This window comes from Drosophila tropicalis, unplaced genomic scaffold (genome assembly GCF_018151085.1).
Source record: "Drosophila tropicalis isolate 14030-0801.00 unplaced genomic scaffold, ASM1815108v1 contig_501, whole genome shotgun sequence".
In the NCBI taxonomy this organism is placed as follows: Eukaryota; Metazoa; Arthropoda; class Insecta; order Diptera; family Drosophilidae; genus Drosophila; species Drosophila tropicalis.
The window spans coordinates 67,116-139,204 of record NW_027172971.1 but is presented as its reverse complement, the minus strand read 5'-3'; the positions used below and the strand labels follow the sequence as shown (position 1 = coordinate 139,204).

General features: G+C 40.7%; 2 protein-coding genes and 1 long non-coding RNA gene across 3 annotated transcripts in view; 2 read left to right on the top strand and 1 right to left on the bottom strand.

Moving 5' to 3' along the window:
* The first annotated feature begins 23,014 nt into the window (after nucleotides 1-23,014).
* LOC137574913 (sarcoplasmic reticulum histidine-rich calcium-binding protein-like) lies at nucleotides 23,015-32,267 on the top strand. Its single transcript, XM_068287357.1, has 4 exons — nucleotides 23,015-23,550; nucleotides 27,616-27,871; nucleotides 28,338-28,483; nucleotides 32,021-32,267. The coding sequence occupies exons 1-4, from the start codon at nucleotides 23,015-23,017 to the stop codon at nucleotides 32,265-32,267; spliced, it is 1,185 nt and encodes a 394-aa protein (XP_068143458.1).
* Nucleotides 32,268-50,295: 18,028 nt separating this feature from the next.
* Nucleotides 50,296-50,903, bottom strand: LOC137574916 (uncharacterized). Its single transcript, XR_011032069.1, has 2 exons — nucleotides 50,646-50,903; nucleotides 50,296-50,591 (listed from the first exon to the last, which is right to left on the bottom strand). It is a non-coding gene; the product is annotated as an uncharacterized lncRNA (long non-coding RNA).
* A 19,324-nt stretch (nucleotides 50,904-70,227) lies between these two features.
* The window catches only part of LOC137574912 (uncharacterized), a 3,800-nt gene continuing 1,938 nt past the window's right edge, over nucleotides 70,228-72,089 (top strand). The window contains exons 1-4 of the mRNA XM_068287356.1: nucleotides 70,228-70,362; nucleotides 70,506-70,974; nucleotides 71,053-71,270; nucleotides 71,477-71,891. Coding sequence (XP_068143457.1) covers nucleotides 70,228-70,362; nucleotides 70,506-70,974; nucleotides 71,053-71,270; nucleotides 71,477-71,891 — 1,237 coding nt within the window. The remainder of the gene's footprint in view (nucleotides 70,363-70,505; nucleotides 70,975-71,052; nucleotides 71,271-71,476; nucleotides 71,892-72,089) is intronic.

Sequence of the window (72,089 nt, the reverse complement as noted above, 5' to 3'; positions counted from 1 at the left end):
GAGGTACGATGTACGATACGGTTACGATCAAACACGATCGATCGAACCGCACGCAACCGCGAGCGATTTCGTACAAGCGGGAAGATGCATGGGAGGCATAATGGGCAAAATCGGCCATGTAAGAGCAAACAAGTGCAAGCGAAAAAGGGCATTGGCCCAGTGAGACAATTTAAGAGCACAGAGAGGCCACAATAGAGATGCATGCATTAACATACAATGCATGTACGAATACGCTGAATAAGCATACACCCACAATACACGTATGCTATGCGTGTATGACCGCGAGAGGGAGTACCGGTGGCCAATGGGTGCTCTCTGCCTACGTCACGCATAAGAGATCAAAAGCAGTGAGAGCATAAACTGCCGAAATTATACGAACAAAAGTGAGGGCTAAGCAAGCCCGAAAGACGGGTGCGGGGAATGCATGGTGCCGAAACAAAGCCAAGTGATTTCGTACAAGCGGGAAGATGCGTGGGAAGCATAATACATTAGGTTCGATCGTATAAGAGCCAATGAGAGAGACCGGTCGAACATGGCCAATCGAACCCCACGCAACCGCTGGCGATTTCGTACAAGCGGGAAGATGCGTGGGAGGCATAACAAATATGAGTGGCTGTATAAGAGTAAATGAAGCCGGGCTTGAAGACACAATTGCAAGGGGGCATTGGCCTCATTTGACAAATTAAGAGCATGGAGAGGCAAATAAATGCATGCATTAGCATACATATAGGTCACACGTACACTATGCGTGAGACGGCAAGAGAGAATACCGGTGGCCAATGGGCCGCGCTATGCATACGTCACGCTCATGAGAGCGAAAGCGGTAAATTGCAAGCACCAAAAGAATTTCGTGAGCGAGAGAAAACGAAAGTGAGGGCCAAAGCAAGCCCGAAAGACGGGTGCGGGGAATGCATGGTGCCGAAACAAAGCCAAGTGAGGGCCATGCTAATGAAACGGTGAGTAGGGGGGGAGAGTGAAGAACTTGTAAAACGATAATGGTTTGTGGGTTGGAAAAGGGAATGTGCAAGCCGAAGGGGGAGTGAAGAGCAATGGGGAAGCCCGCTATCTAATGGATACGGTGCGTGCGTTGGATTGCGATTTAAATAAAAGTAATTAACAATGTACATTGAGTTAATCAGGCTAATTAGTACTAAATTATAGATCAAGTTTAACGAATATATATATGTATGCATAATTATAATATGGAAATAATATGAGCGAAGTATGGGTATGACAAGCGGATTGAGGGAAGCGACGGGCGACGGCAGCGCCGCCAAAAAAGGGAAAGCAGCGAAAGTAAACGGGATACGTGTGGCGGCCAATGGTATATGTACAAGCGATTTGTTGTGCCGAACCTAGCCCAAGAGATAGCATAGATATCCCAAGGGACGAGAAAGGATCGTTACAACTGGCGCCCAACGTGCTATACTGGTAAAATTTAGAAATAAAAACTACAGTTTGTAAATCGAAAAAAGATCAAAATGGGAAAACGATGGATTTACCACATGAAGAAGGAGGATTTGGTACAGACAGGCCAAAGGATCGGGATCGAGATAACCGGCACAGTGGAGGACATCAGGAAACAGCTAGGCGAGTGGGTAGAAAGGAATGAAACGGACCCAGACTGGAAGGAGGAAATAAATAGATTGGAGACAAAGTACTCGAAAAATCTGAAAATGAAAAAATAGCAAGCACATCAAAAACATGCGAAAATGGCATAGACATGGAGGCTGAGGAATCCCAGAAAATAAACATCGCCACACTAGCAATTCCTCCATATTTACCACCAAGATTGGGAAGCGAAGGAGCACTAGATAGCGCAGAGATAAAGAGGGACATAAGGAGACAAACGATAGACCCCAAGAAAACGGCACCACATACAACAAACAGGACCACCGAATACGCCAAGGTGGCAAAACAAGTGAGGGAATGGACATTCAGATTCGATGGCAATTCCAGACAGCTAGAGTTCATAGAACAGATCGAGTGGTCAGCAGACATGTATGGCATCGAGCTGGACATGATCCCGAGAGCAATGCCAGAACTACTGAAAGACAGAGCACTCAAATCGTACGTAGCAAACAATAAGCAGTGGCGAACATGGAAGGAATTTGTTGAGGGCTTCAAGAAATACTTCTTGCAAGCAAAACAGAAATGAGTACTTCAAGGACTATATGGTGGACATGCAAACATTGATGAGACCCCCTTAAAATACTAGAGTACGAACAATTGGAGGTCATATTGGAAAATTGCACTCCAGATTTAAAAATATTCGTTCGGCCGAACAGGGTCAGAAACCTAGATGTGCTGATGCAGTTGAACCCAAATCAGGCGTGCCGCAGGTGCGGGGGAACCGGACACTGGGCCAGGGAATGCAACAATCAGAGACTCAATTTCTGCTGGCAGTGTGCAGTGTGCGAGCAGGGACCCAGCCAACAAGCTCCTCACCACTAATAGGTCAACTAGTAGAGGAAAAGGATCAATTGTCAGCGATTATCGAAGTAGCAGGAATCCAGATAAAAGCGACAATTGACTCCGGAGCCAAGAGTAGCTTCATCAGCAAGCAGATGTTGGAAACAGTAAGGAATAAGGGAAAATGGAAGAGCACACACAAAAATGTATACATGGCAGACGGAAAGGTGCGAGTCATTGAAGAGCAATGGACAGAATACGTGAGATTCGGGGATAAGGAAATCCAGATGCCATTCCTGGTCATGCCAGAAGGAATGGATGCGCTGATCTTAGGGTGGAATTTCCCTCCGGATTATTAACACAGAAATATCGTGAGGAGGCCACAAAGTGCGAATACCGACAGTAACGCGAATACAGGGCAGGCTGGTAGAAAGAATATCCATCATGGTGACTCAGAATAGTGAACAACAAGAAATACAAAGTTTTCTAAACCAAGAGTTGAAGGAATTAGGGAAAGTTAAGGGACTGTCAAAGGTGGGGATACATCGCATAACGATGAAGGACGATATCCCAATAAAACAAAGTTATTACCCGAAAAATCCAAAAATACAAGGAGAAATCAACGCAAAGGTCGACGAACTGTTGATAATGGGATGCATAGAACCATCGCAAAGCCCATATAGCTCACCCATAGTGATGGTGAGAAAGAAACAGACAGGCAAATGGAGATTATGTGTAGATTTTAGACAAATTAACGCAAAATCTATAAAGGATGCATACCCAATGCCACGCATCGACTACATCTTGAATCAACTACGCGAAGCAAAATTCATAAGCAGCTTAGAATAACCGAGTAACCTCTCAAATTATCCTATAACCAGCAAGTCCTTGGAATAGGACTAGAACACCGTGCCCAGGCAAAGAGTAAAAAAATTCAAGCTGCTCCAGGACGATTCCCAGCATATTGGAAGGTACGAGGATATATCCTACTACCGAAATTCCAGGATCTATATATCGTGACGAACACCAATTGCTGCGAGAATTCCGCCGTACAACCAACGGCCACAGGATTTATCCTTGGGGCTATAAGCACGCAAAGACCATCTTAGAAACGCAGTCAGAGGCATTGAGGTGAAAATAACATCCCTAGAAGATCAGAATACGCCAGGAGCGTGAGAGCTCAGCCATATCCTACGGCCAATTAACGTGCCGGAATTATTATCAAAAGGGAGACATCAGACAGGATATTCGTATCACAAGGAACAGGAACCAGAGGAGACACAAGGAACGAGAGACGGACCAGGATCGAGCGTCGAGGGACCCCAGTCATAAGCAGCACTGCCCAAGTTCGGGACTCCTCTAGAGAAACTTGTCATATCCAACCAAGCCCATAAACAATCGTAAATAAACATACCACCAAAACTAATAATTAAACAAACGCGTTCTAATTTCACCGGGGCCCAAAATAAAGTTTCTTGTGCCGAACCTAGCCCAAGAGATAGCATAGATATCCAAAGGGACGAGAAAGGATCGTTACAAGTTGTTTAAAGATTGGCAAAGAACACGAAAAGGTTCGTGAAGAGAGTAGTTAGTCAGACATCTACTAAGGTGAATAGGAAAAAAGTTTCTGGTCCGACGTGAGGGAACACAAAAATGTTGACCGCCGTTGACTAGTTTATGGAGAAAGAGAATGCCGAAGTCTGTCAGAATAAGAAGGTAGTCGAAGACCCGGGTCCCAATTTAGACCGCGTAGCGCAAACTTAAGGAATTGCTTCTGTACCGATTCAATACTACGCTGGTGAACATCAGATTGCGGGTTCCACACTGGCGAGCAATATTTTAGAGTAGGGCGAACTAACTAAGTGTATAAAACCTTTGTTACATAGGGATCATTAAATTCTTTGGCCCAACGTTTAATGAAGCCAAGAAGGCTGCATGCTCTATTGACAATTGAAGAAATATGAACGACTAAGTCTTTGAATGATGGTACACAATCTAACAGAACAGACTTAATAGAGTAATGAGCTAGGAGCGGAGACAAACGACTGAAAGTCATAAAAGAACACTTAGAGGCATTAAGGTGTAATTTATTAACGTGGCACCAATCACAGAACGCATCGAAATCTGATTGCAAGTACTGTTGGAAAGAAGGATCATTATAGGAATAAGAAATCTTGACGTCATCCGCAAACATGAGCACGCGTGAATGAGCCAAGGCCAAAGGCAAATCATTTATAAACAATGTAAATAATAGTGGGCCCAGATGACTGCCTTGGGGTACACCTGACGTCACTCGAACGGTTTAAGATGGTGAGGAACGAAAATACACCTTTTGGGTTCTGCCAATAAGAAACGACTTTAACCAAGCCAATAGTTTTGGGGAAAAACCCATTATGTTAAATTTCGCGAGAAGCATAGAATGATCAACCGTATCAAAAGCCTTACTAAAGTCAGTATAAATAACATCAGTTTGACACTTTTTACGGAAGCCATGGTGTACAAGGGTAGCGACTGCCGCATATTTACGCAACAGATCTCCACCAGTCTTATTCGCACCGGACAGCCAGGTAAACAATACAATATGCTTCACAATATGGTCGCCTATCATGATGTCGAAACCCCCCAATACGGTCAAGCAAGCCTTACAAAGCAAACATTCGTTTGAGTGGGAGAAGTCTATGAAGCGAGAGTATGATGCTCTCATTGCCAACAAAACCTGGTCATTGGTGAACCTACCACCTGGAGAGAAAGCAATCGGTTCCATGTGGGTATTTCGAGTTAAGAGAAATAATCAGGGCAACATAACAAATTTTAAGTCAAGACTGGTAGCTATGAATCAAGAAACCTTTTCGCCAGTTATACGATATGAAAATATTAGACTTATTTTAGCTGTTGCTGCCGAAAAAGAGTTGTACTTACATCAGGTAGATATTTCAAATGCTTATTTAAACAGTAATTTAACTGAAACAGTGTATATGAGGCAGCCAGAACATTTTGTTAGTAAAGATCATCATCATCGTGTAATTAAATTACAAAAAGTCTTATATGGCCTTAAGCAATCGGGCAGGGCTTGGAACAGCACACTTAATGAAGTATTACAGAATCTAGGATTTGAAGCTACAAAAAATGAGCCATGTTTATATAAGAAGATTGATCAAAGTTCGTACAGTTTTATAGCTGTTTATGTAGATGATTTTATTATTGCCTGTTCAAAGAAAAACCATATTGCTCACATAGTAAAAACATTAAAGTTTTCATTTGATATTTGTTTACGCCACCGGGTGAACAGCAGAGAGTGAGGCGTAGGGTTTTTCCCAAAACCGAACTCGGTCATAATGAGGAGGGTGACGAAGGGTTCTCCTGTAAATCGCCATATTCAATCTAATCCGAGTTTTTCACCCGAACACCCGTTACTTCTCTTCAGAATTTTCTATCTCGAAATTTGTATACTTTTAACCCGAAACATTTCGTGTGTGTCGGCCACCTGTGAATTTAATAAAGCATAAGTTTTTTAATCGAAGTTATGGCGCGTTATTAATTCATCCCTGGCTCACCCAGAAGAAATTGACACCCGCCAACCACTTGTAATTTATTTGGATCCTTCCGCCCCTCCACGAAAATTGGTCCTTCGAGCCGGATATCCTTCCGCTATTCCAGCTTGCATCGGCGGAGTTCCTGATAAGTACACATATACATTCCTACATGTAAAAACAGCTGTTTTCTAACCTGCAAATAGAGGTGCTTAATAATCGAGAATTTTTAAAGTACCACTTACCTTTACTTAAAGTGTACAGCACACTCCACGGGCTGATCATTAGTCCATCGGCATAAATTATTTATGTCAAATAATTTTTACATCCATACATATGTACATATGTATGTACATATGTATGTAGGTACATACACATGTAATACTTTTGCCGCGGTAAGCACACATGTACACACATACATATGTCCACATACAATTTGAATTCACCCACACAAAATTAATTGCAGCCACTCCGATTGGCTTTCCGCAATTTATTATTTCGAAACCTACTTAATTTAAGTAGGAAATCGTGATCCTCGTTAAACAATTTACAATTAATTAAACTCACAAAACATAAACAACGGCAGAACAGCTGACTCTCAATCAGTGCTGACACTCAAGTCTCATCAGTGCTGACACTTGAGCCACTTGGCTTGTCTTGGTGCATTTTGATCTTTTCCTCACAGATCCATGAAATTGATCTTGTCCGTTTAATGAAAACTAATTCCGAGTTTTTTTTCTTCATTGAAAAGTTATCGGCACTCCCAATCCTACTGGTCTCAATTTTTCCATATTTTTAAATACTCTTATAAATATAAACATTTTTCCACATTGTATAAATTTTAATATCCAAGTGATTATATATCCTTATAATTATTCACACAACTGCGAGGAAAATTAAAAATCCTCCTAATTTTATTTATGCTATCTATGCTTATTCATTGTGTTCATTAAAAAGAGGAGACATTTCTTTTTCTCACTCCTCCTCTATACTTAAATTATACAGTCCACTTACAGCTTCGTTTCGATCTCCTCGATTGAGAGCTCTAATTCCACGAAGTTATTTGTTTCCATTCGATTCGTAATAGCTCAGAGAACACTCTACGATGTCTCTTTCCGACTTTGTTGCCGTGTGCAAGGCATTAACGGCGTTCGAGACTCGCGAGTCCCAGGCTTTAGCAGACGATTTGCCACTCGTCTCCATTAAAATACACTTAGACCAGCTTAAGTCACTTTGGACAAAAGTCGAGGCAGAGTTTTTACGATGCTATATAGAACGAAGATAGTCCGAAGCACATAGCTACAATTAAAGCTAAACATGAATATTGTTATATGGTATATGTGCGAGGCGGGACTTTGTTTGGAGAGCGAATTGAGCAGTTGCCCACGAAAATGACTTCCCCACCAGTCAGGCTTTCCGTCGAAATCTTCAACGGAGACAGCTTGGCTTGGCCTACATTCCGTGATTTGTTTACCGCGATTTTTATCCATAATCCAAGCCTAATACAAGTGGAGAAACTTTACCACTTAAGTTGCAAAACTCGCGGTGAAGCCAGAGCCATTGTTTCTAGGTCACCCTTGACCAATGAAGGGTTCCAGTCCGCGTGGGATAACCTCACTGCGCGATACGAAAATAATCGATTATTGATTATGAGCCAAGCCAAGCAGCTTCTACAGATCCCAGCTGTAACACAAGAGTCTGGCAAAGCGTTGAGAGAAATACAGACGTCAATTCAAGGTTGCTTAACCGGTCTTGAGCTTTTCGGTGCTCGTACAGACAATTGGGATATCCTTCTCATAGCAATCTGTACGAGCAAAATGCCCAAATCCACCCTTCTGTTGTGGGAACAGTCCGTTCCAAATAAGACCGCCGTCTCATCCTAGGACGACCTGAATCGATTCCTAACTGATCGCCACCGTGTACTAGAGGCCACAGATGTCCTTCAACCAAACTCTAGCGGTCAGACCTTTATATCCGTAAGCCGAAAACCTACGGTACGAGCTCAGGCCTTTTCCGCTCAAGTGCAAGAGAGCTCAGCACCTGATGCTTGTATAATTCCGAATCCTGCGTCCTCCGATTCTTCCAGCAGCCCTCATGTAAACGTGGGAAGTTACTTCGCCTCCACTCGCAACACTGGCCTCCTGGGTACTGCGAGGGTAACTATTCATCTTCGGGGCAAGCAGTTTCAAATCCGCGCTTTGATTGATATAGGATCCGAAGCGTCCTTTGAATGTTTGAATTGATTAATCCTCCAAGCTGCAAAGTATCAACTAGCATTCGCGGCATTGGGCAATGCGATGCTGGTAGCGGCGACAAAGTGTGCCGCCTACCTATTTCTCCTCCTGACGAACCGCTGCGACAGTTCCAAGCAGTCGCCGTGGTGCTGCCTAGTGCAGCTGAAGCACTTCCGTCACGCGCCGTCCCGAATAAGGTGAAGCAGGATTCGCTTGACCTTCCACTCGCTGATCCGCAATTTCACCAAAGAGCTCCTGTGGACTTGGTGCTTGGAGCCGAGCTCCTTCCCACTATCCTTGGGGAACAAATCATCAAGAATGTTGGTGATTCTTTCGTGGGGATCGAGACGATGTTCGGATAGGTTCTCTGTGGATCCGTTACTGGAAAATCCAGAAGGTCTCGGTCCACCTCCTCCAGCAGCCCGAAGATGTCTCTAAGGACAGCAGCACCATCAGCTGCCATCCAAATACTTCTCAATTGAACTACATTAAAAATTGTAAGACCTCAAAAGAAGCATGGGATGTACTACGCAATGTACACGTGCCCACCGGGCCAATTCAAAAAGTGTTGCTTTATAAAAAACTTTTGAACCTGAAAATGGAAGCAAACTGTGAAATTCCACAATATATAAATTCATTCGTGGAACTAATCAGTAAGCTGATTGAAGTTGGAATTGATTTAAGTGAAGAACTAAAAGTAATAATTCTTTTGTCAAGTTTGAGCTCTGATTATGAACATTTTGTGGTAGCAATGGAGACACGAGATTCTCTACCGTCTTTACAAGTGCTTAAAGTGAAGCTGCTGGCAGAAGCAATTCGCATAAAAGAAAACGGTGAAAAAGCAAACGCGCAACAAGCCTTCTATGCAGGCACGAACAAGAAACAAAATGAAAAACGCGAAGCCGGTAAATTTAACGGAAACTGTTTCAAGTATGGAAAAAGAGGGCATCGATCAGTACAGTGTAGAGTGAAGAAACAAGAAAGTAAAGAAGCAGAGAAGAAACACCAAAATTCTTATGCAGTGTATTCGGCAATACAAGAAGAGAAATTCGCAAACGGCAATTGGTGGTGACAGTGGTGCCATCTCGGGGTCTAGTGCTTACGCGCTAGATAAAATGCATCATCACAAATTTCGGCCTAAGGGTAAACTGTGTGTTTTTGTTGTATCCATCCGGTTGTATCCAACAAAAACATACAGTTTACCCTTAGGCCGAAATTTTTTTCTCTAACTGCAAAGGCCTATCGACTCTATGACAGAGATAAGAAGCAAGTCATCGAGCGGCGTAACGTAAAATTTGTTTAAGACGAAGTTCCTAAAAATGTGTGTTATACAGATGAATCGAGTACTAACAATTTTACATCGTTTGTTATAGACAATCATAATGAAAATGATTTTACCCATGACGATGAATTGTTCCCAAATGAATCACAAGTTTTGGCAACTGGAGAAACAGAAGACTTTACGCCAGAAAAAGCAACTCAACATTCATCTTAAGAAGAAGAAGTCGACATGGATGAGACACTTTTCAACGAAAACGAGCAGTACGTGAGTTTCAACGACTCTGCAGCATTCAACGACTCCGAGGAAGAAAATGAGCCTGAACGTCGTGGACCTGGAAGGACAAGTCTTATTCGCACCGGACAGCCAGGTAAACCAAAAAAACAATACAATATGCTTCACAATATGGTCGCGTATCATGATGTCGAAACCCCCCAATACGGTCAAGCAAGCCTTACAAAGCAAACATTTGTTTGAGTGGGAGAAGTCTATGAAGCGAGAGTATGATGCTCTCATTGCCAACAAAACCTGGTCATTGGTGAACCTACCACCTGGAGAGAAAGCAATCGGTTCCATGTGGGTATTTCGAGTTAAGAGAAATAATCAGGGCAACATAACAAATTTTAAGTCAAGACTGGTAGCTATGGGCTGTAATCAGCAATATGGAATATATTATCAAGAAACCTAGTCGCCAGTTATACGATATGAAAATATTAGACTTGTTTTAGCTGTTGCTGCCGAAAAAGAGTTGTACTTACATTAGGTAGATATTTCAAATACTTATTTAAACAGTAATTTAACTGAAACAGTGTATATGAGGCAGCCAGAACATTTTGTTAGTAAAGATCATCATCATCGTGTAATTAAATTATATGTTTATATTAGAAAATTGATCAAAGTTCGTACAGTTTAATAGCTGTTTATGTAGATGATTTTATTATTGCCTGTTCAAAGAAAAACCATATTGCTCACATAGTAAAAACATTAAAGTTTTAATTTGATTCATCTGATTTAAATAATTTTCTTGGTATAGAAATTCACCGTCAAGGAGAAGTTGGTTCTATTTCAATTTGTCAGAAGCAATATACAAAGTCCTTGTTTTAAAAGTACAATATGATTTTATGTCGTTCAGTATCAACACCTTTATATCCTGGTTTTAAGATTAGCTGCAACGATAAGAAATGTAAGAGGGTGGATGTGACCCATTGTCAATCCCTGGTTGGCTCTTTAATGTATCTCGCTATATCTACACGTCCCGATATTACTCACTCAATTAGTAAACTGGCGCAGCGAAACAATGATCCACATAGTGAGCATGATGCAGCGTTGACGTTGACGGATTTGTTGATGCAGACTGGGCGAACGACAGCCTAAAAAGAAAATCCTAAACAGGATACGGATTTTATTTTGGTGGAGCAGCGTTTTCGTGGGAATCGAAGAAACAGGGTTTGGTGGCCCTCAGCAGTACAGAAGCTGAATACGTCGCCCTGTCTACAGCAGCAAAGGAAGCAACTTATCTACGCAGGCTTTTAGAAGAAATTCGCTGTCATTCTTCATCACACCCAATTGTCCTAAAATGTGATAATTTGAGCGCACAACATATAGCAACGAATCCAGTACACCATAAGCGAACTAAACATATTGAAATTAAGCACCATCACATCAGAGAAATTGTTGCATTGAAAATAATATCAATTAACTACCGTTCAGTACCGTTCGCCGCAAATTCCTCAGAAAATACAAGGCAATTTTTCAGAAGTCGCCCCCGGAATTTCAGGGGACATGCCATACAAATTTGTGTGCCATTTGTGGACATGCCATTTAACATTGTGTGTCCTAGCGCCTCGGACATTCTATCGATTTTTCGGCGACATGTCGACGGAATTTCCTCTGAAGACGAATAACAAAGTCGACATGTCGACGGAATGTCCCAGCAAAATAGTGGTTGATTTTTCAATCGAATTAGCGGCGACATGTGGACGCAATTTCCCAGCGAAATTATACCTCGGACATTGCGGCGACATTGTCGATAGAATATCCCAGCAAAATTATACCTCGGATTAACCATCGACATTGCGGCGACATCGTCGATAGAATATCCCAGCAAAATTATACCTCGGATGTACAATCGACATTGCGGCGACATTGTCGATGGAATATCCCCGCATTTTCCCAAAAATAAATAAAAACTTGACTTGATTTGGTTTTTTAACACGCATTAGTAGTCTGTAGTAGCCTGTTTTATTTAAATAACTCATTGTCTTTTTTACTGTTTTTTGTACTTTGCACTACTTTCACTTTTTTACTTGTATTCTGAACTGAACGGCTAGTTCCCGAGGCTTCCCTTTATATAGGACCTGACCTGAAGAAAGCTCTCAACATTATTTGCTAAGGTTGCTTAGATGATCAACCAGGGTTACAACTGACACACTTGTCAATTAATTGGAACTAACTAGTAGGCTTTGACTTAACCAACACTATCCGACACGGTCATCCTGACTTTTACACGTCCTCGAGTAATCGACAATAATGCTTTTACTACAAAATTTTAGCATCAACTTGTCCAATAGACGGATAACCATCGTCTCTCCTAGACGGATAACCATCGTCTCTCCTAGACGGATAACCAACGTCTCTCCTAGACGGATAACCATCGTCTTTCCTAGACGGATAACCATTATGACATTCACTTGTTCTCGTGTAATTAACATTTGATAAAATATTCAGCTCAACATTTCTTCATACAAACTTTTAACATTTATTCTTAATTAAAACATTTGAAAACATATCGCTTTCAATACAATTCAATGACTTCATCTATGCAGGTTACAAAAATAAAACATGATGCTTGTTTTCATTACATAATATTTTGCCAAATTGTCGATTTTATATTTTTTCTTTAACTAAAATTCCAAATTTAATTCAAAAAGAAACAATCATCGTCTCACTTAAACGGATAACCTTCGTCTCACTTGGACGGTTAACCTTCGTCTCACTTGGACGGCTCACCATCGTCTCACTTGGACGGTTCCCTCTCAGCTTCTATCAGACCATCATCAATGTCCAGCTCATGGGGCACATTTCCCTCTGGAAGTTTTCTTGTGTCCTCGTGACAGTATTTATATACTCGTTTACTCGATAACGACTTTAACATGTATCTGTCACCGTCTAGGACTTTAACTACCAAAAATGGACCATTAAATTTTGGGTCTAGTTTTGTCTGGTGTCTCTCCTCGTTCTTGAGAAGGACATAGTCACCCACACTGTGCCAACAGCGGCCTTGGACTTATCAAATCGATTTTTGTTGTAAAAGGCTAAAGATTTCATACTGCTACTTGCTCGAGCCCGTGTGGAGTCCTAAGTCTACTTCCAATTCTATGTCCAATGGAGGAACTAATCCAAGAGGTCGACCTTCTTTCCCTATTAACATTTCTAAGGGACTGGCCTTAGTTGCCCGATTTGTTGTGCAGTTTAAAGCTAGCTGCACCTCGCCGAGAATATCTTGCCAGGGCCTTTGGCTTAATTCGACTGCAGTTAATAGGTTCTTGAGCGTGCTCATTACGCGCTCAACTTGTCCATTAGCATGACTTGCCCCAGTCGCGATTAAATGAAGTTTTATGGTTTTTGAACAGCAAAATTCTGCAAACTGCGCGCTAGAAAAACATCTACCCTGATCAGCTATAATGCGTGTTGCTGCACCAAACAAGGAAGTTGAAGACTTTATGGCCCTGATACAGCTCTCCGTATCAGAGCGCTGTCCACCTCCCCGCCCGACCGACCGTGGGGCGCAGCCGCATATCGGACGGCACGATCGCGTGGACAAATACAAATAAAACGGACAAACAATTATAAATATGATTAACTACAGCTAATTACGAGCTAAATGTGCTAAAATAGAAGTTTTCACAAGGGAAAGAGAGGCTTCTGATCTAATTACGGGATACAGAAGATTGTAATCAGAACATAGGACTCGAAAAGGTTCATGCAAAGAATAATTAGAACTAGAGTGTTTTAAGGATAGAGGAATAAAATTTCTAGTAGGTCTACGGGGTACAGATAGGTTTAACTGGTTCAATAGCTCAGGAGAAAAGTTTATGAATAAAGATAGCACCAAGCATTACTCTACGATTAATTAAAGAAGGAAGATTGATTAAAAGAAGCCTGCTGGAGTATGATGGCAAATTGACATTGCGATCCCAATTTAGACCGCGAAGAGCAAAAAGCAGAAATTGCTTTTGAACAGATTCAATTTTACTTTGGTTTTACCACTTTATTTGCCAGTAATGTCCATATGGACAGTGTGCCAAGGGATGCTAACCTTTGGTATAGGATGTAATTCTGCTTGAATTTTGCCGGAATGTGACTTTGCTGTCCTGCAGGTTATACAATTGTCAACAAATTTACGGACATATTTGTTCATTTTCTCAAACCAGTAAAATTGGTAAACTTTGTCAAGTGTTTTTTGCCAACCAAGGTGCATGATTGACTCATGTACCTGGTTAACTACTGACCATCTGAAATTTCGGGGCACAACTGGCAAGCATCGTGTCTTACCATTTTTTTGGATTTTACGAAAAAACATCCCTTTTCTCAAATCATATGTTTTAGTTACTTCATCTAGTATTCATTTGAATTCAGTTTGCTGACGAGGGCAACAATATCCGGGTCCAATTGCTATTCGGCAAACAACCAATTATTTGAGATTTCTGCTATGTTTATTCGCTTCTCGGGAATTTTTTCCAAAATTAATTGTTTCTGAGTAACTGGGTTTCTAGATAAAAAGTCGAAATGTGCCATACGTTTTCCTTCTCTGTGCTGTATGTCAAACTTGAAAGATTGTAAATAAGACCACCAGCGATGAACTCTTTCTTGCGAATGCTCTTCAACTCAGCGGTCCACGCAAAACTTTCCCTTCCTGATGTTAGGGAATACAACGGCTTTATGACTTGAGAGAATCCGGGTACGAATTTGCGAAAATAGGATGCAAGACCAATAAACTGTCGTACACCATAAAACATCTGTGGCGGTGGCAACGATGTTAACGCAAAAATCTTTTGCGAGTTTGGTCGAATTTCCCCTGCTCTTACTTCATATCCTAAATATTGAACGACTGTTTTTAAGAAACTACATTTGTTAACATTAAAAATGAATCCAGCATCTGTGAGAATGTCTAGTACTATTTTTAACCTTTCCAATCCTAATTCGACTGTGGGGGACACGATCATGATATCGACCATGTAAACAATCACGTATGAATAGGCCAAGTCACCCAAGGCACGCATGACTGCCCTTGGAAAACGGATGGCGCATTTTTGAGCCCGAACGGCATGGCACAAATGCAGTGTATTCTATTGAATCGGGGTGGATAGGAATTTGGTGGAAACCACTCGCCATATCAAGACACGTGAAGTAATTTGCGCCACGTAGCCTAGCGATCTGGTCTGCGATTGTGTTTGAGTTAAACTCTCTGTAGTCGACACAAAGTCGGTCTGTACCATTTTTCTTCTTGACAAGCAGCATAGGACTGGCAAAAGGGGAGCAGCTGGGTCGAATGATGTTGCATTTAAGTAACTCACTTAACTTTTCTCGGACAATGTCTCTTTCTTCATCAATTAAGCGAATTTTTATTTCCCCTGTCGTGACTTGTGTGGATGGTGTCCCTTTTACAAATGCAGTCGAGTAATTCTCAAGCATTTTTATTAGTTTGTCTTTATCAGCCTCGCACAATTCGGTATCAAGATTTGTAAGGTCAACTGGTTCCCTATCTATTGAGCAAATATTTACGGCTTACCGTCTGTAGTAGCCTGTTTTATTTAAATCACTCATTATCTTTTTTACTGTTTTTTGTACTTTGCACTACTTTCACTTTTTTACTTGTATTCTGAACTGTACGGCTAGTTCCCGAGGCTCCCCTTTATATAGGACCTGACCTGAAGAAAGCTCTCAACATTATTTGCTAAGGTTGCTTAGATGATCAACCAGGGTTACAACTGACACACTTGTCAATTAATTGGAACTAACTAGTAGGCTTTGACTTAACCAACACTATCCGACACGGTCATCCTGACTTTTACACGTCCTCGAGTAATCCACAATAATGCTTTTACTACAAAATTTTAGCATCAACTTGTCCAATAGACGGATAACCATCGTCTCTCCTAGACGGATAACCATCGTCTCTCCTAGACGGATAACCAACGTCTCTCCTAGACGGATAACCATCGTCTTTCCTAGACGGATAACCATTATGACATTCACTTGTTCTCGTGTAATTAACATTTGATAAAGTATTCAGCTCAACATTTCTTCATACAAACTTTTAACATTTATTCTTAATTAAAACATTTGAAAACATATCGCTTTCAATACAATTCAATGACTTCATCTATGCAGGTTACAAAAATAAAACATGATGCTTGTTTTCATTACATAATATTTTGCCAAATTGTCGATTTTATATTTTTTCCTTTAACTAAAATTCCAAATTTAATTCAAAAAGAAACAATCATCGTCTCACTTAAAAGGATAACCTTGAGAGAATCCGGGTACGAATTTGCGAAAATAGGATGCAAGACCAATAAACTGTCGTACACCATAAACCATCTGTGGCGGTGGCAACGATGTTAACGCAAAAAATCTTTTGCGAGTTTGGTCGAATTTCCCCTCCTCTTACTTCATATCCCAAATATTGAACGACTGTTTTTAAGAAACTACATTTGTTAACATTAAAAATGAATCCAGCATCTGTGAGAATGTCTAGTACTATTTTTAACCTTTCCAATCCTAATTCGACTGTGGGGGACACGATCATGATATCGACCATGTAAACAATCACGTATGAATAGGCCAAGTCACCCAAGGCACGGATGACAGCCCTTGGAAAACGGATGGCGCATTTTTGAGCCCGAACGGCATGGCACAAATGCAGTGTATTCTATTGAATCGGGGTGGATAGGAATTTGGTGGAAACCACTCGCCATATCAAGACACGTGAAGTAATTTGCGCCACGTAGCCTAGCGATCTGGTCGCTAATGAGCGGCAAAGGGTACCTGTCTGCGATTGTGTTTGAGTTAAACTCTCTGTAGTCGACACAAAGTCGGTCTGTACCATTTTTCTTCTTGACAAGCAGCATAGGACTGGCAAAAGGGGAGCAGCTGGGTCGAATGATGTTGCATTTAAGTAACTCACTTAACTTTTCTCGGACAATGTCTCTTTCTTCATCAATTAAGCGAATTTTCATTTCCCCTGTCGTGACTTGTGTGGATGGTGTCCCTTTTACAAATGCAGTCGAGTAATTCTCAAGCATTTTTATTAGTTTGTCTTTATCAGCCTCGCACAATTCGGTATCAAGATTTGTAAGGTCAACTGGTTCCCTATCTATTGAGCAAATATTTACGGCTTTGGCTGTTACCACGTTAAACTTGTTTTGTGATACAGTGACATTAAATCCTTGTTTAAGAATTTCGCGGCCAATAACAATGTCGCTTTTCAAATGATTATCTTGCACTACATGGAACAATATTTGAAGTGCGTTCTCATTTATGGTGACCTGGCTTAATATTTGTAAGGTGCTATATATGCCAGCATCGCCTATTAGCATGATAGTGCTGTTAAAACGTTTACCAGCTAGCTTACTACATATTTTCTCTTTAATGAGTGAACACTCTGCGCCAGAATCAAAAGAAATTGGGTAAATCTCACCGAGCTGCATCATCACTGCAGTTGGCTCTGGTACAAAGCACTGGTTCTCAGTTTTCCGTTGGAATGCTCCCTGTGTACTTGTTGATTCCTTTTTCGAGCATTGATTTGCGAAGTGCCCAGGCTGGCCGCACTTAAAGCAAGTAACAGTTGGCTTGTCTTGCTGAGATGTCGCGTCACCCTTTTGTCGCATTTTGGCTCTGCAATCCGCAATTTTATGTCCAGGTTTGCCACAGAAATGGCACACCATTGTCAGTATTCTCCTCTTGACGTCAGGTCCAGGTCCGGAGTCGTCATCACGGTCGGCATTACGATGTTTTTTTAAAGGTGAATGCGCCTAGTTCGGATTGCAATTCACTTCTAGTTTGAACTTTTGACGTGAACACAATCCGTTCCAAGCGCGAGCACAATTGACACAGCAATTTCTTCGATGTTTTTGTTTTTCCAATTGTAAGTTAGAGTGGTCACCAAACGGCTAGCATAAACCGCAAGACATTCGCCGTTAGTTGGGCGACTGTTTAGTAGATTTAGAAACATTGCCGACGACGTTTCACTATTTTCGTAGCGGCGGAGGAATAATTCCTTTAATTCAGTCCACTTAATGCCGGGATATGCAATTTCAGTTAGCCACTGTGAGGCACTGTCCACCATAGCTTCGCTTAGTGCCATGATGAGTCTGCTTCCTTCTAAGGGATGTTCCGTTAATATAATGTCAGCTGTGATGGACCACTTTGAGGCATCTGCACCTGCAGTGTCAGAGAAAAATTTTCGCAAAGTGACGCAAGGAGTCTGCTGTTGCTCGCGTGTAGACGCTTGCATGGTCCTTGCAAACTCCAGCAGATTCTGGTTCTGCATTTGTAAAATTATGCGCCACTGGTCCTCTGAGAATGCAGGAGGTGGTGCTGATCCCACCTCTGATGTCGGAGCGTAGCATGTTTTATTTAAATCACTCATTGTCTTTTTTACTGTTTTTTGTACTTTGCACTACTTTCACTTTTTTACTTGTATTCTGAACTGTACGGCTAGTTCCCGGGGAGGTTGTACACACACTGAGCTCTCAAGCCCGAGGCTCCCCTTTATATAGGACCTGACCTGAAGACAGCTCTCAACATTATTTGCTAAGGTTGCTTAGATGCTCAACCAGGGTTACAACTGACACACTTGTCAATTAATTGGAACTAACTAGTAGGTTTTGACTTAACCAACACTATCCGACATGTGTATAAATTTAAATTTGTTAATTTTTATTCTTAAATATATTACATTAAATTTAAATATTTATGTATATTTACATTTTTCTTAAGTTTTTTATTGCTTTACTTCTTTTGGCTTGTGCCAACCAACGTCTTAGCACATTCTCCGCCGGCTCATCCGGAATCGGATTTTGGATGGATTCTAAAAAGAACAAAATTGATTAGGGAGTGAAAACTTCATAATATTTTAATAACACTTACCTTTATTACTGTATACACTGAATTCGAGAAAAATCAACAGTTCCTGCCCCTACGAAATTCAATCGCGAATGAACAAAGAAACGAAAAGTACAAAGCGACGCGCGCAGTAGTTGGAAAAAACAATAACAACAATGCACTGACGAACGAAGTGAATTGGCGTAGAGAAAAATCATCATGCTTTACTTTTTCCAAAATTTTTTTTTCAAATGAGAAATATATATATATGTATGTACAATGACGACATTAGCTCGTTCGGGTGCCTTCGGCTAACCTCAGCATGAAATGCGCTGGCAGAATTTTTTTCTGTCGACGTCAGTGGTTCGGAATATGTGCCGATTTTGTCCCCGGCGACATTTGATACTGAAGGGTATATTCAAACAGATGATAATGTAGCTGATATACTTACTAAAAACTTACAGAAAGAAAAACATGTAAAGTCTGTAAAGCATCTTGGAATGATTGAATAACTGAATTTTTTGTATTTTTGTATTAAAATGTAATTTGAGAAGAAGTGTTGAAATTGTGGAAATATGCTATTTACATATGTTGAAATAGTTTATATATGCAAATTACATTTTATCGATTTATAGCTTTATGATTATCCATCTCTAGCTTTGTTCCACCCTAACTTCAATGATCTTTTTACTCACTTCGTTTTTCCGCTCTCTCTAAGGCAAGATTAGTTGCACGCGGTTTTACACAAAAATATCAAATAGATTACAATGAAACATTCGCTCCTGTTGCTAGAATCCCTAGTCTTCGACTTGTGTTGTGCTGTCCAATGTAACTTTAAAGTACATCATATGGATGTTAAAACGGCATTTCTAAATGGTATGCTAAAAGAAGAAACACAGTGGCTCACAGCTTATTTAGTGCAGGGGTGCAGTAAAACTTTAACAGCGTCTACCTCTTAAACTATTGAAGATATCAAAAAAATTTAAATGCAGTTTTATTTAGTGATCATTTATACTATATTTAGGTACTTTATTGTTTTTCTTACTTATAAAATAACTTTTAAAAATTAAAAAAATGAACATTGGTGGCTTTTTCTATGTCACAGCTTATTTCGTGCACTGCACTTAACCTTAAAAATTATTTTAAACAAATTAATATAGTATTTGGTTGGACCCCCATTTTGTTTAATGACCTCTTTAATGCATGTTTCCATCAAGGAAACCAACTTTTTTGTGACTTTAGTGGATATTTTTCCACACTCTTCCATTAGTGCTTTTTTAAGGTCATTTTTATTGGAAATTGACCTTTTCGGATGGTGTGAGGAACATTATATAGACAAGAATAATGTCCCACACAACAAACAAGCTACAACAAACAAAATGCAACAAACAAACTACAAAGATACAACAAACAGCCAGATACAAACACAGCCAAGACACAAACTAAATACACAATATAAGACCAAGCACAGAATTGGTCGTATAAGAGTGAAATAGGCTGTGAATGAGCAAATGAAGCGAGGCCAGCCGAACATGGCCGATCGAACCCCACGCAACCGTTTGGCGATTTCGTACAAGCGGGAAGATGCGTGGGAAGCATAATACATTAGGTTCGATCGTATAAGAGCCAATGAGAGAGACCGGTCGAACATGGCCAATCGAACCCCACGCAACCGCTGGCGATTTCGTACAAGCGGGAAGATGCGTGGGAGGCATAACGAAAAACAAATACACATGCACAGGCGACGGGCAACCAAGCCCAACATGGCTCGATCGAACCGAATCGAACCCCATGCAACCGTTTGGCGATTTCGTACAAGCGGGAAGATGCGTGGGGAGCATAACAAATATGAGTGGCTGTATAAGAGTAAATGAAGCCGGGTTTGAAGACACAATTGCATGTAAAAAGGGGGCATTGGCCTCATTTGACAAATTAAGAGCATGGAGAGGCAAATAAATGCATGCATTAGCATACATATAGGTCACACGTACACTATGCGTGAGACGGCAAGAGAGAATACCGGTGGCCAATGGGCCGCGCTATGCATATGTCACGCTCATGAGAGCGAAAGCGGTAAATTGCAAGCACCAAAAGAATTTCGTGAGCGAGAGAAAACGAAAGTGAGGGCCAAGCAAGCCCGAAAGACGGGTGCGGGGAATGCTTGGTACCGAAATGAAACCAAGTGATGGCTATGCTTATGAAACGGGGAATAGGGGGAGAGCAAAGAAATTGTAAAACGAAAATGGTTTGTGGATTTGTGAGGGGAATATGCAAGCCGAAGGGGGAGGGATGAGCCATGGGGAAGCCCTCTATCTAATAGATACGAGATGCATATGTTTTGCGTGGGGAATTAAATAATGTTATATATTAAAGTAATCAAGCTGATTATGTTTAAACGTTAATTTAGTTAATACAATTAGCATATATGTATGTAGATAATAATATTGAGTAAATGTGGGTGAATTTGGGTATGACGAGTGGATCAAAGGGAGCGACGGGCGACGGCAGCGTTGGCAGAGAAAGCAGAGAGAGTCAACGGGATACGGAGGGCGGCCAATAGAAAGGCGACGCCAATGCGAGAAAGTGATGCAAGTCAAGATGTACAAACAAGAGAGACAAGGACAAGGCGTAAATGGGCGCTCAGCCACAAAGAAAGTGGTCATATGCGCCAAGGATTTACGGGACTTTCACCACGCATAGCAACAAGTGGATGCGTGGGTGAAAGCAGAGGGTCGATGGAAATGTACCAGCTGTGTAGCGGTACTACACCAAGATATTCCTGAGGCCCGGGGGATCTGCCTATATAAAGGCAATGCCCATCAAGCAGATCATCAAGTCGACAAGTCGTGATCAAGTAACAAGTAATTAAGGCCTTACGAGTAACCTTAAGAAACTTATCAAGGAAACACAAGAAACAACAGCAAAATTAAGAACTATACAGGCCTTACGAGTAACCTGTACAGCTTCAACAAGTCCTTAAACAAGGATAACAAGCACCGTACCCAAGCCAAAGTAAATTTGAGAGAAGCAAAGCAATCTCCAGGGGCATCCAAAGTCAGTGGTAGGCACTATCCTACTGCCGAAATTCCAGGATCTATATATCCTGATGTATACCAATTTCTGAGGAAACATCCTGCGTCGTGATAACAGCCTTAAAGCAAAAGCATTCTCAACAAATTTAGCGGAAAGGGTGCAGAGGTGTATCGCAAATCAAGCACATTGTACGGATCGAGGCAGTAGCCAGCAACGGCTACAGAAACAAGAGGAAGACACAAACAGGACAGCGAGGGATTCAAAGTAACTCACCAACGCTATCCAAGCCCAGCACTACCATCGAGAAACCGTCATATCCAACCAACTCCATTAACGATTTGAATAAACATACAATTAACATTAGCAATTGAAATCGAGCGTGTTTTAATTTCACCGGGGCACAAAATAAATTTGTTGTGCCGAACCTAGCCCAAGAGATATTGTAGATATCCCGAAGGACGAAAAAGGATCGTTAATACTAAGTGTGGTTTTCTTCCATCACCTGGTTTCGTAGCGTCTTGGGCACACACAATTTCCATGATATTACTTCTTCTTGACCTGCTCTATGAGGAATATTTCTGTACACCTGGCTGTTTTCTACTGTGTAATCTGGTTACTTCTGTGGTTGTTGTTGTATTTTATTTATTACTTCTTGAATCCACTCGCATTCTTTGTTTGCTTGTCGTAATCGGGCGCCATTGTCTACTATTCTTTTGCACCCTTCCATCGGTTGTCTTGATAGTGCATCGGCGACAATGTTTAGTTTGCCCTTTCGATATGCTATTTCGAAATCGTATACTGGAACAAGATAAATATATGCGGACATCTTATACATACAGTCAGGCAAATATGCATGAACAAATAGAAAATAGCAAACAAAAACAATGATAAACAAAAAAAAAAAAAACCCGATCACACAATCAAGGAGAGCCAATACCAACACATGTGCACGATATTACACATGTAATAGTATGAGTGCACAAAGAGAAAACAAAAGGAAAGAGAGGAGAACACACATACACATGCGCATAAGAGTGAGCGTGTAATCGTGCAGCATCGCGACATACACACACATGCGCGCGTTAATGCAGTAGTATTAGTGGAGCATTGCAGGGGCATAAAATACTCGGCATCGGTAGTTAGAATAGAGAATCCAAAGTTTTGAATAACGGTAAGGATCTAACAAATATCAAAGATGCGAGGTTTCCTGCATGCAAAAATCACAAGCAAGAGCCACTCAAAGTTTAACACTCAGCGAGTAAAGCCCACCAGGAAGCAACTAAAAAAAAAAAAAAAACAATGAATGCGTTTAACGTAGACTTTGGCCAGGATGAAGGCGTAGTTCGAGGAGGTGCGGCACCACGGGCCAACATGGAACGCGGTCCGATGAGGAGTCCGACGACGATGAGCCGGATATGATGGATCCGGACATCGCCGCCTCATCGGACGAGGAGAACGATGAGGACGTAGAGGACAGTGGCTACGGGACAGAAGAGAGCGAGGCAGAGTCGGCGATGAATCCGGGCCACCAGGAGGAGGAAGAAGACGACGAGATGTGGAGAGAGCTGGGCGAGGCGATAGCCATGATGGAGAACGAAGTGGCGGATGAAACAAGCAGCGGCCGAAGCAGCCCAGATGAGTATGCGCCGTGGGAGCAGAACGAAGTATACGAGCCGCCGGCAAGATTGTGGGAGCCAGCGCGGCCACCAACGCCGTTTCGCATGGTGGACTCAAGGTCAGAGGCCAGTGAAACGGCGGAGGTGGCCGTGGCTGATGAAGGTGCGGCTGATGGAGTAGCCAGCCCACCTCCACTCGAGCCAGAGAGGATAGATGATGAGTCCGAACTCGCCATGATGGAAAACCATCAATGGATGAGTTGGTGGCGCCAGCAGATCCTGCAGCAGCAGAAGGCGGAGAGGGATCTGCTGTCGTGGGAAAGGCACCAACAAGACGGGTTAGAAAGGGCCAGGGAAAGGCTGGCAGAGGCAGTGAAGCAACAGCAACAGCAACAACAGCAGCAACAACAACAGCAGCAACAACAACAGCAGCAGCAGCAACAGCAACAACAGCAACAGCAACAACAGCAGCAATAACAACTGCAGCAGCAACAGCAACAGCAACAACAGCAGCAACAACAACTGCAGCAGCAACAACAACAGCAACAACAGCAGCAGCAACAGCAGCAACAGCAACAGCAACAACAGCGGCAACAACAACTGCAGCAGCAACAACAACAGTAGCAACAACAACAGCAGCAGCAACAACAGCAACGGCAACAACAACAGCAGCAGCAACAGCAACAGCAACAACAGCAGCAGCAACTGCAACAACAACAGCAGCAACAGCAACAACAACACGAGATAAAACATCAAGAGTGCCCATGGGTGTGGCCAAGACCGGCATTAAATAGGCAAGTGTCCGCACCCATGGGGCACAACATCAGTACTCGGCCAATATTGGCCCGGCAGCTGTCATGCCCAGTGCCATACGGGCATGAAAGGTATGAGGCAGTGCCAGCAGAAGAATGGCCAGAAAGGGTGGTGGATGTTGTGGGCCAAATGGCCCAGCACGAGGGACCACGAGTAGTAAGATTGGTGTGGGCGGGTCAAACAAGGTATAGGATTAGGATAGCGCAGGGGGTAGTTCGGGTATTTAGGGAAAGGAGGGTATAATAAGTAGGATAATTAGATGTAAGTAGGAAAAACAAAAGATGCGGAACGGGCCAAGAAAAAAAAGAAAACAAACAATGAAAAGATGCCCTAATCCGACAACATTTAAGAAAAGATACTCAGTAATCGCCAACAATAGAAGATGCCAATGGGCCAATAAAAGATGCGAGCTGAGTCCCAAAAAAAAAAAGGCACAAAATAAGCACAAGACAAGCCAAACCCAAAGAAAAACACAAAATAAGCAAAACACACAAAACAAGCAAAAACACATAGAAAAAAAACCACACAAAAGCGAGCAAAACACAGGCCAAAGCTACAAATGCAAACATATTAAATTCACAAATACGAGAATGGAAAATACACATAACAAACACAAGGTACAAGGGACAGGGGAGGGCAAATCCCTCCCGAAGAAGGGGGAGTGTGAGGAACATTATATAGACAAGAATAATGTCCCACACAACAAACAAGCTACAACAAACAAAATGCAACAAACAAACTACAAAGATACAACAAACAGCCAGATACAAACACAGCCAAGACACAAACTAAATACACAATATAAGACCAAGCACAGAATTGGTCGTATAAGAGTGAAATCGGCTGTGAATGAGCAAATGAAGCGAGGCCAGCCGAACATGGCCGATCGAACCCCACGCAACCGTTTGGCGATTTCGTACAAGCGGGAAGATGCGTGGGAAGCATAATACATTAGGTTCGATCGTATAAGAGCCAATGAGAGAGACCGGTCGAACATGGCCAATCGAACCCCACGCAACCGCTGGCGATTTCGTACAAGCGGGAAGATGCGTGGGAGGCATAACAAATATGAGTGGCTGTATAAGAGTAAATGAAGCCGGGCTTGAAGACACAATTGCAAGGGGGCATTGGCCTCATTTGACAAATTAAGAGCATGGAGAGGCAAATAAATGCATGCATTAGCATACATATAGGTCACACGTACACTATGCGTGAGACGGCAAGAGAGAATACCGGTGGCCAATGGGCCGCGCTATGCATACGTCACGCTCATGAGAGCGAAAGCGGTAAATTGCAAGCACCAAAAGAATTTCGTGAGCGAGAGAAAACGAAAGTGAGGGCCAAGCAAGCCCGAAAGACGGGTGCGGGGAATGCTTGGTACCGAAATGAAACCAAGTGAGGGCTATGCTTATGAAACGGGGAATAGGGGGAGAGCAAAGAAATTGTAAAACGAAAATGGTTTGTGGATTTGTGAGGGGAATATGCAAGCCGAAGGGGGAGGGATGAGCCATGGGGAAGCCCTCTATCTAATAGATACGAGATGCATATGTTTTGCGTGGGGAATTAAATAATGTTATATATTAAAGTAATCAAGCTGATTATGTTTAAACGTTAATTTAGTTAATACAATTAGCATATATGTATGTAGATAATAATATTGAGTAAATGTGGGTGAATTTGGGTATGACGAGTGGATCAAAGGGAGCGACGGGCGACGGCAGCGTTGGCAGAGAAAGCAGAGAGAGTCAACGGGATACGGAGGGCGGCCAATAGAAAGGCGACGCCAATGCGAGAAAGTGATGCAAGTCAAGATGTACAAACAAGAGAGACAAGGACAAGGCGTAAATGGGCGCTCAGCCACAAAGAAAGTGGTCATATGCGCCAAGGATTTACGGAACTTTCACCACGCATAGCAACAAGTGGATGCGTGGGTGAAAGCAGAGGGTCGATGGAAATGTACCAGCTGTGTAGCGGTACTACACCAAGATATTCCTGAGGCCCGGGGGATCTGCCTATATAAAGGCAATGCCCATCAAGCAGATCATCAAGTCGACAAGTCGTGATCAAGTAACAAGTAATTAAGGCCTTACGAGTAACCTTAAGAAACTTATTAAGGAAACACAAGAAACAACAGCAAAATTAAGAACTATACAGGCCTTACGAGTAACCTGTACAGCTTCAACAAGTCCTTAAACAAGGATAACAAGCACCGTACCCAAGCCAAAGTAAATTTGAGAGAAGCAAAGCAATCTCCAGGGGCATCCAAAGTCAGTGGTAGGCACGAGGATATATCCTACTGCCGAAATTCCAGGATCTATATATCCTGATGTATACCAATTTCTGAGGAAACATCCTGCGTCGTGATAACAGCCTTAAAGCAAAAGCATTCTCAACAAATTTAGCGGAAAGGGTGCAGAGGTGTATCGCAAATCAAGCACATTGTACGGATCGAGGCAGTAGCCAGCAACGGCTACAGAAACAAGAGGAAGACACAAACAGGACAGCGAGGGATTCAAAGTAACTCACCAACGCTATCCAAGCCCAGCACTACCATCGAGAAACCGTCATATCCAACCAACTCCATTAACGATTTGAATAAACATACAATTAACATTAGCAATTGAAATCGAGCGTGTTTTAATTTCACCGGGGCACAAAATAAATTTGTTGTGCCGAACCTAGCCCAAGAGATATTGTAGATATCCCGAAGGACGAAAAAGGATCGTTAATACTAAGTGTGGTTTTCTTCCATCACCTGGTTTCGTAGCGTCTTGGGCACACACAATTTCCATGATATTACTTCTTCTTGACCTGCTCTATGAGGAATATTTCTGTACACCTGGCTGTTTTCTACTGTGTAATCTGGTTACTTCTGTGGTTGTTGTTGTATTTTATTTATTACTTCTTGAATCCACTCGCATTCTTTGTTTGCTTGTCGTAATCGGGCGCCATTGTCTACTATTCTTTTGCACCCTTCCATCGGTTGTCTTGATAGTGCATCGGCGACAATGTTTAGTTTGCCCTTTCGATATGCTATTTCGAAATCGTATACTGGAACAAGATAAATATATGCGGACATCTTATACATACAGTCAGGCAAATATGCATGAACAAATAGAAAATAGCAAACAAAAACAATGATAAACAAAAAAAAAAACCCGATCACACAATCAAGGAGAGCCAATACCAACACATGTGCACGATATTACACATGTAATAGTATGAGTGCACAAAGAGAAAACAAAAGGAAAGAGAGGAGAACACACATACACATGCGCATAAGAGTGAGCGTGTAAACGTGCAGCATCGCGACATACACACACATGCGCGCGTTTAATGCAGTAGTATTAGTGGAGCATTGCAGGGGCATAAAATACTCGGCATCGGTAGTTAGAATAGAGAATCCAAAGTTTTGAATAACGGTAAGGATCTAACAAATATCAAAGATGCGAGGTTTCCTGCATGCAAAAATCACAAGCAAGAGCCACTCAAAGTTTAACACTCAGCGAGTAAAGCCCACCAGGAAGCAACTAAAAAAAAAAAAACAATGAAAGCGTTTAACGTAGACTTTGGCCAGGATGAAGGCGTAGTTCGAGGAGGTGCGGCACCACGGGCCAACATGGAACGCGGTCCGATGAGGAGTCCGACGACGATGAGCCGGATATGATGGATCCGGACATCGCCGCCTCATCGGACGAGGAGAACGATGAGGACGTAGAGGACAGTGGCTACGGGACAGAAGAGAGCGAGGCAGAGTCGGCGATGAATCCGGGCCACCAGGAGGAGGAAGAAGACGACGAGATGTGGAGAGAGCTGGGCGAGGCGATAGCCATGATGGAGAACGAAGTGGCGGATGAAGCAGCAACAACAACAGCAGCAACAACAACAGCAGCAGCAGCAACAGCAACAACAGCAACAGCAACAACAGCAGCAATAACAACTGCAGCAGCAACAGCAACAGCAACAACAGCAGCAACAACAACTGCAGCAGCAACAACAACAGCAACAACAGCAGCAGCAACAGCAGCAACAGCAACAGCAACAACAGCGGCAACAACAACTGCAGCAGCAACAACAACAGTAGCAACAACAACAGCAGCAGCAACAACAGCAACGGCAACAACAACAGCAGCAGCAACAGCAACAGCAACAACAGCAGCAGCAACTGCAACAACAACAGCAGCAACAGCAACAACAACACGAGATAAAACATCAAGAGTGCCCATGGGTGTGGCCAAGACCGGCATTAAATAGGCAAGTGTCCGCACCCATGGGGCACAACATCAGTACTCGGCCAATATTGGCCCGGCAGCTGTCATGCCCAGTGCCATACGGGCATGAAAGGTATGAGGCAGTGCCAGCAGAAGAATGGCCAGAAAGGGTGGTGGATGTTGTGGGCCAAATGGCCCAGCACGAGGGACCACGAGTAGTAAGATTGGTGTGGGCGGGTCAAACAAGGTATAGGATTAGGATAGCGCAGGGGGTAGTTCGGGTATTTAGGGAAAGGAGGGTATAATAAGTAGGATAATTAGATGTAAGTAGGAAAAACAAAAGATGCGGAACGGGCCAAGAAAAAAAAAAAAACAAACAATGAAAAGATGCCCTAATCCGACAACATTTAAGAAAAGATACTCAGTAATCGCCAACAATAGAAGATGCCAATGGGCCAATAAAAGATGCGAGCTGAGTCCCAAAAAAAAGGCACAAAATAAGCACAAGACAAGCCAAACCCAAAGAAAAACACAAAATAAGCAAAACACACAAAACAAGCAAAAACACATAGAAAAAAAACCACACAAAAGCGAGCAAAACACAGGCCAAAGCTACAAATGCAAACATATTAAATTCACAAATACGAGAATGGAAAATACACATAACAAACACAAGGTACAAGGGACAGGGGAGGGCAAATCCCTCCCGAAGAAGGGGGAGTGTGAGGAACATTATATAGACAAGAATAATGTCCCACACAACAAACAAGCTACAACAAACAAAATGCAACAAACAAACTACAAAGATACAACAAACAGCCAGATACAAACACAGCCAAGACACAAACTAAATACACAATATAAGACCAAGCACAGAATTGGTCGTATAAGAGTGAAATCGGCTGTGAATGAGCAAATGAAGCGAGGCCAGCCGAACATGGCCGATCGAACCCCACGCAACCGTTTGGCGATTTCGTACAAGCGGGAAGATGCGTGGGAAGCATAATACATTAGGTTCGATCGTATAAGAGCCAATGAGAGAGACCGGTCGAACATGGCCAATCGAACCCCACGCAACCGCTGGCGATTTCGTACAAGCGGGAAGATGCGTGGGAGGCATAACGAAAAACAAATACACATGCACAGGCGACGGGCAACCAAGCCCAACATGGCTCGATCGAACCGAATCGAACCCCATGCAACCGTTTGGCGATTTCGTACAAGCGGGAAGATGCGTGGGGAGCATAACAAATATGAGTGGCTGTATAAGAGTAAATGAAGCCGGGTTTGAAGACACAATTGCATGTAAAAAGGGGGCATTGGCCTCATTTGACAAATTAAGAGCATGGAGAGGCAAATAAATGCATGCATTAGCATACATATAGGTCACACGTACACTATGCGTGAGACGGCAAGAGAGAATACCGGTGGCCAATGGGCCGCGCTATGCATACGTCACGCTCATGAGAGCGAAAGCGGTAAATTGCAAGCACCAAAAGAATTTCGTGAGCGAGAGAAAACGAAAGTGAGGGCCAAGCAAGCCCGAAAGACGGGTGCGGGGAATGCTTGGTACCGAAATGAAACCAAGTGAGGGCTATGCTTATGAAACGGGGAATAGGGGGGAGAGCAAAGAAATTGTAAAACGAAAATGGTTTGTGGATTTGTGAGGGGAATATGCAAGCCGAAGGGGGAGGGATGAGCCATGGGGAAGCCCTCTATCTAATAGATACGAGATGCATATGTTTTGCGTGGGGAATTAAATAATGTTATATATTAAAGTAATCAAGCTGATTATGTTTAAACGTTAATTTAGTTAATACAATTAGCATATATGTATGTAGATAATAATATTGAGTAAATGTGGGTGAATTTGGGTATGACGAGTGGATCAAAGGGAGCGACGGGCGACGGCAGCGTTGGCAGAGAAAGCAGAGAGAGTCAACGGGATACGGAGGGCGGCCAATAGAAAGGCGACGCCAATGCGAGAAAGTGATGCAAGTCAAGATGTACAAACAAGAGAGACAAGGACAAGGCGTAAATGGGCGCTCAGCCACAAAGAAAGTGGTCATATGCGCCAAGGATTTACGGAACTTTCACCACGCATAGCAACAAGTGGATGCGTGGGTGAAAGCAGAGGGTCGATGGAAATGTACCAGCTGTGTAGCGGTACTACACCAAGATATTCCTGAGGCCCGGGGGATCTGCCTATATAAAGGCAATGCCCATCAAGCAGATCATCAAGTCGACAAGTCGTGATCAAGTAACAAGTAATTAAGGCCTTACGAGTAACCTTAAGAAACTTATTAAGGAAACACAAGAAACAACAGCAAAATTAAGAACTATACAGGCCTTACGAGTAACCTGTACAGCTTCAACAAGTCCTTAAACAAGGATAACAAGCACCGTACCCAAGCCAAAGTAAATTTGAGAGAAGCAAAGCAATCTCCAGGGGCATCCAAAGTCAGTGGTAGGCACGAGGATATATCCTACTGCCGAAATTCCAGGATCTATATATCCTGATGTATACCAATTTCTGAGGAAACATCCTGCGTCGTGATAACAGCCTTAAAGCAAAAGCATTCTCAACAAATTTAGCGGAAAGGGTGCAGAGGTGTATCGCAAATCAAGCACATTGTACGGATCGAGGCAGTAGCCAGCAACGGCTACAGAAACAAGAGGAAGACACAAACAGGACAGCGAGGGATTCAAAGTAACTCACCAACGCTATCCAAGCCCAGCACTACCATCGAGAAACCGTCATATCCAACCAACTCCATTAACGATTTGAATAAACATACAATTAACATTAGCAATTGAAATCGAGCGTGTTTTAATTTCACCGGGGCACAAAATAAATTTGTTGTGCCGAACCTAGCCCAAGAGATATTGTAGATATCCCGAAGGACGAAAAAGGATCGTTAATACTAAGTGTGGTTTTCTTCCATCACCTGGTTTCGTAGCGTCTTGGGCACACACAATTTCCATGATATTACTTCTTCTTGACCTGCTCTATGAGGAATATTTCTGTACACCTGGCTGTTTTCTACTGTGTAATCTGGTTACTTCTGTGGTTGTTGTTGTATTTTATTTATTACTTCTTGAATCCACTCGCATTCTTTGTTTGCTTGTCGTAATCGGGCGCCATTGTCTACTATTCTTTTGCACCCTTCCATCGGTTGTCTTGATAGTGCATCGGCGACAATGTTTAGTTTGCCCTTTCGATATGCTATTTCGAAATCGTATACTGGAACAAGATAAATATATGCGGACATCTTATACATACAGTCAGGCAAATATGCATGAACAAATAGAAAATAGCAAACAAAAACAATGATAAACAAAAAAAAAAAAAACCCGATCACACAATCAAGGAGAGCCAATACCAACACATGTGCACGATATTACACATGTAATAGTATGAGTGCACAAAGAGAAAACAAAAGGAAAGAGAGGAGAACACACATACACATGCGCATAAGAGTGAGCGTGTAAACGTGCAGCATCGCGACATACACACACATGCGCGCGTTTAATGCAGTAGTATTAGTGGAGCATTGCAGGGGCATAAAATACTCGGCATCGGTAGTTAGAATAGAGAATCCAAAGTTTTGAATAACGGTAAGGATCTAACAAATATCAAAGATGCGAGGTTTCCTGCATGCAAAAATCACAAGCAAGAGCCACTCAAAGTTTAACACTCAGCGAGTAAAGCCCACCAGGAAGCAACTAAAAAAAAAAACAATGAAAGCGTTTAACGTAGACTTTGGCCAGGATGAAGGCGTAGTTCGAGGAGGTGCGGCACCACGGGCCAACATGGAACGCGGTCCGATGAGGAGTCCGACGACGATGAGCCGGATATGATGGATCCGGACATCGCCGCCTCATCGGACGAGGAGAACGATGAGGACGTAGAGGACAGTGGCTACGGGACAGAAGAGAGCGAGGCAGAGTCGGCGATGAATCCGGGCCAACAGGAGGAGGAAGAAGACGACGAGATGTGGAGAGAGCTGGGCGAGGCGATGGATGGATGATGGAGAACGAAGTGGCGGATGAAACAAGCAGCGGCCGAAGCAGCCCAGATGAGTATGCGCCGTGGGAGCAGAACGAAGTATACGAGCCGCCGGCAAGATTGTGGGAGCCAGCGCGGCCACCAACGCCGTTTCGCATGGTGGACTCAAGGTCAGAGGCCAGTGAAACGGCGGAGGTGGCCGTGGCTGATGAAGGTGCGGCTGATGGAGTGGCCAGCCCACCTCCACTCGAGCCAGAGAGGATAGATGATGAGTCCGAACGCGCCATGATGGAAAACCATCAATGGATGAGTTGGTGGCGCCAGCAGATCCTGCAGCAGCAGAAGGCGGAGAGGGATCTGCTGTCGTGGGAAAGGCACCAACAAGACGGGTTAGAAAGGGCCAGGGAAAGGCTGGCAGAGGCAGTGAAGCAACAGCAACAGCAACAACACCAGCAACAACAACAGCAGCAACAACAACATCAGCAGCAGCAACAGCAACAACAGCAACAGCAACAACAGCAGCAACAACAACTGCAGCAGCAACAGCAACAGCAACAACAGCAGCAACAACAACTGCAGCAGCAACAACAACAGCAGCAGCAACAGCAACAACAGCAACAGCAACAACAGCAGCAACAACAACTGCAGCAGCAACAACAACAGCAGCAACAACAACAGCAGCAACAACAACAGCAGCAGCAACAGCAACGGCAACAACAACAGCAGCAGCAACAGCAACAGCAACAACAGCAGCAGCAGCAGCAACTGCAACAACAACAGCAGCAACAGCAACAGCAGCAGCAGCAACAGCAACAACAGCAACAGCAACAGCAACAACAGCAGCAATAACAACTGCAGCAGCAACAGCAACAGCAACAACAGCAGCAGCAGCAGCAGCAGCAACTGCAACAACAACAGCAGCAACAGCAACAGCAACAGCAACAACAGCAGCAATAACAACTGCAGCAGCAACAGCAACAGCAACAACAGCAGCAGCAGCAGCAACTGCAACAACAACAGCAGCAACAGCAACAGCAGCAGCAGCAACAGCAACAACAGCAACAGCAACAGCAACAACAGCAGCAATAACAACTGCAACAGCAACAGCAACAACAGCAGCAATAACAACTGCAGCAGCAACAGCAACAGCAACAACAGCAGCAACAACAACTGCAGCAGCAACAACAACAGCAACAACAGCAGCAGCAACAGCAGCAACAGCAACAGCAACAACAGCGGCAACAACAACTGCAGCAGCAACAACAACAGCAGCAACAACAACAGCAGCAGCAACAACAGCAACGGCAACAACAACAGCAGCAGCAACAGCAACAGCAACAACAGCAGCAGCAGCAGCAACTGCAACAACAACAGCAGCAACAGCAACAACAACACGAGATAAAACATCAAGAGTGCCCATGGGTGTGGCCAAGACCGGCATTAAATAGGCAAGTGTCCGCACCCATGGGGCACAACATCAGTACTCGGCCAATATTGGCCCGGCAGCTGTCATGCCCAGTGCCATACGGGCATGAAAGGTATGAGGCAGTGCCAGCAGAAGAATGGCCAGAAAGGGTGGTGGATGTTGTGGGCCAAATGGCCCAGCACGAGGGACCACGAGTAGTAAGATTGGTGTGGGCGGGTCAAACAAGGTATAGGATTAGGATAGCGCAGGGGGTAGTTCGGGTATTTAGGGAAAGGAGGGTATAATAAGTAGGATAATTAGATGTAAGTAGGAAAAACAAAAGATGCGGAACGGGCCAAGAAAAAAAAAAGAACAAACAATGAAAAGATGCCCTAATCCGACAACATTTAAGAAAAGATACTCAGTAATCGCCAACAATAGAAGATGCCAATGGGCCAATAAAAGATGCGAGCTGAGTCCCAAAAAAAAAAAAGGCACAAAATAAGCACAAGACAAGCCAAACCCAAAGAAAAACACAAAATAAGCAAAACACACAAAACAAGCAAAAACACATAGAAAAAAAAAACCACACAAAAGCGAGCAAAACACAGGCCAAAGCTACAAATGCAAACATATTAAATTCACAAATACGAGAATGGAAAATACACATAACAAACACAAGGTACAAGGGACAGGGGAGGGCAAATCCCTCCCGAAGAAGGGGGAGTGTGAGGAACATTATATAGACAAGAATAATGTCCCACACAACAAACAAGCTACAACAAACAAAATGCAACAAACAAACTACAAAGATACAACAAACAGCCAGATACAAACACAGCCAAGACACAAACTAAATACACAATATAAGACCAAGCACAGAATTGGTCGTATAAGAGTGAAATCGGCTGTGAATGAGCAAATGAAGCGAGGCCAGCCGAACATGGCCGATCGAACCCCACGCAACCGTTTGGCGATTTCGTACAAGCGGGAAGATGCGTGGGAAGCATAATACATTAGGTTCGATCGTATAAGAGCCAATGAGAGAGACCGGTCGAACATGGCCAATCGAACCCCACGCAACCGCTGGCGATTTCGTACAAGCGGGAAGATGCGTGGGAGGCATAACAAATATGAGTGGCTGTATAAGAGTAAATGAAGCCGGGCTTGAAGACACAATTGCAAGGGGGCATTGGCCTCATTTGACAAATTAAGAGCATGGAGAGGCAAATAAATGCATGCATTAGCATACATATAGGTCACACGTACACTATGCGTGAGACGGCAAGAGAGAATACCGGTGGCCAATGGGCCGCGCTATGCATACGTCACGCTCATGAGAGCGAAAGCGGTAAATTGCAAGCACCAAAAGAATTTCGTGAGCGAGAGAAAACGAAAGTGAGGGCCAAGCAAGCCCGAAAGACGGGTGCGGGGAATGCTTGGTACCGAAATAAAACCAAGTGAGGGCTATGCTTATGAAACGGGGAATAGGGGGGAGAGCAAAGAAATTGTAAAACGAAAATGGTTTGTGGATTTGTGAGGGGAATATGCAAGCCGAAGGGGGAGGGATGAGCCATGGGGAAGCCCTCTATCTAATAGATACGAGATGCATATGTTTTGCGTGGGGAATTAAATAATGTTATATATTAAAGTAATCAAGCTGATTATGTTTAAACGTTAATTTAGTTAGTACAATTAGCATATATGTATGTAGATAATAATATTGAGTAAATGTGGGTGAATTTGGGTATGACGAGTGGATCAAAGGGAGCGACGGGCGACGGCAGCGTTGGCAGAGAAAGCAGAGAGAGTCAACGGGATACGGAGGGCGGCCAATATAAAGGCGACGCCAATGCGAGAAAGTGATGCAAGTCAAGATGTACAAACAAGAGAGACAAGGACAAGGCGTAAATGGGCGCTCAGCCCCGAAGAAAGTAGTCATATGCGCCAAGGATTTACGGGACTTTCACCACGCATAGCAACAAGTGGATGCGTGGGTGAAAGCAGAGGGTCGATGGAAATGTACCAGCTGTGTAGCGGTACTACACCAAGATATTCCTGAGGCCCGGGGGATCTGCCTATATAAAGGCAATGCGCATCAAGCAGATCATCAAGTCGACAAGTCGTGATCAAGTAACAAGTAATTAAGGCCTTACGAGTAACCTTAAGAAACTTATCAAGGAAACACAAGAAACAACAGCAAAATTAAGAACTATACAGGCCTTACGAGTAACCTGTACAGCTTCAACAAGTCCTTAAACAAAGATAACAAGCACCGTACCCAAGCCAAAGTAAATTTGAGAGAAGCAAAGCAATCTCCAGGGGCATCCAAAGTCAGTGGTAGGCACGAGGATATATCCTACTGCCGAAATTCCAGGATCTATATATCCTGATGTATACCAATTTCTGAGGAAACATCCTGCGTCGTGATAACAGCCTTAAAGCAAAAGCATTCTCAACAAATTTAGCGGAAAGGGTGCAGAGGTGTATCGCAAATCAAGCACATTGTACGGATCGAGGCAGTAGCCAGCAACGGCTACAGAAACAAGAGGAAGACACAAACAGGACAGCGAGGGATTCAAAGTAACTCACCAACGCTATCCAAGCCCAGCACTACCATCGAGAAACCGTCATATCCAACCAACTCCATTAACGATTTGAATAAACATACAATTAACATTAGCAATTGAAATCGAGCGTGTTTTAATTTCACCGGGGCACAAAATAAATTTGTTGTGCCGCACCTAGCCCAAGAGATATTGTAGATATCCCGAAGGACGAAAAAGGATCGTTACAATGGTCACGTCCAATATTGCCCACAAATTTTCAATCCCATTAAGGTCAGGAAACTGGACATGAGGACTGACCACATCTGGGCAATCCCAGATCAACCAGGACTGGACAATGCCGGATTTGTGTTTTGGGTCATTGTCTTGATAAAAACGGAATCGGCCCTCTAGACCCAATTTCTCTGCACTTTGAAGTAAATTATCCTTTAAAACTGATAGATACATATGTCTGTCCATTGTTCCTTCGATCAAAACCAGGATTCCAACTCCCGAAGCCGCCATGCATGCCCAAACCATGACACTTCCACCGCCATGTTTCATAGTGGGCTCATAGTGTCGACTAACCTTTGCCAAGGATCATGTTTCCCGCCCAATTTCTTTCTGGAATGAAGTAATATATGCAGATGAATCCAAATTTAATATCCTTGGGTCGTATTCGATGCAATATGTTCGGCGCCAACGAAATACCGGGCTTCATAATCAGAACTTAAACCCCACTATGAAACATGGCGGTGGAAGTGTCATGGTTTGGGCATGCATGGCGGCTTCGGGAGTTGGAATCCTGGTTTTGATCGAAGGAACAATGGACAGACATATGTATCTATCAGTTTTAAAGGATAATTTACTTCAAAGTGCAGAGAAATTGGGTCTAGAGGGCCGATTCCGTTTTTATCAAGACAATGACCCAAAACACAAATCCGGCATTGTCCAGTCCTGGTTGATCTGGGATTGCCCAGATGTGGTCAGTCCTCATGTCCAGTTTCCTGACCTTAATGGGATTGAAAATTTGTGGGCAATATTGGACGTGACCATCCGGAAAAGGTCAATTTCCAATAAAAATGACCTTAAAAAAGCACTAATGGAAGAGTGTGGAAAAATATCCACTAAAGTCACAAAAAGTTGTTTTCCTTGATGGAAACATGCATTAAAGAGGTCATTAAACAAAATGGGGGTCCAACCAAATACTATATTAATTTGTTTAAAATAATTTTTAAGGTTAAGTGCAGTGCACGAAGTAAGCTGTGACATAGAAAAAGCCACCAATGTTAATTTTTTTAATTTTTAAAAGTTATTTTATAAGTAAGAAAAACAATAAAGTACCTAAATATAGTATAAATGATCACTAAATAAAACTGCATTTAAATTTTTTTGATATCTTCAATAGTTTAAGAGGTACACTCTGTTAAATTTTTACTGCACCCCTGCACGAAATAAGCTGTGAGCCACTGTATATATGAAAGTCGCTGAGGGAATTATTTGCAATGATGGAAATGTATGTAAATTGAATAAAGCAATTTATGGGCTCAAACAAGCAGCAAGGTGCTGGTTTGAAGTGTATATGTCCAAGATCAAGGCAATATAAAGAAGAATATTTATGTGTTGTTATATGTGGATGATTTAGTAATAGCGACATCAGACTTAAAAATAATGAGCAGTTTAAAACAATACCTTATGACAAAGTTTAGAATGACAGATCTTGGGGAAATACGACACTTGTTAAGCCAATCTGCATATATAAAAAGGGTTTTAACTAAATTTAATATGGAGGAATGTAAATCTGTAAATAATCCACTTCCAAGTAAACTAAATTATGAAATGTTAAACTCAGACGACACATACTATGCTCCTTGTCGAAATTTGATTGGAAGTTTAATGTACATAATGCTTTGTACTCGTCCGGATATTGCAACAGCCGTCAATATTTTAAGTAGATATACTAATAAAAATAATATAGAACTTTGGAAAGGTTTAAAAAGTGTTCTGAGGTACCTTAAAGGAAACATTGACATAAAACTAATTTAAAAAAAATATTGATTTTGAAGATGTTTTCGTTGGCTATGTTGACTCCGATTGGGGTGGGTATGAAACTGATAGAAAAAGCACAACAGGTTATCTTTTTCAAATGTTTAATTCAAATCTTATTTGTTGGAACACAAAAAGGCAGAATTCAGTAGCGGCATCATCTACTGAAGCAGAGTATATGGTCTTGTTTGAAGGTGTAAGAGAGAGTATGGTTGAAGTCTCTTTCAAAAAGTATTTATATTAAACTAGACAAACCTACAATTTTTTGAAGATAACCAGGGTTGTATAAGCATAGCCAGTAGTTCATCATATCATAAGCGGTCGAAGCACATAGATATTAAATATCATTTTGCCAGAAAGCAAGTAGAAAATAATCTTATTTCTATTGAGTATATTCCCAGAGAAAATCAACTGGCTGATATTTTTTACAAAACCATTATCTACTGGAAGGTTCATAGTGCTGAGAGGCAAGTTGGGACTGCTTTGAGAAGTCTAAAGTAACAAAATCTCATAAACTAAACTGAAGTTAATTTTTTTAAGTAATGTTTAACGTAACTTTTGAAATGAAAATAATATTTTTTTTGCTTAAATGACATGAATGAATGATTTTTCTGGGTTTTTCCAATCTAAATGGTGAATGCCAGATCATATTGTAATACCTCCTAGAGTACACACACCAGTCACAGTAATTGAATTATTATTTGAATTTGTTTTTTTGAAAATTAATATAATGTAATTTTTGAGGGGGCGTGTTGACTAACATAACAAAAATAACATTATAAAAGGCCAAAAAAATTAATGTACGGGCATACTGTCTTCTTTACCTCCTCTTTCCTATTCGAAACGTGTAAGTGGCTGGTCGTGTGAAAATCAAGAAATAAAATCTAATAAATTATAATCAATCATAAAACAATTAAAAATATTATTGTGCTTTTATTAAAAACTAAACTAATACTAAGCCAACCAAACCAATATTACAACAAATATAAATGTCTTTTTATTAGTTCCACGGTTGTCACCATGCCTCCATGAGCTGTAATCGTGGAATCATGAGCACGTGATATAACTTCTGCGGTCAATCTTTGCGGCAGACACAATTTCCACATTTTCTCTTTACACTCCTCGGTACCATCATTAGTTCAGTCCTAATATACACCAAGTTATCCATGACCTTGATATCAGGGTATGACTGCAAATTTTGTGGTACTTTCTCCTTTAGTTTTTGATACTCTTCATCCTTAAAACAGTCTGAAGATAAATCAATTTTTGGCCCAAATGAGCCTAATTGCGCGATCTCTTCGGAGTACATACGCGACAATGCATCTGGTACTATATGTTCTCGTCCCTTTCTATGACTTATCTCAAATTTATAACCTTGCAATTGCATCGCCCATCTCGCTAGACGCCCTTTAAGATTGGACTGCTTCATCAACCAAGATAGACTGGCATGATCTGTAACAATCTAAAAATCTTGAAGTTCTAGATAACAACGATAGCGTTCTACACCCCAAACTACGGCTAAGCATTCACGTTCCGTGACACTGTAATTTCTTTGTGCCGCGTTTAGCTTTTTGGACATATAGGCTATGCGTTTTTCTTCACCTTCCAAATCCAACTGCACTAAAACTGCACCAACACCAACAAAGCTTGCATCACATTGAAGAAAAAACTTTTTACTAAAATCAGGGTTTTGCAAAACCGGAGCAGTCGTCAGTTGTCTTTGAGATCATCAAAAGCTTTCTGCGCACTATCTGTCCATTGAAACTTCGTTTTCTTTCCTAGAAAATCTGTAATCGGCGCTGCAATTTCTGAAAAGTTTGCAATGAATCTTCGATACCATCCTGCTAATCCTAAAAATCCATGCGATTGTTTTAGGGACTTAGGTGTAGGTCATCGCAAAATCGACTCAATCTTGCTTGGATCAGTTGAAATTCCGCCTCTGCCAATTATGTACCCTAAATATTTAACTTCGGTCACACAAAACTGACTCTTCTTGAGATTTAACATTAGATTCGCTTGACGAAATTGATCCGCTAATCTCATCAAAACTGATATATGTAAATCAAAAAATCAATCCGAATGGCATTACTCGAAATTGGTACAAAGGCCTTCCTGGAATAGTAAATGCTGTAATTCCACGAGATTCTTCTGATAATTCCACTTGCCAATACGCATCTTTAAGATAGATTTTAGTAATGATTTCGGCATAAGGAAGCCGTGCGAATATTCCATCAATACTTTGCAACATAAATTTTTCCATAGCTGGGGCTACAGGGTAAAACCTTTACTTAATCGGTTTTGCCGATCCGACATTTATATGATGTTAAATCAACAGTGTTCGCCCAAGCCCTTTCCTTTTAAATGACGGAAATAATTTCTTTTAGCTTAGCGGACGTTGACGATACTATGCGCAGTACGTTCAAGTGGCCCCTACGACACCAGGACGTAGCTTGTTACGCGCGAGCCCAAGCAGATAACTGCCCACCTCCCACCCGACCGACCGAGGGGTGCAGCCGTATAACGCACGGCACGAATCGCGTGGACAAATACACAAAAAACAGACAAACAAATAATACTATAGCTATCTATTAACTAAATGGGATAGGATAGATGTTTTAAGCATATTAATAGAAAACTCTGAGCCGATTACAGGGAATAGAAGGTTGTAATCAGAGCAGAGGACCCTAAAAGGTTCATGCATAGCATAGTTAGAAGAACAACGACTAAGGGATAAAGGTATCAAAGGATGTCTACTCCGTCTACATGGTACCGACAGATTCACCTGAGCTAATAACTCAGGCGAGTCGATATCACCAATTAGGAGCTTGTGCATAAAAATGACACCAAGCATAATTCTACGGTTAGTTAGGGGCGTAATTTAACTGCCGCCGTGTACAGACGTGTTTTTTAATGCACTCCGCAAAAATTGAGTGTAAAAAAAAAGACCGCGTTTGCAAAAATTTGTGTAAGGCTCTCAGTCGCCCCAGAGACGCCTATTTACAATCATATTGCTATTAGATTGCTCTAATAGCAATAAATACTAAGTTGCAACAACAAAGTGCGTAATTTTTACAAAAGCCATGTCCACCAATTCGGGCCCAAGCTCTCTCGATCCCCAACAGCAACAGCTACAAGAACTAATTGTACAACAACAACGTGAGCGTCGACTCTCGGTCCAACGCAACAACGCGTACTTTTCGGTGGTGTCGCCGACCCCACTGAATGCTAACGTAAGCAATAACACCGAAAGTGCCAGCCACTCAGCAATCAAAAGCAACTTACCGTGGAGAGAGCAGTGTGCTTCTCCATCAATAACGATAACTGGGTCACCGATTGCACCGACCAGCACCGTCAGCTCGTTGACAGCAACTACTGCAGCGTCTGCCGAAGTATTGACCTGCCTCAAGCCGTCAACGACAAGTCGCCCTGAGTCAGCCACAATAGTAAACCCAACGACTTCTGTCCAAACTGGAATGGATAGATATATTAAAATAACTAAGCGGAAGCTAAGCCCGCAAAAGAAAAAAAGTGGCAACACGCCGAAAATAACCAAACCAAATGAACGAGTAGCACCCCTTAGCGGGAATCGTTTTAAAATTCTTGCCGATCAGCAAGATGATCAAGCCGGCGCTGTAGATAAAGTTAAATCGGCTAGACCACCCCCCTTATACATCCGTGGAGCCAACTGCAGCGCCCTGATTTCGAAGCTAGTAGAAACAGTAGGGGCAAATAACTTTGTTGTAACCCCTCTCAATAGGGGTAACATTAAAGAAATTAAATGTCAAACCCAAACTGAGGACAATTTCCGCATCATTGAAAAGTACCTCCGTAATGCTAACATCAACTTCTATACCTACCAACTAAAAAGCAGTAAAGGGCTCCAGGTTGTGTTGAAGGGGATTGAGCCATCGGTCCCTACTCAAGAAATAGCAGACGCGTTGGTCGAAAAAGGGTTTGCGGTCAAATCCGTTGTCAACATCATCAACAGGAACAAAGTCGCACAGCCGCTCTTTAAAATCGAGCTCCAACCAGATGCAAAGCGGTCGAAGCCAAATGAAGTGTACCCAATCTACAACCTACAGCTCCTATTGCACAGAAGAATCACCGTAGAGGAGCCCCATAAGAGACACCAACCACCGCAGTGTAAAAACTGCCAGGAATACAACCACACCTCTAACAACTGCAATCTCAGGTCAGTGTGTGTTGGCTGTGGCGAACATCATAAAGATGGCATTTGCACCAAGGACAGAAACAATGTCGCTTTAAGGTTATGCAGTAACTGTGGAGGGAACCACACGGCCAACTACAGAGGATGTCCTGTCTTCAAGGATCTTAAATCTCACCTAAACGGGCGCAAACCCCCAGCTGGACCAAAAATCACCGTCAACGCCTCTAAAACTACACCCGAGGTATTCTTCGCCAAGGCTGTTAGATCATCTAACTTGCCTGCTACATACAGTCCTAGTGTATCCTTCGCTAGTGTGCTCCGAACTGGACAGACGGAGCCCGCAAAAGAGACCCCGTCACTTCACCATCTACAGAATCCGCAACCTAGCGCACCAGAGCTTGGCCAGCAAACTCCAAGTGGCTTAGAAGCCCTATTGATCTCACTCAATCAAAACATGACCACTTTTATGACGTTCATGCAAAACTGTATGCAAGAACTGATGCGGAATCAAAACCTGCTTATTCAGAAGCTTATCGAGAATAAATAATGGCTTCCCTACGTCTATGTCTTTGGAATGCTAACGGCATCTCCAAGCACAAAAATGAACTGCAACTATTCCTAGACTCAAGTGAAATCGACGTTTTGCTGATTTCGGAAACACATTTAACATCAAAAAATAATTTTCAAATACCAAAATATACCTTCTATGCAACAAACCATCCAGACGGAAAAGCTCATGGCGGGACTGGTATCCTAATCAAAAACCGTATAAAACACTCGTTCCTCAACAGATTTGAAACACAGCACCTACAAGCAACTGCTATAACCGTTCAAACCAGCTGCGGCAACACTACATTGGTTGCCCTGTACTGCCCACCACGCTTCTCAATCTCTGAAAAGGAATTTACCGATTTCTTTAACACACTCGGAGATCGCTTCATTGCAGCAGGGGACTATAACGCACTGGGGATCTCGCCTGGTAAATCCTAAAGGCAAGCAGTTGTACAACACAATAGTCAACCCTCTCAATAAGATGGATTGCGTCTCACCGGGTAGGCCTACTTATTGGCCTACAGATCCACAGAAAGTGCCTGACTTGATTGATTTCGCAGTAACCAAGAGGATTCCACGTAATCGGATCACTGCGGATACACTGCTAGATTTAAATTCCGATCACTCTCCAGTATTATTCACACTATTAACAAGACCTCAAGTACTTGATCGCCCATATAGGCTTACAAACAACAAAACAAATTGGCTTAAATTTAAAATGTACATGAGTGCCCACATTGACTGTTCGCCGAAACTGGATGCTGCAGAGGACATTGATATGTGCGTCTCTGCACTTGAGTCTATGATGGCAGCTGCAGCAAAAGTATCTACTCCACCTGCCTCTTCTTACACTAAACCTGTTGACAGGCCTACGAACCGGCGGATAGAACAATTAGTAACGGAAAAACGACGTCTAAGAAGAGAATGGCAGATTACTCGCTCACCAGCAGCAAAACTTCGCCTAAGGCATGCTAATCGCAACCTCTCCAAGGCGTTAAGACAAGAGGAAAGCTGGGCTCAAAGAAAATACATAGAAAAGCTCAGCCCAACCAGCACTAAACATCCTCTGTGGAAAGCCCACCCAACTTTAAGCGCTCCTGCAGAGACAATTTCACCGATAAGGAGTCCAACCGGTGGATGGGCCCGCAGTGACGAAGAGAGGGCATCCGTATTTGCCACACATCTTAAAATGGTTTTCCAGCCAAATCCAACATCAAACTCATCTGTACTTCCCCCTTCGAGCACACTAACGGATAGTGAGTACTCGGAACTCCAATCGGACGAGATCACTGCAGTTATTAAAAACCACATAAAGCCAAAAAAAGCCCCTGGCCATGACCTAATCACACCGAAAATGATCCTGGAACTCCCTATCATTGCCATACAATACATCTGCAAACTGTTCAACGCTATAATAAGAATTGGCTACTTCCCAAGAACATGGAAAAGGTCCACTATCATCATGATTCCTAAAGTGGGAAAGGACAAAACCCAGCCATCATCCTATAGGCCAATTAGTTTGCTGCCATGTCTTTCGAAGCTTTTTGAAAAGGTCCTGCAGATCCGACTAAACTCATTTCTGGCATCGGAGAACACAATCCCTTCACACCAGTTCGGCTTCCGTGAAAAACATGGTACAATTGAACAAGTCAATCGCATAACATCCGAAATACGAACAGCATTCGAACTAAAAGAATACTGTGCGGCTGTCTTTCTCGACGTTGCCCAGGCTTTCGATAGAGTTTGGCTGGAGGGTCTGATGTTCAAAATCCGGCAAAAACTGCCACAGTACACCCACAAACTCATGGAATCTTACCTTTACAATAGGCAATTCGCTGTAAGATGTAATGGCTCCGTCTCTGCTGATTTTGAAATCAAAGCTGGTGTACCGCAAGGCAGTGTACTCGGCCCATTGCTCTACCTACTGTACACTGCAGACTTACCAACGAGTTTAGGACTTACAACGTCCACTTTTGCCGATGACACGGCAATCCTCAGCAGATCCAAATGCCCAATACAAGCCTCTGCAAAATTAGAGGAACACCTCAAGGTGGTAGAGGAATGGCTAGCAACCTGGCGTATCCGGGTCAACGAGCAGAAATGCAAACATGTTACATTTACGCTTAACAGAAGAAACTGTCCAGTTCTAATGCTAAACAACGTACCAGTTCCTCAAGCCGAGGATGTCACTTACCTTGGCATCCACCTAGACAGAAGACTAACTTGGCGCAAGCACATCGAGGCAAAAAAGTCACAGCTTAAACTGAAAGCAAGTAGCCTACATTGGATCATCAATGCTCGGTCCCCTCTACGTCTGGAATATAAAGTCCTCCTATACAACTCCGTACTGAAACCCATCTGGACTTACGGAGCCGTACTATGGGGGAAGGCAAGTACCAGCAATGTCGATATTATACAAAGAGCGCAGTCAAAAATTTTAAGATCCATCACGGGGGCCCCGTGGTACATACGGAACGACAACATTCAAAATGATTTAAATATACCTAGCGTAAAATCTGAAATAGGTAGTCAACAACTAAAGTATTCTGCGAAACTGGATGCACACCCAAATGTTCTTGCCAATTCCCTTACGCGAACTAATAATAGAACTCGTCTTAAAAGAAATGACAGACCAACCCAATAACAAGTGATTCGGGCCGCCTGCAATATCCCCAGGATTTATCTTAAGTACTAGATTAAGAAAAATATCTCAAACTTGTTGTTAGGCTCTAATTTAAGAGTAGATTCAACAAATATATATTAAACGTTAAAAAAAAAAAAAAAAAAAAAAAAAGTTAGGGGCGGAAGGTTAATCAAGAGAAGTCTACTAGAATACGAAGGCAAATTAACATTGCGATCCCAGCTTAAGCCACGAAGAGCAAATAGCAAGAACTGCTTTTGAACGGATTCAAGTTTAATCTGGTGCGACTCATATTGAGGTGACCAAATGCAAGATCCATACTCTAAAATAGGACGGACAAGCGAAGTAAAAATAACTTTAGTTGTATAGGGGTCATCAAATTCTTTTGACCATCTTTTAATGAAACCCAGGACACTCATGGCCTTTGCCACCGTGGTGGAAATGTGGGTGTTAAAATTTAACTTATGTTCCATAAGTACGCCCAAATCATTTATATTATTTAAACGTTCTAAAGGGCTATTGTTTAGAAAATAAGTGACCAGTTGAGGAGAGTTACGGAAAAAAAGTCATTACCTTACATTTGGTAGTGTTAAGATTTAGTAAATTAAATTGGCACCAGGATTGAAAGTTTTTAAGATCAGCTTGTAGCCGACTAAATGAATCTGTATCTTTATGAGTAAGACAAAGTTTGACATCGTCAGCATACATAAGCACACGCGAATGAACAATAACTGATGGAAGATCGTTAATAAATAGTGTGAAGAGCAGAGGGCCAAGATGACTACCTTGAGGTACACCAGAAGTCACAGGAATGGAAGCGGAAAAAGAAGACTTAAAAAGTACCTTCTGTTTTCTATTTGTTAAATATTCACGAACCCAAGAAAGGAAAAGGGGTGGAAACCCAATGTCGCTCAGCTTAGAAAGTAATACGGTATGATTAACGGAATCAAAGGCTTTGCTAAAGCCTTTATAGCTAAAGCTATATATTACATCAGTTTGTTTACCATTTTTAAACCCCTTGATAATTACTGATGTAAATTCTAAAAAGGTTAGTGGTTGTAGATCTACGTTTCACAAACCCATGTTGGGATGGCGAAATAATAGAGCTGCAAAAATGTTGCAATTGAGAAGTTATAATTTTCTCAAAAGCTTTCGGAATAGCGGACAATTTTGAGATACCCCTATAGTGAGAGGCTTCGGACTTTTTGCCATTTTTATGCAGAGGAATGATATACGACTCCTTCCAAATAGATGGAAAAGAGGAAGATTCGACAGACAATAGAAACAATTTTAAAATGGGTTTACATAATGCGTTTGCACAGAACCTGAGTACGCATCCAGGAAGACCATCTGGCCCCGGAGAATAAACAGGTTTAACTAATTTAAGTTCGCTAAGAATAGAACTTTCATCAATCACTGGATTGAAAATGCAATTAGCCTTTTTTAAATGATAAGGATACGGACTTGCTCGATATTCCGTTGAGGAATAAGTTGTTTTGAAAAGACTCGCAAACATATCGGCAATTGCCTGATCAGTGCTTGCTTTTTTATTTTGAAAAGACAAAAAAAGATGGGTGCACAGAGGTCTTACGTTTAGAATTAACAAAGTTATAAAATTGTTTAGGGTCAGAAGAAAACTGAAGCTTACACCGCTGAAGATAATTCTTATAGCATTGTGTATTAAGCATCATGAACTTTGAACGAGCGACTGTATACAGAGCATAATCTGATGAACGACGTGTTTTTTGAAACTTCTTATAATATCGTGTCTTCACATTTTTCAAATTGGATAGCTCACGAGAGAACCAGGGAGGTTTGTTAAGCCGCTCCAGCCTACCAACAGGCACACAAATATCAAAGAGTGAATTCAGAGTATCATAGAAAAAAAGAACAGCTAAGTTTTTTTTTTTATTTTTTTATATATATTACCTAGCTGTTATTTCTATTTTTTCATTAAGGCTGGCAAAGTCAGTCTTACGAAAGCACCTAGTCTTGAGGTAACTCATTTGAACCAAGTAATGGTGAAAGCAAGGGCAAATCAATTTTTAAATTTAATGTAGGATGAAATTTGTCTTCTGGAAGAACAAATGGTTCGATCCTAGAAACCTCACAATAAGAATCCAATACAAAAATAAGATCTAACGATTTTCTATTAGAATTTAAGACGGGATTGACTTGGGATAAAGATAAGCCTAGAAGGCCATATTTTTTTTAGTACTATCAAAAGGGGAAATTAAAATCAACTAAAAATATGAGTAAGTTTTATGAAAAAAAAGAGGAAAAACTAATGCCTCTAAATGATTTAAATATACCACCATGTCTGACAATGGTGGAATATAGGAACAAGTAATGAAAGCATTAAAAGATTTAAAATTTACTTTAACACCGACAAACTCAATCTCCTGGGTACTAGAAAATTGAATCATTTCAGATGATAAAGCAGCATCAACAGCTATCAGAACGCCACCACCTATACGAGAAATCCGGTCACGTCTGAATATAGAAAAGTTTGTGGAAAAAACCGATGCATCAGCAATATCAGGTTTTAGCCACGTCTCTGTAAAAGCTAGAATGTTATGTTCAAAAGAAAGACTATCTACATAGAGATTAGAAAGTTTAGATTTCAGCCCTCTAACGTTCTGGTAACCCAGGTTAAGGGACGAAGCTAGTTTTTTGACACACCAGCAGATGCTGATGTGGCAGGAATGGTATTAGTTGTTGTTGTTGGCAAGCTAATCGGTTTCCGATTTTTCTTTTTCACAGTATATTCCTTCACTAGTATATGTTTTGGCCAAAAATCTTCTCGACATATAGTGTCGAAGATATTGGCAGAAACACTAATTTTAAAGGACGAAATGTCCCGAGAGTAAGAAAATTTAAACTTCTCCACCGCAATATTCGAGACGTTAACTTTCTTCCGAATATAGGCTATTACATCATCAGATGTGCCAACAGGGTCTAGCCTAGAAACAAATATATGTTTCTTTGGTGGTATGCCAACGAGAGGCCGCGGTCCCGCAGCGTCAGCCGCAGCAGTAACGTTGGACAAGTCACCCACTGCAGCAGTCAACTTGTTTACGGGGCCCTCGATACTTTTAGAACAATCGGCAATTTCCATTGGAATGGGTAATTGCCCGGACACATCGGACACTACAATAGGCATCGTTTTTAAGAGATCATTCCCAGGTGATACTGGTAATTCCTTACTAATAGCATTCACAACCGGGCTCTTAAACGAAATCAATTGCTGTACATTAGGAGTGGACGGTGCATGAGACCGGTCGGGGACGATAAGAGACGCTGGCGGGTCTACAGATGCAGAAACACCCCAAGGACTGGTCCTTTTACGTTTCGGAGACTCATTCATAAGCGATAAACTTCTGAACTGAGTCTCCACCGCAGTAAACTCCGCTTGGAGTTTATTAAAACCTGCCCTTAAAGTGTCAAAACTATCTCTAGTCCGCCTCATGAAAGAGCGCATCTCATTCTCGACCTCTCGGCAAGCATCACATCCATATTTTAAGCCACCACCTTTAGCAATAGACTCCTTGATTCTGCCTGTGTAACCTGCACACTTAACGTGAACCGCATTGTCACACAACCAACAAAGAATATAATCATGGGAGTCAACCGCATTAGTGGCAACTATGCAATTATTTTTTGAGCAGACAACCATTTTATCAAAAAATTTAATTTAATTAAAAAAGGAAATACAAAAAATAAAAAATAAAAATTCTAAGGGTTAAAATTCTGTGTATAAGAATATACTGACCAGTTCTGACACAAGGGTTAATGTGCAGAGTAAGCCTTCACAACTAGAGAATAAAAAGAGATGAAAGCACAAAAAACAAAAACACGTATCACAGAGTCGCGGGTAGGCAAAAGACGAGAGCGCAAATCAATCAAGAATAGGAAAGAGCGGGAGAGCGCGTCAAATTGAACACATGCAACAACAATTTGTACGCAAGAGCGCGAGAGTTAGTTAAAACGGTAAAGACACAAACGCAAAAGAGATAAGCAAAACAACAACACCGCTAATGCAAGTATTGTTGTAAGTTTTGATTTTATTTAAATTTAAACAAAAGCGACAGCAAGAATTCGCGAAATGAAAATAAAATTCGGATGTTGAAATTATTATTAATTAAACCGATAATGAATTTAAGAAATTTGTGAAAGTATTTAATCGCGAGAAAAAAATAAAAATTGATAAGCGCAAAAAAAACACGTCCGTCCTCTGCAACGAGTGAAAGTTTTTTTCTAAATATATATATATTTATTTATTTTGTTTTGGTTTTTTTGCAATTTATTTATGAGCGTCTGTATTTATGTAGAAATGTTTTTTTAATGGGCATTTCGACATGAAATCCGACAACGACAAATGATTTATATCATTTTGCGTAAAGTGCGAAATGTGTCAGCCTGATGTAATACACACTCAACTTGATTGGATGGGGGAGTTGAAATCGTTTGACATTAGCCCGGAAAGTCATCGACAAAACAGCCAACTCGCTATGCTATGTGGGCGACCCTGTCTCTGAATAGTAAACGGATGCAGGAACTTGGCCCAGACATACCACATTTGCATATAAATATATTTCACTAACATATGTAAAGTTGTCATCCATATTTCGGGCTTCCTAATCGCATCCTTGGGCATTGAGCCAACAAACAAACTACTCTTTAGGCTATCGATTCTAATTACAAATTGTTTATTTCGGTCGCTTCTCATCTAGTGTCATTAGATAATACATTTAGTACATGCAAACCCCACGCTGCATTCGCCGAATACAGCGAAGAATTTGCTTTTTCCCGCAACGATGGCGAGGAATTCTCAGAATGGATCTCAGGTCTATCAAGCGAAATGTTTCAATCCAAATTTCTAAGCAGATAAGCAACGTCGGCGCACAGTCAGCGAAATTGGGAAGGGATAACGCTTCGGCGCCAAAGCGCGAGTACCCACTGAATAGCGATTTCCATATGGTATGACACTGTGAAAGTAACATTATTTTCATTGATTTAAATAGGGAAATTAAAATATTTACTTGAAAATGTAATGGTATCGCGTTGTATTGTTTCTCCATTAGCATCCGATTGAGGTGAATTGACAACATCGCCCTTTGATTTTCTATTTGATTTGGACAAAGGAGATAATTACGCTTTGTAGCCAACACGAAACCCTTTCCTTTTTCGTCAACCCCGCCGTCACTGCAAAACTACTTCTTTTTCTTCGGATTGTTAACCTTCCGCCAATTGGAATCCAGAGCCGGCTGTGTCCACATGGAGGCGGTCAGCACAGCAAGAAGTCCCTCGCCTTGTTGTGAGTGCAAAAAGGACAAACGACCGAATCGAACTGAATGCTTTCACACACAGAACATGATTTTTCGATTTTTTCTTTTTTCACAGTATTTTCCTTCTTTTGTATATGTTTTGGCCAAAAATCTTCTCGACATATAGTGTCGAAGATATTGGCAGAAACACTAATTTTAAAGGACGAAATGTCCCGAGAGTAAGAAAATTTAAACTTCTCCACCGCAATATTCGAGACGTTAACTTTCTTCCGAATATAGGCTATTACATCATCAGATGTGCCAACAGGGTCTAGCCTAGAAACAAATATATGTTTCTTTGGTGGTATGCCAACGAGAGGCCGCGGTCCCGCAGCGTCAGCCGCAGCAGTAACGTTGGACAAGTCACCCACTGCAGCAGTCAACTTGTTTACGGGGCCCTCGATACTTTTAGAACAATCGGCAATTTCCATTGGAATGGGTAATTGCCCGGACACATCGGACACTACAATAGGCATCGTTTTTAAGAGATCATTCCCAGGTGATACTGGTAATTCCTTACTAATAGCATTCACAACCGGGCTCTTAAACGAAATCAATTGCTGTACATTAGGAGTGGACGGTGCATGAGACCGGTCGGGGACGATAAGAGACGCTGGCGGGTCTACAGATGCAGAAACACCCCAAGGACTGGTCCTTTTACGTTTCGGAGACTCATTCATAAGCGATAAACTTCTGAACTGAGTCTCCACCGCAGTAAACTCCGCTTGGAGTTTATTAAAACCTGCCCTTAAAGTGTCAAAACTATCTCTAGTCCGCCTCATGAAAGAGCGCATCTCATTCTCGACCTCTCGGCAAGCATCACATCCATATTTTAAGCCACCACCTTTAGCAATAGACTCCTTGATTCTGCCTGTGTAACCTGCACACTTAACGTGAACCGCATTGTCACACAACCAACAAAGAATATAATCATGGGAGTCAACCGCATTAGTGGCAACTATGCAATTATTTTTTGAGCAGACAACCATTTTATCAAAAAATTTAATTTAATTAAAAAAGGAAATACAAAAAATAAAAAATAAAAATTCTAAGGGTTAAAATTCTGTGTATAAGAATATACTGACCAGTTCTGACACAAGGGTTAATGTGCAGAGTAAGCCTTCACAACTAGAGAACAAAAAGAGATGAAAGCACAAAAAACAAAAACACGTATCACAGAGTCGCGGGTAGGCAAAAGACGAGAGCGCAAATCAATCAAGAATAGGAAAGAGCGGGAGAGCGCGTCAAATTGAACACATGCAACAACAATTTGTACGCAAGAGCGCGAGAGTTAGTTAAAACGGTAAAGACACAAACGCAAAAGAGATAAGCAAAACAACAACACCGCTAATGCAAGTATTGTTGTAAGTTTTGATTTTATTTAAATTTAAACAAAAGCGACAGCAAGAATTCGCGAAATGAAAATAAAATTCGGATGTTGAAATTATTATTAATTAAACCGATAATGAATTTAAGAAATTTGTAAAAGTTTTTAATCGCGAGAAAAAAATAAAAAATGATAAGCGCAAAAAAAACACGTCCGTCCTCTGCAACGAGTGAAAGTTATTTCTAGATATCTAAAAACGAGAGTTCGAACTTTTCTAGTTCTTCTTTTTCTGCAATGTTGCGTTTAGCATACTGAAAATTGGCTGAAGTTTTATTTTCTGCTTCTAGAGAACACATCCCCTAATAAATTTTCTCGCATTTCCACTAGCTTTCGAAGATGAGGTATAGAGAGAATAAGTATATACAACAATTCATGACGAATGTATGTCAATAAATTACGTGTGAGCAACTGAATGAGTTGTTCTTCGTCTATGCTTTTCGACATAAGTGACATCTGATCTCATCGTAAAAGTTTTCAAAGGTTTCTCCTACTTTTTGTTTACGGACACGAATATCTTCTAGTATATCTGCATCACTTCTGTAATTTTTATATTGATATTTCATGGCTGCACAAAATTCTGACCACTCTAAGTTTACGACATCTCTGCGGTCTCTCCAATACCACTCTTTAGCTTTGCCTACTAAAAGAATATGCAAATTTTTGCATACTGCTTTAAAATCTTTGATTCGATAAAGAAACTCTTCGACCGTAACTCCTTTTGACAAACCTTCAAATTTTACATTCCAGATATGAATTAGCTGTGTAATTTTGTCTGGGTTATGACCTGTTCTGCTTGGTCTGACTGTAGACGAACTCCTTAGGAATACTTTGGTTTTGCACTGACGCATTTATATGTTGCTCTGCAATTCCCAGTTGTCCTATTCTTCGGTCTATTATGGACTCTATTTGACTGCTAGTTCTGTCATAATCAATTTCTATTTATATATACTATCTACTAGCGGCTAAGTTTCTACGAAGTACATATATTGAACCCATTTCCCTGAGGTCTTACTTGTTGTTTTCTTCGTTGAAGGCCGGTCTCTTCTCTATATTTGCAGTTACTTGATTAGCTTGTTCACCCCCACTAATATTTCTACGAGGCCGTGTATTTGGGCCATTCAACACTGCTCCTGTTGTGATTGCACCCATATAGTGTCGAAGATATTGGCAGAAACACTAATTTTAAAGGACGAAATGTCCCGAGAGTAAGAAAATTTAAACTTCTGCACCGCAATATTCGAGACGTTAACTTTCTTCCGAATATAGGCTATTACATCATCAGATGTGACAACAGGGTCTAGCCTAGAAACAAATATATGTTTCTTTGGTGGTATGCCAACGAGAGGCCGCGGTCCCGAAGCGTCAGCCGCAGCAGTAACGTTGGAAAAGTCACCCACTGCAGCAGTCAACTTGTTTACGGGGCCCTCGATACTTTTAGAACTATCGGCAATTTCCATTGGAATGGGTAATTGCCCGGACACATCGGACACTACAATAGGCATCGTTTTTAAGAGATCATTCCCAGGTGATACCGGTAATTCCTTACTAATAGCATTCACAACCGGGCTCTTAAACGAAATCAATTGCTGTACATTAGGAGTGGACGGTGCATGGACCGGTCGGGGACGATAAGAGACGCTGGCGGGTCTACAGATGCAGAAACACCCCCAAGGACTGGTCCTTTTACGTTTCGGAGACTCATTCATAAGCGATAAACTTCTGAACTGAGTCTCCACCGCAGTAAACTCCGCTTGGAGTTTATTAAAACCTGCACTTAAAGTGTCAAAACTATCTCTAGTCCGCCTCATGAAAGAGCGCATCTCATTTTCGACCTCTCGGCAAGCATCACATCCATATTTTAAGCCACCACCTTTAGCAATAGACTCCTTGATTCTGCCTGTGTAACCTGCACACTTAACGTGAACCGCATTGTCACACAACCAACACAGAATATAATCATGGGAGTCAACCGCATTAGTGGCAACTATGCAATTATTTTTTGAGCAGACAACCATTTTATCAAAAAGTTTAATTTAATTAAAAAAGGAAATACAAAAAATAAAAAATAAAAATTCTAAGGGTAAAAATTCTGTGTATAAGAATATACTGACCAGTTCTGACACAAGGGTTAATGTGCAGAGTAAGCCTTCACAACTAGAGAATAAAAAGAGATGAAAGCACAAAAACAAAAACACGTATCACAGAGTCGCGGGTAGGCAAAAGACGAGAGCGCAAATCAATCAAGAATAGGAAAGAGCGGGAGAGCGCGTCAAATTGAACACATGCAACAACAATTTGTACGCATGAGCGCGAGAGTTAGTTAAAACAATAAAGACACAAACGCAAAAGAGATAAGCAAAACAACAACACCGCTAATGCAAGTATTGTTGTAAGTTTTGATTTTATTTAAATTTAAACAAAAGCGACAGCAAGAATTCGCGAAATGAAAATAAAATTCGGATGTTGAAATTATTATTAATTAAACAGATAATGAATTTAAGAAATTTGTAAAAGAATTTAATCGCGAGAAAAAAATAAAAATTGATAAGCGCAAAAAAAACACGTCCGTCCTCTGCAACGAATGAAAGTTAGCTGGTATCTAAAAACGAGAGTTCGAACTTTTCTAGCTCTTCTTTTTTTGCAATGTTGCGTTTAGCATACTGAAAATTGGCTGAAGTTTTATTTTCTCTTCTAGAGAACACATCCCCTAATAAATTTTCTCGCATTTCCACTAGCTTTCGAAGATGAGGTATAGAGAGAATAAGTATATACAACAATTCATGACGAATGTATGGCAATAAATTACGTGTGAGCAACTGAATGAGTTGTTCTTCGTCTATGCTTTTCGACATAAGTGACATCTGATCTCATCGTAAAAGTTTTCAAAGGTTTCTCCTACTTTTTGTTTACGGACACGAATATCTTCTAGTATATCTGCATCACTTCTGTAATTTTTATATTGATATTTCATGGCTGCACAAAATTCTGACCACTCTAAGTTTACGACATCTCTGCGGTCTCTCCAATACCACTCTTTAGCTTTGCCTACTAAAAGAATATGCAAATTTTTGCATACTGCTTTAAAATCTTTGATTCGATAAAGAAACTCTTCGACCGTAACTCCTTTTGACAAACCGTCAAATTTTACATTCCAGATATGAATTAGCTGTGTAATTTTGTCTGGGTTATGACCTGTTCTGCTTGGTCTGACTGTAGACGAACTCCTAGGAATACTTTGGTTTTGCACTGACGCATTTATATGTTGCTCTGCAATTCCCAGTTGTCCTATTCTTCGGTCTATTATGGACTCTATTTGACTGCTAGTTCTGTCATAATCAATTTCTATCTATATTTACTATCTACTAGCGTCTAAGCTTCTACGAAGTACATATATTGGACCCATTTCCCTGAGGTCTTACTTGTTGTTTTCTTCGTTGAAGGCCGGTCTCTTCTCTATATTTGCAGTTACTTGGTTAGCTTGTTCACCCCCACTAATATTTCTACGAGGGCGTGTATTTGGGCCTTTCGGCACTGCTCCTGTTGTGATTGCACCCATATAGTGTCGAAGATATTGGCAGAAACACTAATTTTAAAGGACGAAATGTCCCGAGAGTAAGAAAATTTAAACTTCTGCACCGCAATATTCGAGACGTTAACTTTCTTCCGAATATAGGCTACTTCGATACTTTTAGAACTATCGGCAATTTCCATTGGAATGGGTAATTGCCCGGACACATCGGACACTACAATAGGCATCGTTTTTAAGAGATCATTCCCAGGTGATACCGGTAATTCCTTACTAATAGCATTCACAACCGGGCTCTTAAACGAAATCAATTGCTGTACATTAGGAGTGGACGGTGCATGAGACCGGTCGGGGACGATAAGAGACGCTGGCGGGTCTACAGATGCAGAAACACCCCAAGGACTGGTCCTTTTACGTTTCGGAGACTCATTCATAAGCGATAAACTTCTGAACTGAGTCTCCACCGCAGTAAACTCCGCTTGGAGTTTATTAAAACCTGCACTTAAAGTGTCAAAACTATCTCTAGTCCGCCTCATGAAAGAGCGCATCTCATTTTCGACCTCTCGGCAAGCATCACATCCATATTTTAAGCCACCACCTTTAGCAATAGACTCCTTGATTCTGCCTGTGTAACCTGCACACTTAATGTGAACCGCATTGTCACACAACCAACACAGAATATAATCATGGGAGTCAACCGCATTAGTGGCAACTATGCAATTATTTTTTGAGCAGACAACCATTTTATCAAAAAGTTTAATTTAATTAAAAAAGGAAATACAAAAAATAAAAAATAAAAATTCTAAGGGTAAAAATTCTGTGTATAAGAATATACTGACCAGTTCTGACACAAGGGTTGATGTGCAGAGTAAGCCTTCACAACTAGAGAATAAAAAGAGATGAAAGCACAAAAACAAAAACACGTATCACAGAGTCGCGGGTAGGCAAAAGACGAGAGCGCGAATCAATCAAGAATAGGAAAGAGCGGGAGAGCGCGTCAAATTGAACACATGCAACAACAATTTGTACGCATGAGCGCGAGAGTTAGTTAAAACAATAAAGACACAAACGCAAAAGAGATAAGCAAAACAACAACACCGCTAATGCAAGTATTGTTGTAAGTTTTGATTTTATTTAAATTTAAAGAAAAGCGACAGCAAGAATTCGCGAAATGAAAATAAAATTCGGATGTTGAAATTATTATTAATTAAACCGATAATGAATTTAAGAAATTTGTAAAAGTATTTAATCGCGAGAAAAAAATAAAAATTGATAAGCGCAAAAAAAACACGTCCGTCCTCTGCAACGAATGAAAGTTAGCTGGTATCTAAAAACGAGAGTTCGAACTTTTCTAGCTCTTCTTTTTCTGCAATGTGGCGTTTAGCATACTGAAAATTGGCTGAAGTTTTATTTGCTCTTCTAGAGAATACATCCCCTAATAAATTTTCTCGCATTTCCACTAGCTTTCGAAGATGAGGTATAGAGAGAATAAGTATATACAACAATTCATGACGAATGTATGTCAATAAATTACGTGTGAGCAACTGAATGAGTTGTTCTTCGTCTATGCTTTTCGACATAAGTGACATCTGATCTCATCGTAAAAGTTTTCAAAGGTTTCTCCTACTTTTTGTTTACGGACACGAATATCTTCTAGTATATCTGCATCACTTCTGTAATTTTTATATTGATATTTCATGGCTGCACAAAATTCTGACCACTCCAAGTTTACGACATCTCTGCGGTCTCTCCAATACCACTCTTTAGCTTTGCCTACTAAAAGAATATGCAAATTTTTGCATACTGCTTTAAAATCTTTGATTCGATAAAGAAACTCTTCGACCGTAACTCCTTTTGACAAACCGTCAAATTTTACATTCCAGATATGAATTAGCTGTGTAATTTTGTCTGGGTTATGACCTGTTCTGCTTGGTCTGACTGTAGACGAACTCCTAGGAATACTTTGGTTTTGCACTGACGCATTTATATGTTGCTCTGCAATTCCCAGTTGTCCTATTCTTCGGTCTATTATGGACTCTATTTGACTGCTAGTTCTGTCATAATCAATTTCTATCTATATATACTATCTACTAGCGTCTAAGCTTCTATGAAGTACATATATTGAACCCATTTCCCTGAGGTCTTACTTGTTGTTTTCTTCGTTGAAGGCCGGTCTCTTCTCTATATTTGCAGTTACTTGATTAGCTTGTTCACCCCCACTAATATTTCTACGAGGGCGTGTATTTGGGCCATTCAACACTGCTCCTAAAAAAAAAATTTTAAAGGACGAAATGTCCCGAGAGTAAGAAAATTTAAACTTCTGCACCGCAATATTCGAGACGTTAACTTTCTTCCGAATATAGGCTATTACATCATCAGATGTGACAACAGGGTCTAGCCTAGAAACAAATATATGTTTCTTTAGTGGTATGCCAACGAGAGGCCGCGGTCCCGAAGCGTCAGCCGCAGCAGTAACGTTGGAAAAGTCACCCACTGCAGCAGTCAACTTGTTTACGGGGCCCTCGATACTTTTAGAACTATCGGCAATTTCCATTGGAATGGGTAATTGCCCGGACACATCGGACACTACAACAGGCATCGTTTTTAAGAGATCATTCCCAGGTGATACCGGTAATTCCTTACTAATAGCATTCACAACCGGGCTCTTAAACGAAATCAATTGCTGTACATTAGGAGTGGACGGTGCATGAGACCGGTCGGGGACGATAAGAGACGCTGGCGGGTCTACAGATGCAGAAACACCCCAAGGACTGGTCCTTTTACGTTTCGGAGACTCATTCATAAGCGATAAACTTCTGAACTGAGTCTCCACCGCAGTAAACTCCGTTTGGAGTTTATTAAAACCTGCACTTAAAGTGTCAAAACTATCTCTAGTCCGCCTCATGAAAGAGCGCATCTCATTTTCGACCTCTCGGCAAGCATCACATCCATATTTTAAGCCACCACCTTTAGCAATAGACTCCTTGATTCTGCCTGTGTAACCTGCACACTTAACGTGAACCGCATTGTCACACAACCAACACAGAATATAATCATGGGAGTCAACCGCATTAGTGGCAACTATGCAATTATTTTTTGAGCAGACAACCATTTTATCAAAAAGTTTAATTTAATTAAAAAAGGAAATACAAAAAATAAAAAATAAAAATTCTAAGGGTAAAAATTCTGTGTATAAGAATATACTGACCAGTTCTGACACAAGGGTTAATGTGCAGAGTAAGCCTTCACAACTAGAGAATAAAAAGAGATGAAAGCACAAAAACAAAAACACGTATCACAGAGTCGCGGGTAGGCAAAAGACGAGAGCGCAAATCAATCAAGAATAGGAAAGAGCGGGAGAGCGCGTCAAATTGATCACATGCAACAACAATTTGTACGCATGAGCGCGAGAGTTAGTTAAAACAATAAAGACACAAACGCAAAAGAGATAAGCAAAACAACAACACCGCTAATGCAAGTATTGTTGTAAGTTTTGATTTTATTTAAATTTAAACAAAAGCGACAGCAAGAATTCGCGAAATGAAAATAAAATTCGGATGTAGAAATTATTATTAATTAAACAGATAATGAATTTAAGAAATTTGTAAAAGTATTTAATCGCGAGAAAAAAATAAAAATTGATAAGCGCAAAAAAACACGTCCGTCCTCTGCAACGAATGAAAGTTAGCTGGTATCTAAAAACGAGAGTTCGAACTTTTCTAGCTCTTCTTTTTCTGCAATGTTGCGTTTAGCATACTGAAAATTGGCTGAAGTTTTATTTTCTCTTCTAGAGAATACATCCCCCTAATAAATTTTCTCGCATTTCCACTAGCTTTCGAAGATGAGGTATAGAGAGAATAAGTATATACAACAATTCATGACGAATGTATGGCAATAAATTACGTGTGAGCAACTGAATGAGTTGTTCTTCGTCTATGCTTTTCGACATAAGTGACATCTGATCTCATCGTAAAAGTTTTCAAAGGTTTCTCCTACTTTTTGTTTACGGACACGAATATCTTCTAGTATATCTGCATCACTTCTGTAATTTTTATATTGATATTTCATGGCTGCACAAAATTCTGACCACTCTAAGTTTACGACATCTCTGCGGTCTCTCCAATACCACTCTTTAGCTTTGCCTACTAAAAGAATATGCAAATTTTTGCATACTGCTTTAAAATCTTTGATTCGATAAAGAAACTCTTCGACCGTAACTCCTTTTGACAAACCGTCAAATTTTACATTCCAGATATGAATTAGCTGTGTAATTTTGTCTGGGTTATGACCTGTTCTGCTTGGTCTGACTCCTAGGAATACTTTGGTTTTGCACTGACGCATTTATATGTTGCTCTGCAATTCCCAGTTGTCCTATTCTTCGGTCTATTATGGACTCTATTTGACTGCTAGTTCTGTCATAATCAATTTCTATCTATATCTATCTAATAGCGTCTAAGCTTCTACGAAGTACATATATTGGACCCATTTCCCTGAGGTCTTACTTGTTGTTTTCTTCGTTGAAGGCCGGTCTCTTCTCTATATTTGCAGTTACTTGGTTAGCTTGTTCACCCCCACTAATATTTCTACGAGGGCGTGTATTTGGGCCTTTCGGCACTGCTCCTGTTGTGATTGCACCTAAGTTTCTAGGACGTTCGGATTCTATCTCTGCAAATGGCACGTTTTGCACTTCCAAATCTGCTCTATGTATCGACGCATTACACACTGGACATACATTAAACTGATCAATCCATTCTGATATACAATTTTTATGAAATATATGATGGCATGAATTTTTCACCACCAACTCTTGCGTGGCACATACTGCTTTTTGACAAATTGAGTAGAACGCTTCTAAGATCTCATGAGCTATGTTTTCTTCACTCCTAGTGAGAACCATTTTGACAAATTTCTAGTTAATTTTTAATATTTACATATGTAATAATATTTCGTGATTAAAGTTTAATTTTATCTTAAATCATATCGTTCCCTTAATGTGAATTTCAAGTCACTATCTCATTTTAATACTAGTGAGTCCTATACTCTAATATATCCCAAAACAAATTTAGGAAAATGAAAGAAAACCAGAGGGCCAAGGCTAACTTCGACCGCGTCAAAGTTTGTATACCCTTGCAACTTTTTTGGTAACTCTATCCTTACCTATTAGCCATCAATGTGGAAGAACGTTTTATCTAAAAAGGCTTATGCTTGCGAAAGAAAGGCCTACAATCGTAGGAAATAACGAAGATATTGATCAAAGTCACTGTTTTCCACCGATCGTTCCTATGGGAGCTATATGATATAGTCACCAGATCTTTTTCAAATTCGGCACAGTCATTAACATATATATTAAATTAAGAAATGTTTAATTTAAAAGCAATCGCGTTAAAAGTAACGAAGTTATTTACAAAAGTCACTGTTTTCGACCAATCATTCCTTTGGGAGCTATATGATATAGCCACCCGATCTTGATCAAATTTGGCATAGTCGCTAATAGGCGTAGTAAACTCTCTAATATTAAGTTTCACGATAATAGCATAGAAAATAACGAAGTTATTGAGAAAAGTCACTGATCGTGACTTTGGGGTTTGTATGGGAGCTATATGATATAGTGGTCCGATCCGTCTGAATCCGAGATATACAACCCCTGCAGTATATATAAGCCTAGGTGCAAAATTTCAGTTCTGTAGCTCTTACGGTCTAGGAGGAGTTTGCGTTGATCCAGACGGACGGACGGACATGGCTTTTTGAACTCGTCTCGTCGTGCTGATCAAGAATATATATACTTTGTATGGTCGGAGATGCTTCGTTCTATGCGTTGCACACTTCTGACCAAAATTAATATACCCTTTTTGCAAGGGTATAAAGATTAAAGATTAAATACACTGGGTTGCTCCTGGCATATAATTTTAGCTGCATCACTCTCTTAACTGGTCAGGATTTAGCTTGGCCAAAAAACCTGAATTTCCTAGCATAATTTATGACTCCACTATTTGAGTTATAAGATTCCATTTGCACCTGGTGCTTTCAAAAGATTGGTTTAGTTATTCCTTTTTTATAAAATGCCAATATTAATTCACCCCTGAATTGATTGATCTTTATAGCTTTATATAAAAAATTCCGAAAATAATCTCCGTTGATCGAATCTTTTAGCAAATACATAAAAGGAAAAGAAAAAAATAGAAAGAAACAAAAAGATCCTCCAAAATCTTGGTTTAGCGCTCTAGTGGTCGAATTCCAAGCTAGACTTAACTCGCCAATGCCAGTATTAGAGTAACAGAAAATATTTGAAAAGACGAAGGTTACTTAGTCAATCCTACTAATAGAGGTCGCTGTGGAAAAATTACTACCCAACGATTTCCATTTAGTTACATAGAGACCGCATCCATAACATTCCAACATTACACAAAAAAAGAATGAAAAAAGCATACCACCTACGTCCTTAGGAGTGTTTTGGTGGTCGCTATTGTAGTCTTGCTACAAGACAATTTCCAAGCTAAATTTTCCTGTCAGTAGAGAGCAAAACGAAAAAAAAAGAAAAGAATAAAGAAAAGCAATGACACATTCGGTCTTTTCTGACGAAGGCTCAATATGGTCTAATGTTATTCGACCCCCTTTACATTAAAATTTAAAGTTAACCTCTCGTCTTTGGGACCAATTCTTGCCCTTAAGAGTAAGACGACAAAATCTCAACTTAAAATTCGGACATCTTGGCATATATATGTATGTATGTATTAGCTAAAGAGAACTACACATATATATCAATAAAATAAAGTAGCAGTCTAACACTCCTGGTTTGCACTCTGTAACTGTCGACATACATAGGTCAGCAAAACACAAAGGTTAGTGACACTGCGATCCTTTTGCTCAATAAGATGGAGGCAGAACGGATAAACCTACTCCCGCTGTTCCACCAGGACTATACCTCCAAATATATATATATATACCGAGCCACTTGAACTACCATGAGCCTGCAAGCGAAAGTTATCGCAGACTCCCAATCCGAAAGCTAGGACTTCTCCTTCTACATCAGGGAACTAAAGAAATTAATAATTCATAATGAATTTAACCTTTAAACATTAAATAATAATTAGCATCAGCGTGCGATTTACAAAAATTCTTCATTTTCAAAACAGTTTAGCTAAATAGCTGAATCTCGGTACAAATCCGATTATAAAGGTTGCAAGTGTTGCATTTTGGCTCTTATTACTAATGATTACTCTAATACGAAATATAATAAAAAAAATCAAATCAAAAGAAACAAAAATTTATACATTTAGGTGGCGTGATTACGCGAATATCCTCACAAATTCCTTTCTATATAAATATTTTTATCGATATATGTCCATTGACAATGTATTAAATGCTAAAGCTGTGAATCCACACTGTTTGCAGTAATTTTCGTGTTTGAAGTGCTCGTTTGACGAAAATAGACCAGGTTTTATCTTCGACGTGTTTGACGGAACTGATTTGTTTGTCATACACCCGAATAAATTCATTTCATCAGATAAATTATAAAAATATAAAGAAAATTGGTTTTTGATACTTTTGTCGTTTGTACAGTGGAGCTAAAGCATCGAGTTACATTGTGAATTTACGTGCATACTCAAATTCTGAAAAATTAAAATTATTAACTAACGAAAATATACACTGCCATTGAATTCCATTTTCTTCAACATTGAACCATTTAGCCAACAAACAACAAAAAAAAAAAGGAAATTCACTGTAAACTGAACTTAAAATTGATTCTAAACTAATGTGGAGCTATATGTTGACTCATTTCACTTAATCCTGATTATTTCGTCCATTCCGAAGACAAATCAAAAATCTCTGTAAGCAAATTCCAAGCCTTGGTTATACTTGAAAATAATTCCAAAATGATACATCACGTTCTTGAGTGAGGTTAGGTTTTGTTTGTAGAAAGGTTAGATATTACTACAACCTTCTACTGGTCATCCTTCATGATTTAGGTTAGGTTAGGTTAAAAGTGCGAAAAAGGTTAGGTTTCATACATTCTTCTACTTTTATAATCCTCCATTGTTCGGTTTGTAAGGTCTAGATTACATGGGAGGCAGGATAAGCCAAAAGTTCGATGTTGACAATTATAAATGTCTCAACATTCGACATTTTCACTTTGCTTAGCTAACGCCTATAGATATAATATAATATTAATTAAGACACAAAACAATTTTAGGAATTTATCTTTTATTTACCCTTACTACCATCCGAGGCAAAAAATTAAATATATTTAACTCTCGGATTTCCACAATCGATCGTCGGTTCAAGCCTTTGACTGCCGCAAACAGTTCACTCACAAAAATTTTGACACTGCTGGGGGCAAGCCTGCCGAAGACAGGTGTCTCAAAGAAAATGTCAAGTAAGGCGAATCTTTTTAAAAAATTCCCAATACTTGATGGAAACTATTTCCGATGCTGTTGAAGAGAAAATGCATAAGTTAAATGTACAATAATTCGAGAATTATTGCAATGAAATTAACTTACATCAATCTCTTGAACACATACACACGCATATAATTTCCTTTTCGCACACGCGTAGGGGTTATGATGCACTCCCCTATTGGGTTATTTAAAACTTTGGACAAATACACCCATGATGAATATAATAGGTACACCCCTTAAAATTAATTTTTTTGACTTTAAATTAGCACAACTTTTTTTCTTTTACCTTAATCACCAAAATTTAAATGCACATTTGTTTATTGAACATTTGTGTATTGTTTACCATAATTTGGAAAAGAAAAATTATTTTATTCAAAAGTTACAACAAAAAATATGAAATTTCAGAATTTCGTGCTTGATGAAAATAATAGGTACACTTTAATTGACTGAGTTTTATTTTTTTTTTTTTTGGTTTTGAAATCACTGAAAATCTATTTTTGTTTCATTATCTGATTAATATGGAATGTATCCACCTTAATTTTACCGTTACTTTTCCCATCCGACTGGGAATACTCTTAATCAAAGCTTGGCAGGACTCTATCGAAGTCTTCTTCGACGCACTCCCACAATTGTCGGTTGTTGCCACTTTTTTCTGTTCGAGACTGATCCTATAGCTCACCCCACAAGTTATCGATGAGATTCAGATCACGAGACTAACTGGGTCAAGAGAAAACCACTCCTAACCTAGGAAATTCGGACACTTTCGAGTCCTTGAGAGCCATTGGATCCGAAATGGACAATGATATTAATGTTTTTCCAATTAGGATATGACTACAAATGGCTAATCTATCAGTTCGTATCGCAAGAAGGGTTCCTTTGATGCGAACCAAAGATTTGATCATGTAGCAAAGATTTCTTAACGACTACTTCACATGGGCAGCATCTGAAGTTCAAAAAAACCGGCTTAATATCCTTCTTAGCAACGAAACTAAAATTTATCTTTTCGGAAATGACTGTTCCTAACATTTAAGGCGCCCTATAACCAAAAACTTTGATCACCGCTACAGTGGTGCATGGTGTTAAAAATATTATAGTGTGGGGTTGTTTGTCTTGGTCAGAACACTATCCAATATTCCTAATATCTGACATGATGGGAGCAGCTGACTATAGGGATGTCCTGGAAAATATTATGCTAGCATATTTAGAGGAAAAAAAAGTCCCTGTGGTGGGTTTATCAACAGGATAACGACGTAAAACACACCTCAAAAATTTTAAAAACTTGGTTAGTGGTCAATATAGTGGTCGCTCTTACCTAGCCCACTTAGTCTCCGGATCTGAATCTCATCGATAACTTGTGGGGTGAGCTATAGGATCAGTCTCGAACAGAAAAAAGTGGCAACAACCGACAATTGTGGGAGTGCGTCGAAGAAGACTTCGATAGAGTCCTGCCAAGCTTTGATTAAGAGTATTCCCAGTCGGATGGGAAAAGTAACGGTAAAATTAAGGTGGATACATTCCATATTAATCAGATAATGAAACAAAAATAGATTTTCAGTGATTTGAAAACAAAAAAAAATTAAATATGACTTAGTCAATTAAAGTGTACCTATTATTTTCATCAAGCACGAAATTCTGAAATTTCATATTTTTGTTGTAACTTTTGAATAAAATAACTTTTCATTTCCAAATTAAGGTAAACAATACACAAATGTTCAATAAACAAATGTGCATTTAAATTTTGGTGATTAAGGTAATAGAAAAAAAGTTGTGCTAATTTAAATTAAATTTTAAAGGGTGTACCTATTATATTCATCATGGGTGTACGTCCATCAGTTGGAATTCACGTGGAGGAAAGAAAGAACACTTTTCCAAAAACCACGCTGTCCAATAAGTCTCTTTTGCCTTATTTTTCTTATTGTTTTATCTAAACTCCATTTATAGAAAAATAATGTAAAGCAATGCAAAACAATCCGATCAGCTGTGTGGCGTTGCCACTTAGTTCACTCTTTTTTCAGCTGGTTACCTAAATTTCGATTCTCACCACTTTAGCAAATATCGATAACAACACCAAAAATATTACAATATCTATTGACGAAAATCCTTTGCATGGAAAGTTCCTACTAATTTTCCTTGTAAATCTTCTAGAATATAGTATGAATTCCCTTGTTTTCCACGAACACGAGCTTTAAGAAACGCCGGACAAAGTTCCGCATTAATTCCTTTACTAAAATAGCTCTGAACAAAATTCGTTCTAAAAACTTCCTGACCAACTTTGAAACAAATAGGTCTTGTTCTCAAATTAAATTGCTGGGCTTGTGGTTCATATGCACTTTTCAAGTTCTCTCGTAACTTTGATCGTAATAATTTAAGCTGATCATCTTGATCGAGCTGTACTACTGGTTCATCTACCATTGTTAAATTCCTTAGCAGTTTATATTGACTTGAGTGCGTTATCATATCTAATCCATATACCGCATGGTATGGAGATATGGGTATCCCACTCTGTTTGATCAGATTTTAAATACGAACGAATAGCTGACACGATCGAGCGATTTACTCTCTCTGAAGCTTTTGATTGAGGGGAATATGCAGCTGTATAAGTATGCTGAACTCCAAACGTAGTTAGAAATAAGTTAAATTCATTTGACTTAAACTGCACTCCATTATCACGTATTAATATTTCAGGCACTCCATAGGATAGAAAAATCTGACTTTGAAGAAACTCTATAATTGGTTTTGTCGTGAAGTTTTTACTGAACAAAGCTATTGAAATTTGGTTAAATGATCTTATACAATAATTAAACCTATGTTTCCTTTTCTACTCCTTGGAAATGGTCCTAAGAGGTCGATGTACAATCGTTGAAACGGTCGTTCAGACACTGCCTGTTTACCCATGGGTTTTTTTAATGTCCTAATAGGAGGTTTAGTACACTTACATACCTCTCAATTACGCACATATTCTCGAATCTCGGAAACCATCCCTGGCCAATATAAATGTCTTTTTATTAGTTCCACGGTTTTCACCATGCCTCCATGAGGTAGCACGTGATATAATAACGGTCAATCTTTGCGGCAGACACAATTTCCACAACTCTTTACACTCCTCGGTACCATCATTAGTTCAGTCCTAATACACACCAAGTTATCCATGACCTTGATATCAGGGTATGACTGCAAACTTTGTGGTACCTTTTCCTTTAGTTTTTGATACTCTTCAACCTTAAAACAGTCTGAAGATAAATAAATTTCTGGCCCAAATGAGCCTAATTGCGCGATCTCTTCGGAGTACATACGCGACAATGCATCTGGTACTATATGTTCTCGTCCCTTTCTATGACTTATCTCAAATTTATGACCTTGCAATTGTATCGCCCATCTCGCTAGACGCCCTTTAAGATTGGACTGCTTCATCAACCAAGATAGACTGGCATGATCTGTAACAATCTCAAAATCTTGAAGTTCTAGATAACAACGATAGCGTTCTACACCCCAAACTACGGCTAAGCATTCACGTTCCGTGACACTGTAATTTCTTTGTGCCGCGTTTATCTTTTTGGACATATATTCTTCACGTTTTTCTTCACCTTCCAAATCCAATTGCACTAAAACTGCATCAACACCAACAAAGCTTGCATCACATTGAAGAAAAAACTTTTTACTAAAATCAGGGTTTTGTAAAACCGAAAAGCTGGCAATGAATCTTCGATACCATCCTGCTAATCCTAAAAATCCATGCGTTTGTTTCAGGGACTTTGGTGTAGGCCAAAATCGACTCAATCTAGCTTGGATCAGTTGAAATTCCGCCTCTGCCAATTATGTACCCTAAATATTTAACTTCGAGCACACAAAACTGACTCTTCTTGAAATTTAACATTATATTCGCTTGACGAAATTGATGCGCTAATCTCATCAATACTGATATATGTGAATCAAAATCTGCTGTTACTACACATAAATCATCAAGATATCCAAAACAATACTTCAGATCGGCTGGAATAACTTTGTCCATTAATCTGCACATAGTTTGCGGGGCATTGCACAATCCGAATGGCATTACTCGAAATTGGTACAATATTCCAAGAAGCCGTTCGAATATTCCATCAATACTTGGCAACGGATATGCATCCTTTGTCGTACACGCATTTATTTTTCTAGCATGTAGACATAATCTCACTTTCTTAGGTTTAACTACTAATCTCATCGGAGATTAGTTCCTCCTTACTATCTGGAATTCTGAATTCGCTTTCGTAATCTAAAGCTGATAACAACCTCTATTCCCAATATCATCCTTTTCTGAATGGATGGTATGATTAATAACATTATCGGTCTAGTTTTGTTTTTATAGGTAATATCCAGCGTAATGAAACCGATGACAGGTTGATCTTGTCCATCCGCTGTTTTAACTTGGGAAGAAATACGACGAAACTTTGGATACCAATCTTCTGACGCCAAAGTCGACCGCACGCAACTTATGTTCGCGCCGGTATCTAAAAAGGAGAGTTCGAACTTTTCTGGCTCTTCTTTTTCTGCAATGTTGCGTTTAGCATACTGAAAATTGGATGAAGTTTTATTTGCTCTTCTAGAGAATACATCCCCTAATAAATTTTCTCGCATTTCCACTAGCTTTCGAAGATGAGGTATAGACAGAATAGGTATATATACATGACGAATGTCTTGCAATAAATTACGTGTGAGCAACTGAATGAGTTGTTCTGCTGACCATGCTTTTCGACATAAGTGACATCTGATCTTATCTTCTAGTATATCTGCATCACTTCTGTAATCTTTATATTGATATTTCATGACTGCACAAAATTCTGACCACTCCAAGTTTACGACATCTCTGCGGTCTCTCCAATACCACTCTTTAGCTTTGCCTACTAAAAGAATATGCAAAATTTTGCATACTGCATTAAATTCTTGGTCTAAGCAATCCTCTGTTAACGTTTTAATACGACAAAGAAACTCTTCGATCGTTACTCCTTTTGACGAACCGTCGAATTTTACATTTCAACTATGAATTAGCTGTGTAATTTTGTCTGGGTTATGACCTGTTCTGCTTGGTCTGACTGTAGATGAACTCCTAGGAATACTTTGGTTTTGCACTGACGCATTTATATGTTGCTCTGCAATTCCCAGTTGTCCTATTCTTCGGTCTATTATGGACTCTATTTGACTGCTAGTTCTGTCATAATTAATTTCTATCGAGGCTCGCGCTGGTCTTCTACTAGCGTCTAAGCTTCTACGAGGCACTTCCCAATCTGCTCTATGTATCGACGCATTACAAACTTGACATACATTAAACTGATCAATCCATTCTGATATACAATTTTTATGAAATATATGATGGCATGAATTTTTCACCACCAACTCTTGCGTGGCCCATACTGCTTTTTGACAAATTGAGCAGAACGCATCTAATGAGCTATGTTGTCTTCACTCCTAGTGAGAACCATTTTGACAAATTTCTGGTTAATTTTTAATATTTATGTAAGGTACGATGGAGAGTTACAGAGGCTGAACAGCAGCAAGCGGACAGATGATCACGAACAGCAGAGTTTAACAGCAGAACAACAGAGAGTACGGCAGACAGCAGAAGTGATGAGCACGAGAGAGAGGCAGTGGAAGTTGTAGAGTCGACGAAGCAGCAGTGAGAGAAAAAGGAAGTGAACCGAAGCAGCAGATTAAGACCTGAACAATTGTAACTTTTCCAAACTACTTTAAATTAAATTAATCAATAAACTTAGTTGAGTAAGCCTACTCAACTCACATTTGGGGGCTCGTCCTAATTTGGAAAGTGCAAGTTATTTGGAGTTGTCCGGAGGTGTCTCAAAATTGGCCAGAGGAGTCTCAAAAGTTTTGCCGCGAATTTGCCGAGTGACGCTGATGAAAGGGACGGCAGTACAAGCAAAGCGTTCTAGAATACCGATAGTGAGAGTGAGGCAACCATACTACACCAGATCAAAAGCAAAGAAGGCAGTTCAGAGAATGGCAGACGAAGCGGGTGGCGTGTTGAAGTTGGATGAAGTTGCATCTGGTGGCGAAGTTAGTGCTACTGATATTCAGGCCATGGCTGATAACACCAAAATTCTGCAGGAACTGGTGCAGTTGGTCGGTTTGAAGGTTGGATCAGACGAGCAAAATAGAAATGGTGGTACAATCGCAGCGGAAAGCTTTGAAAAAATAATCCCTGAGTTTGATGGCGAAACGATTCCGGTAAAACATTGGTTTCGGAATTTCGAATTAAATGCTTAAATATAAAGCAGATGTATGTACAAGCACGTGCCAAAATGACCAAAACGGCAAAGCTGTTTTTGGAGGCCATACAGGTGTGCCAATATTCGGAACTACGGATGACGCTGGAGAGTGAATTTGGTCAACGAAGCAAATGCAGCGCCGAGATTCACGCAGAGCTACGGGATCAGAAAAAGCACAATCAGGAGTCATTTCACGAGTATCTTCTTCAGATGAGAAAGCTGGCAGCGGTTGGTGACGTTGATGTGCAGTCCGTAATACGCTATATTGTCGACGGCTTGCAGTTGAAAAGCGACTTTAGATATACTCTCTATGGTTGCAAATCCTTTCAAGAGCTTCAGGAGCAGTATGCTGTGTATGAGCGCGTTGCCGAAAGATCGGCGAGACCTTTTTTGGCCAACGAGACGAATCAGAAGAGATCGCCTCATTTCCCAAATAAGCAGAAGCACTGCTTTAATTGTGGATCCGTTGAGCATTTTCGTAAAGATTGCGATGCTGCAACGAAATGCTTTCGGTGCAATAAAGAGGGACATATGGCGAAAAATTGTCCTGGCTGAGCTGCAGACATTAATGTTGTTCGTGATGCTACACGTGTGAAGAGGATAGCTGTCAATGGAGTCGATGTGGAATGCTTAGTGGATACGGGAGCCGATGTATCCCTGGTGACCAAGTCGGTATTCAACAATATTCCAGGCGTCATGATGAAGAAATGGACTTCGAGGCTGCGAGGTCTGGGAAACAATATGACACGCCCAGTTGGATGCTTTGAAGCAGAGGTTACCGTTGATCAAGAGACGACTTTGCACAAATTTGTTGTTATTGCGGATAGAGACATTCAATACTACGCGCTGCTCGGATTTGATTTCATATCTAAATTCGATCTTTCATCCCCTGCGGGGAAGAAAACTTGTGAGGAGATAAACCAGATAAGTATTTTCAACATTAGTAACGCAAATGATGAAATCGTACATCGCACCCACAGTATGCAAAAGATGTTAAACGGCTGATTCAGAACTACAAGTTGGCAGAAGCTGTAGCAGAAGTACCTGTCAAGCTAAGAATAGTTCCCGATGGAGAAATAACTCCTTTTCGCCAGTCTCCAAGCCGATTGGCAATTGCTGAAGAAATTGATGTAGAAAAGCAGATCGATGAATGGTTAGCAGCCGGTATCATACGTCCGTCTTCATCGAACTACGCTAGTCGCCTGGTCCTAGTAAACAAGAAGGATGGTACGCGGCGTATCTGCGTTGATTTTCGTAAGCTGAACCTAATGGTCTTAAAGGACTGTTTTCCTGTTCCGGTGATTGATGATGTGCTGGATAAATTGCAGAACGCCAAGTTGTTTACGGTGATGGATTTGGAGAAAGGCTTCTTCCATGTACCGATTGAAGAGGAGAGTAAAAAAATACACTGCTTTTATCACGAAAACGGGTCTGTACGAATTTAACAGAGCCCCGTTCGGATTCCGCAATTCGCCAGCCGTTTTTATTCGCTATGTAAATCAAATATTTCAAGAGTTGGTAAACAATGATGTTCTCGATTTATATATGGACGACATAATTATTCACGCTGAGACTCCAAAAGAGTGCTTTGAC

Bases quoted from the DNA above. Each gene is read 5' to 3' on its own strand.
- LOC137574913 (XM_068287357.1), top strand. From the start codon at position 23,015: ATGGATCCGGACATCGCCGCCTCATCGGACGAGGAGAACGATGAGGAC. The intron at 27,872-28,337 runs GTGGCGGATGAA...TTGGCCCGGCAG, and splicing joins TAGCCATGATGGAGAACGAA to CTGTCATGCCCAGTGCCATA. The intron at 28,484-32,020 runs GTATAGGATTAG...ATGAAGGCGTAG, and splicing joins GTGTGGGCGGGTCAAACAAG to TTCGAGGAGGTGCGGCACCA.